Source organism: Budorcas taxicolor, chromosome 14, assembly GCF_023091745.1.
Source record: "Budorcas taxicolor isolate Tak-1 chromosome 14, Takin1.1, whole genome shotgun sequence".
NCBI classification, from domain to species: Eukaryota; Metazoa; Chordata; class Mammalia; order Artiodactyla; family Bovidae; genus Budorcas; species Budorcas taxicolor.
Genome location: NC_068923.1, coordinates 42,482,506 through 42,554,594, shown reverse-complemented (window position 1 = coordinate 42,554,594; position 72,089 = coordinate 42,482,506).

Below are 72,089 nucleotides of genomic sequence, written 5' to 3'. Positions count from 1 at the left end.
CCTGGAGTTCACTCAAACTCACGTCCATCGAGTTGGTGATGCCATCCAGCCATCTCATCCTCTGTCATCCCCTTCTCCTCCTGTCCCCAATCCCTCCCAGCATCAGTCTTTTCCAGTGAGTCAACTCTTCGCATGAGGTGGACAAAGTACTGGAGTTTCAGCTTCAACATCAGTCCTTCCAAAGAACACCCAGGACTGATCTCCTTCAGAATGGACTGGTTGGATCTCCTTGCAGTCCAAGGGACTCTCAAGAGTCTTCTCCAACACCACAGTTCAAAAGCATCAATTCTTTGGCGCTCAGCCTTCTTCACAGTCCAACTCTCACATCCATACATGACCACTGGAAAAACCATAGCCTCTGTTGGCAAAGTAATATCTCTGCTTTTCAATATACTATCTAGGTTGGTCATAACTTTCCTTCCAAGGAGTAAGCGTCTTTTAATTTCATGGCTGCAATCACCATCTGCAGTGATTTTCGGAGCACCCCAAAATAAAGTCTGACACTGTTTCCCCATCTATTTCCCATGAAGTGATGGGATCTTCGTTTTCTGAATGTTGAGCTTTAAGCCAACTTTTTCACTCTCCTCTTTCATTTTCAACAAGAGGCTTTTAGGTTCCTCTTCATTTTCTGCCATAAGGGTGGTATCATCTGCATATCTGAGGTTATTGATATTTCTCCTGGCAATCTTGATTCCAGCTTGTGCTTCTTCCAGCCCAGCGTTTCTCATGATGTACTCTGCATATAAGTTAAATAAGCAGGGTGGCAATATACAGCCTTGACATACTCCTTTTCCTATTTGGAACCAGTCTATTGTTCTATGTCCAGTTCTAACTGTTGCTTCCTGACCTGCATATAGGTTTCTCAAAAGGCAGGTCAGGTGGTCTGGTATTCCCATCTCTTTCAGAATTTTCCACAGTTTATTGTGATCCACAGAGTCAAAGGCTTTGGCATAGTCAATAACCAGAAATAGATATTTTTCTGGAACTCTCTTGCTTTTTCCATGATCCAGATGATGTTGGCAATTTGATCTCTGGTTCCTCTGCCTTTTCTAAAACAAGCTTGAACATCTGGAAGTTCACAGTTGACATACTGCTGAAGCCTGGCTTGGCGAATTTTGAGCATTACTTTACTAGTGTGTGAGATGAGTGCAATTGTGTGGTAGTTTGAGCATTCTTTGGCTTTGCCTTTCTTTGGGATTGGAATGAAAAGTGACCTTTTCCAGTCCTGTGGCCACTGCTGATTTTCCAAATTTTCCAATTTTCTGGCATATTGAGTGCAGCACTTTCACAGCATCATCTTTCAGGATTTGAAAAAGCTCCACTGGAATTCCATCACCTCCACTAGCTTTGTTCGTAGTGATGCTTCCTAAGGCCCACTTAATTTTGTATTTGATGTCTGGCTCTAGGTGAGTGATCACACCATTGTGATTATCTGGGTCGTGAAGCTCTTTTTTGAAGTTCTTCTGTGTATTCTTGCCACCTTTTCTTAATATCTTCTGCTTCTGTTAGGTCCATACCATTTGTGTCCTTTATTGAGCTCACCTTTGCATGAAATGTTCCCTTGGTATCTCTAATTATCTTGAAGAGATCTCTACTCTTTCCCATTCTGTTGTTTGCCTTTATTTCTTTGCATTGATCACTGAGAAAGGCTTTCTTATCTCTCCTTGCTCTTCTTTGGAACTCTGTATTCAGATGTTTATATCTTTCTTTTTCTCCTTTGCTTTTCACTTCTCTTCTTTTCACAGCTATTTGTAAGGCCTTCCCAGACAGCCATTTTGCTTTTTTGCATTTCTTTTCCATGGGGATGGTCTTGATCCCTGTCTCCTGTACAATGTCATGAACCTCTGTCCATAGTTCATCAGGCACTCTGTCTATCAGATCTAGTCCCTTAAATCTATTTCTCACTTCCACTGTATAATCATCATGGATTTGATTAAGGTCACACCTGAATGGTCTAGTGATTTTCCCCACTTTCTTCAATTTAAGTCTGAATTTGGCAATAAGGAGTTCATGATCTGAGCCACAGTCAGCTCCCAGTCTTGTTTTTGCTGACTGTATAGAGCTTCTCCATCTTTGGCTGCAAAGAATATAATCAATCTGATTTCGGTGTTGACCATCTGGTGATGTCCATGTGTAGAGTCTTCTTTTGTGTTGTTGGAAGAGTGTTTGTTATGACCAGTGCGTTCTCTTGGCAAAACTCTATTAGTCTTTGCCCTGCTTCATTCCGTACTCCAAGGCCAAATTTGCCTGTTACTCCAGGTGTTTCTTGACTTCATACTTTTGCATTCCAGTCCCCTATAATGAAAAGGACATCTTTTTTGGGTGTTAGTTCTAAAAGGTCTTTTAGGTCTTTATAGAACCGTCCGCTTCAGCTTCTTCAGCATTACTGTTTGGGGCATAGGCTTGGATTACTGTTATACTGAATGGTTTGCCTTGGAAATCAACAGAGATCATTCTGTCATTTTTGAGATTGCATCCAAGTACTGCATTTCGGTATTACCGGTGTTCTAAAATGCCTTAGACATAGTATTTTATTGTTTCCTTTAATACCTCTTTAGAGAGGTACAATTATCAATGATACTTCCATATGAGAGATGATAAAACCTAGGCGAGAAGAGACCGGATCACTTCCTCAAGGCCACAGTTATAAGACTCAGATCCAGGATCCGCACTTCAGCATTCTGTCTCCAGCCTGTGCTGGAACACTGTGATGGACCACAGTCCTGTATGAGAGAGACAGTGGTCATCTCGACTGGGGGTGGGGGCTGACACGCCTGTAAGACATTCTCAATAAGTGCTACATTTTCAACAACCCACTCATCACTTGCACCCATTCTTGCCCAAATGGACTCCATTTTCCATGGGGTAGCTAACATTCCATCAATGCATTGTTACAACTAAAGTTTACAAGTACGTGCGTGTATATTGAATATATGCAGTATAGCTTCTGTCTGGATCTAAAAGGGGACCCCACGTATACATATTATTGAGAAAGGGGTTATTCACTTTCCTATGCTTTAGGAGAAAAACATAAGTTATGACTTGAAGCACTTTCCTGACATTCATTATGCCTTTAGAATGAAGCAGTAGAGTATGTTTCTTACATTTTTTCCCAATATTCTGCTAGATATCATCATAATTTGTCCCCAGTTTCTTCTGTACCTCAAACAGAGATTTCCTGATGAGGTCATTAGGAGTCTGTAGCAATTCACTGAGAACTTCATGGGAGAAAGCAGCCCAGCTTTTATTTGATAAATTCTTCAGAACATTAACATCTTGTTCTCTAAAAAATGTTCTCTTTGGTGGTGGTAATTATTGCAGATGTGAGTGAAGCTGCGTTTGAGTCATTTAAGAACTCAACATTCACAAATATTGCCCAGTGGAGCTTATTTCTGAAACTGATGTTTAAGCAGTAGTGTAAATAATGATGTCTTCTTGTGTTTGAAGAAAATCAATGAAGTATGGAGATGATGAAGTTTAGGTGTTTGTAAAAAGTAAACATTTTTTCACTCAGTTAAGAAGGGCCACTAAGGAAGCATTTGGGACCTTATAAAGGTGCAATCCTTTGAAGAAATATATGTTTGGGATTAGTAGAGTCATGGGAGATGTTAGAGTCAAATTATGAAATGTGTCAGCAATAATAACCCTGTGAAATGAATCAAACTAAAGGGCAGATATAACTGTCAATTATTACTGAGGAATTGACCCTGATTCACGCTTGAAACACAGCCTTTTCCAATAGGAGGGGTTTTGTCTAATTTTTGGCAAGTTTCTTTCCGATAACCTTCACCTCTTGTAGGAGTATATCATTCTTTGTGTTTTGAAAAGTTGACAGTTTTCTAAAAACAAATCAATCTGTTAGAAAAATAGGGCAATTATAAAGAGTAATCATAGCCTATATTTTGTCAGGAGCTGTGTGTGTGTGTGTGTGTGTGTGTATACTCTAGGAAATGTGATACAAGCTTTTTTGATGAAGTTCAGAGTAGATCGTTTTAGAGCAGGAGATGTTTCAGCTCATTGAGACCAGTTCTTTCCTTTTACAAGTGGAGAAACAGCTACAAAGAACTCAAAGACTACTCCAGAGTCACAGCACCCTTGTGACTCAGGGTCGAGGGCAAAACAGAATGGCTCACCACATTTAGGTTCAGTCAATAAGATCCCAGCTTCTGATTTTTTTGATGATGTCATCCAACCATCTCATCCTCTGTTGCCCCCTTCTCCTCCTGCCCTCAGTCTTTGCCAGCATCAGGGTCTTTTCCAATGAGTTGGCTCTTTAAATCAGGCAGCCAAAGTACTGGAGCTTCAGTTTCAGCATCAGTCCTTCCAATGAATATTCACAGTTGGTTTTCTTTAGGATTGACTGGTTTGATCTCCTTGCAATCCAACGGACTCTCAAGAGTCTTCTCCAGTACCACAGTTTGAAAGCATCAGTTTTTTGGCACTCAGCCTTCTTTATGGCAAATTCTCACATCCATACATGACTACTGGAAAAACCATACCTTTGACTAAACGGACCTTTGTTGGCAAAGTGATGTCTCTGCTTCTTAATACAGTGTCTAGGTTTGTTATAGCTTTTCTTCTAAGGAGCAAGCGTCTTTTAATTTCATAGTGCTGCCACCATCCACAGTGATTTTGGAGCCCAAGAAAATAAACATGTAGATAAATGTAAATAAATATTAGCTATTTCAAACAGTAGTAACATCTTGTGATGTTTAGAATAGACAGACAGGTAGATAGATATTGAGATCTAACACATGACAAAAATAAGACGAAAAGGAGAGAGGGGTAAATAAATGGTTGGAAGGCTCTTGTATTGTTTTGGAGGGACTGGTAGAAGTATTCATTGAAAGTAGTCTGTAATAAGTTAAGAATTCATGTTGCAATCTTTAAAATAATTGCTAAAAAAACCAACATGGCTGTCCAATGAATAATCCAGTCAGTTTTGTATTTGAGAGCACGCACAGCACTGTTAGCACTCATGACAGGCAGATCTAGGGTCAATTCTCAATAATCCTCTTTGGGGAAGCGATGCTCAGCACACATACACCTGGCTTAGTTTGGGAGGAAGCTCAGCGCCTCCAAAGCTCCCTCCAATTAAGTCTTCCCACCTCTGTCAGTGAATTAGAGGTAGAGGAGGGGTACGGTGACAGAATTGATTGGTAAGCCATGCACAGAGGGCCTGGGACTTTGATCTAGGTTGAAGAGCAAACCCATCCACTTCTCAGCCTTCTCCAGTGTGGTGTTCTTAGCTGAGCTCTGATTTAAGCAGGTGTATACCGTGAGTGTGTCAATAATACCAGCACACCCCTGGATTTCCCTACTGTGTGAAAGTCACACAGTGAAAATTAAAAGGTCATGTAGTCACCATCCATTGGGATCATAATTTGAAGTCCTAATGCATTTTACATTTGGTAGCTTATCTGATCCTCATCATAACCCTGCCGGGTAGTCAGAGAGATTAGGATTGTGGAAACAATCCTAATCCTGTATTTCAGATTTGGTTAGTAAATTTCAGAATACCTAAGAAACCTGTCTCAGGTCACAGAGATATGGGACTCCCATTAGCATTTTTGAACGTTCTCAACTTGAAGGTTCCTATGTAGGGAATGTACTATACCACAGACTGGATGGCTTATAAACTGCAGACATTTATTTCTCACCATTTTGGAGGCTGGAAGTTTAAAATCAGAGTTCTCGTCAGAGCTGTCTTCAAACCAGCAGACTGCAGACCTAATTACTTCCCAAGAACCCCACCCCCAAATACCAGGACACTGTGAATTAGGTTTCAAGCTGTGAATTTGATGAATCCAGGCAAGTTAGGGGAGGACACAAACATTCAGTCCAATAACAAGAAAGAAGGCAGTTCTTCAAAAATGTTTTTTTATACAGCTTGCCAAACAGGATTCCAGAAAGGTGATACCCATTTATATTCCCAGCTAAATTAATGCTCAAAAATCTCCAAGCCAGGCTTCAACAATACGTGAACCGTGAACTTCCTGATGTTCAAGCTGGTTTTAGAAAAGGCAGAGGAACCAGAAATCAAATTGCCAATATCCGCTGGATCATGGAAAAAGCAAGAGTTCCAGAAAAACATCTATTTCTGCTTTATTGACTATGCCAAAGCCTTTGACTATGTGGATCACAATAAACTGTGGAAAATTCTGAGAGAGATGGGAGTACCAGTCCACCTGACCTGCCTCTTGAGAAATCTGTATGCAGGTCAGGAAGCAACAGTTAGAACTGGACATGGAACAACAGACTGGTTCCAAATAAGAAAAGGAGTGCATCAAGGCTGTATATTGTCACCCTGCTTATTTAACTTATATGCAGAGTACATCATGAGAAACGCTGGACTGGAGGAAACACAAGGTGGAATCAAGATTGCCAGGAGAAATATCAATAACCTCAGATATGCAGATGATACCACCCTTATGGCAGAAAGTGAAGAGGAACTAAAAAGCTTCTTGATGAAGGTGAAAGAGGAGAGTGAAAAAGTTGGCTTAAAGCTCAACATTCAGAAAACGAAGATCATGGCATCCGGTCCCATCACTTCATGGGAAATAGATGGGGAAACAGTGGAAACAGTGTCAGACTTTATTTTTTTGGGCTCCAAAATCACTGCAGATGGTGACTGCAGCCATGAAATTAAAGGACACTTACTCCTTGGAAGAAAAGTTATGACCAACCTAGATAGCATATTCAAAAGCAGAGACATTACTTTGCCGACTAAGGTCCGCCTAGTCAAGGCTATGGTTTTTCCTGTGGTCATGTATGGATGTGAGAGTTGGACTGTGAAGAAGGCTGAGCGCTGAAGAATTGGTGCTTTTGAACTGTGGTGTTGGAGAAGACTCTTGAGAGTCCCTTGGACTGCAAGGAGATCCAACCAGTCCATTCTGAGGGAGATCAGCCCTGGGATTTCTTTGGAAGGAATGATGCTAAAGCTGAAGCTCCAGTACTTTGGCCACCTCATGCAAAGAGTTGACTCACTGGAAAAGACTTTGGTGCTGGGAGGGATTGGGGGCAGGAGGAGAAGGGGATGACCGAGGATGAGATGGCTGGATGGCATCACTGACTCGATGGACATGAATCTGAGTGAACTCCGGGAGTTGGTGATGGACAGGGAGGCCTGGCGTGCTGCGATTCATGGGGTCACAAAGAGTCGGACACGACTGAGCGACTGAACTGAACTGAACTGAATTTTGTTTTTGAAGATTTTTTTTAATGTGGATCATTTTTAACGTCTTTATTGAAGTTGTTACAATGTTGCTTCTGTTTTGTGTTTTGGTTTTTTGGCCATGAGGCAAATGGAATCTTAGCTCGCCGACCAGGGATCGAACTTTCCCCGCTTGCACTGGAAGGTGAAGTCATAACCACTGGACTACCAGGAAAGTCCCTGTTGTTTGTTTTTTTTAAAATTCTTGCCCTGGATTTTTCTTTTCATGCCAAAGCTCTACACTGATTTTCATTATTTTCTTCACAAAATAATCAGATGAGAAAAGTGACATAGTACTAAAAGACCAAATATGAAAACACACTTTTCTGTCCCCTCCTTTTGGGTTTCTCTTGAAGCATGACAGGGAATCATGTTTTCTAGGCTTTATGTCTACAGCCTCCCTTCCAGCTTTCAAGGGTCAGTTGTTGGTGATCCAGTCAGGTCCCTGTGAATCCAGAGAACAATAAACGGTTCCAAAGCAGTGTTTTTCCTCCTTGTGGTTTCTCCCTCCTACAGGTCAAAACTGCAGTTCTTCCAAGTTACCACTAAGTGTCAGGCAGGGAATAGTCAATCGCCTGTTTTGATGGGTTTTTTTTCAGACTCGCAGCCTCAATATTCAGTGAGAAAGAAGTACACAGTGAACTTTCTGATCCACTCCTCTTTTGTTCTTGAGAAGAAAATGATAATCTGGTGCTTTTCTCTGGAAATTAAAAAAAAAAGTCTTCTTTTGGTTTACAAAAGTGTCTTTCTTAAATTTCTTTCCCCCTTGTTCAGTTGCTTAGTGTTTTAGCTCTTTCTCAATGATGGATCTTCATTGTAGTTACAAGAACCACACCATGAAAGATCCCTGGAGGAATGAAGATCAAACACAAATTAATAAATTAACAAAAAATACAATATGCATTCAATTCTAACTATAGATTTGAAAGGACTAAACTAAAAACCTTCCCTATCATCACTCAGGGTTCTCCTTCTAGATCATATCAAAAAGATAGCCCTGTCAGGCAGTCCCTAAAAAACATGAATCAAATTAAAAAAATTAAAAAACATATGGCTCAACACAGCATTGTAGTCAACAGTTTCATAAATAACTTTTCCTGGGAGATTTGAGAACCCCGAAGTTATTTTCCGCTGCTTAGAGATATTTTCTACTCAGATCGACTCCAAATTCCAGATTGGAGACATTGATAATTATTGTGGAAAATTCATACTTTAAGAAACATCCAGAGACATTAAAACACTTTGACCAAACAGCCAGACAGCTTGTGGAGATAAAGGCATTCTACTATTTCTGTTAGACTTGGCAACACATGCAAGTCTGTTTCAAGGTTTGCTTTTGTTATGGGTTGAATTGTACCCACCATAAAAATATATGTTGACATTATAACCCCAGCACCTCAGAGTGTGATCTTCTTATTTGGAAATGGGGTCACTGCAGATGTCATTATTTAAGATGAGGTTATACCGAAGGAAGGGCTAGTGGTAAAGAACCTGTCTGGTAATGCCGGAGACATAAGAGAAATGGGTTCGATCCCTGGGTGGGGAAGATCCCCTGGAAAAAGAAATGACAGCCCACTCCAGTATTCTTGCCTGGAGGATCCCATGGACAGAGGAGCCTGGTGGGCTACAGTTCATAGGGTTGCAAAGAGTTGGACATGACTATTTGTCATGTGTGTGAAAGTCAAGTGGAAGTGAAGGTGTTAGTCACTCAGTCATATTTGACTCTGTGTGACCCTAAGGACTATAGCCTGCCAGGCTCCTCTGTCCATGGAATTCTCTAGGCAAAAATACTGGAGTGGGTAGCCATTCCCTTCTGCAGGGGATCTTCCTGACCCAGGGATTGATCCCAGGTCTCCTGCACCGCAGGCAGATTCTTTATCATCTAGCTACCAAGGAAGCCCAGATTCACCATGTACAGCATACAAATAAACATATATTCAACATTTTACACATAGCACTATAGGATATTCCTCCCAGTTTGTCAGTGAATGTGTTTTGTGCTGATACAATTTTGTGGTCTCCTGGATTGCCGTGGAACGACCGTGGGAATCAGCAGTCCTGCAGCCTGCCCCCAAACCCTGGGATGCCCATTTGGTGTCTCCTTACGTTTGTTGTCCGAATGCCACCCCATCTCTGGAGACACCAGGACACTTCAAATGTCAGGCCTGTTCTAAGCCTGGTGTGAGAAGACCCAGACCAAGGCGGTGCTGGGACCATGTCACACCATATGCAACATCTGGGGTAGAGAGTGTTTATTTATTTAATATTTACTTTTACTTGACTGCACCAGGTCTTAGCTGCCGGAGAAGGCAATGGCACCCCACTCCAGTACTCTTGCCTGGAAAATCCCACAGTGGAGGAGCCTGGTGGGCTGCCGTCCATGGAGTTGCTAAGAGTCAGACAGGACTGAGCGACTTCACTTTCACTTTTCACTTTCACACATTGGAGAAGGAAATGGCAACCCACTCCAGTGTTCTTGCCTAGAGAATCCCAGGGATAGGGGAGCCTGGTGGGCAGCCGTCTATGGGGTTGCACAGAGTTGGACACGACTGAAGCGACTTAGCAGCAGCATTAACAGCAGTAGCAGGTCTTAGTTGCAGCATGCGGGATCTAGTTCCCTGACCAGGGATCGAACCTGGGCCCACTGCATTGGGAGCATGAAGTCTTAGCCACTGGACTACCAGGGAAGTCCCTGAGGTAGAGATTTAGACTTAGATGGTGCCCTGTCATTATCTTTGAATGTAATCTAAAAGGAAGTTAGGAAAACAGATTGCTGAGGTAGAATGTGTTTATTAATTTATTCACTATATATTTATTGAATGCCGTGATGTTTTTGGTTGGAAAAAGAAAGCATGCAATGCTATTTTAGAACAAAATAAAAATAGAGCGGGAGGGAAGGGATTGAATGAGCCACACTTTCTAACTCACCATTTTGCCAAGAAGAGCCATACTTGATGATTTGCTGCTTAAAATTAGTTGTGAGGTGTAGCTTAAGAGTTGAGATAGCACAGTTATTTTAGCTAGATCAACATGATTGATATCATTGCAGCATTTCACTGTGTCATTGTAGTCTCTGGTTTTCAAAGTGTTGATGTTCGAGAAGAATTGCAATCAGACTCCATTTCCTAAACCCCAGGTTGGCTATTTCTTAAACCAAAAAAAAAACCAAAAAGAGTGTATCCTTAACTTTATGCTGTGAAGATGAAATAAAACTCTCCATTTTTTTCCCTAAAAGGAAGATTGTATCTGTGAAAAAGCTGGAGTTCTTTCAAACAAAGGACCCACACACATCCAAATTATTACGTGATCACTAAAGTGACCCTTTTGGGGGGTGCTCACAGTGTGCTGAGCATAAACGGAAATCAGTTTATTTCCTTCCCGCCGCCCCATGATGGGGATGCTACTGGAAAAAGTGTAAGAGGTTAGTGACTCTGCCGGGTCTGCTACAGTGGGAATATGAGCAGGCAGGGCATTCTGCCTGCAGAGTCTGTGAGCATTTATGGTGCACCTACAGTATGCTGGGAAGTACCATCCAGAACCAAGCAATGGACCGGTGGGGACCTGGGCTTGCATTCTAGCAAGTCTAACCTGTGCAGTACAGATTTGCCGTTTCCTTCTTGAGGGAGTTTTTTTTTTTTTTTCTTTCTCTTGTTAAGTAAGCTGTTTCCCATTCCCAATGTGCTATCAGTAATTTTCCTGATTTTGGTGGTTTATACAGTTAAGATATCAGATGCTCTGGGAGTGTATTGTTTGTGGACCCTGACTGAAAAGTTGATGCCACTAAACTTTGGATCGAATTTGATCAGACTACATACAGTTCATTCACAAACCAAGAAGCACCATCTGACTAATGTTTTGCACATATCATTTCACTTCCAAATGTCAAGTACTATTTTTTTTAAACTGTAAAGTAGTTAACAACACACTAAAAACCCTTCAAATGTGTTGCAGTTGAGGTATGTACATGCACATAAGTTGTGGCTGCTTCTTGCTCACTTTTCACATGTGTGACAAACATACTTTTACTACCAAGTTGAAACTCTTGAAGGCTGACCTTGGTTTTGAAAGACTCCCCTTCTCCTCCTGCCTTCAATCGTCATTTTTATTGGAATATCAAAAATTTGATAATTTTTGATAGACCCCAGACTGACCGGGGTCTATAGTTTGTCTGCTAGACACTTCCAGTGGCCTTTAGTTGTCCTCACTCAGGCTCCTTCCCCTGGTCGCTGTCTTTCTCTCTAAGGTACCTTTCTCGCTGGAGATGTCCTCATTAGTCATGTGACGGTCACGAATGGTCAGTAGGAAGGGACCAGGTTATTGTATCTAACGCTGTAGGAATACTCCAGAAACGTAGAGGAGTCTTCTGAAAAATCTCCACAGTGCAACTCTGTTCTGTTCCCATTAACTGTCCACCTGTGGTCACCTACCTGTGTTTAGGCACCACAGCACCTGATGCTTGAACATGCCCCCGAAGTCACAGCAGTAAGAGAAGGCAGTCATTTTTTTCATTGACGATCATGGAAAGAGGCAAGGTTAAGGAAATCATTTCGTTCTTAACATTACTAAATTTAGGACTAAAACAGCCAATTTTCTAACATTTGAGCACATTTATTCTTCCAGGTCAAAGAGCACATCTGAGCTGTCTTTAATGCAGAGTTCTTACTGCAAGGCCGAGCACGCTGGCACGCCACGGCTCCACTGACTGACTGACCACCTACAACTGTTTGACTGAGGTTGCCAAGCAGGCTTGGCACACACGTCCTCAATTAACAGATTGGATAGTTGCTAATTATCTGGATGAAGGATTTGGCTCCCTCAGCTTGCCTTTTCCTGCAAACAGGAAGGAAAAGATTCCACCAGAGTGTTCTGAATTATTGGAATTTGTCCCCTGTGGCCCACCATGATGTCACACTGACATTTTCTTGCAAGTAGTTTTTGAGGTGGATGTTGAGTTTAGAAAGTTAATTTGGTAAATTAAATACATGACGTAGTGTTGAAAATACTATAAATCTGAATGCTTTTGTTGTGATGAAGACTTTAGAAATGCCGGGGTGGGGAAAACATTTTCGGGATATTTATTAATTCTTTCCCTGGTGAATCACTGACGATCTGTTGGTGGACTGCCCAGTGTCATGGGTTGTCTGTGACAAGTTCTTTGTCTAGACTGGCTGTCTTTGTCCCTGAACCTCATGCCTTTCTGTGTTACTGCCCACCCTCACACCTTGTGTGTCAGCAACACAAACTCATTTGACATGAGCACAAGAAAATTGCACTGCACAAGGGAAATTTTTAGTCAAAATACAGAATATATTGTATATATATAGACATTATACTCAAGTTATTTAGAAATCCACTTTGCTTTTTTTAAAAAATACTTTTTTTTAATTGAAGGATAACTGCTGCTGCTAAGTCGCTTCAGTCATGTCCAACTCTGTGCGACCCCATAGACGGCAGCCCACCAGGCTCCTCTGTCCCTGGGACTCTCCAGGCAAGAACACTGGAGTGGGTTGCCATTTCCTTCTCCGGAAGGATAACTGCTTTACAATACTGTGTTGGTTTCTGCCATACATCAACATGAATCAGCCATAGGTATACCTATATCCCCTCCTTCTTGAGCCTCGTTCTCCCCTCCCACCCCATCCTACCCATCTAGGTTGTCACAGAGCACGCGATTGAGCTCTGAGTCATGCAGCAAATTCCCACTGACGATCTGTTTTCCATATGGTAGTGTAGATATTTCCATACTGCTCTCTCCATTCATCCCACCCTCTCCTTCCTCCCCCACCATGTCCGCAAGTCTGTTCTCCACGCCTGTGTTTCCGTTGCTGCCCTGCAAATAGGTTCCTCAGTACCATCTTTTCCCTTTGCTCTGATCCTTATCATACTTTCTTTAAAAAACAGAATTCACTTCATTAGTAAGTAGAAGACAGAGAACATCTCACTGTGATAACCAAGAATCTTGCTGAATTACAGAGACTTCAATTTCAACATTGATTTTCATCACAGAATACCATAACTGTGTTGGAAGAGAAATGATTAGATCAAATATAAACCGATTTCCACTTGTGGAAATTTTTTCATGTCATAAAACATGCAAAAGGAAAATAAGGCCAAGTGTAAAAACAAGACAAGAATGACAACAAAACCCTCTAGAATATTAATCTTAAAGCCAGACTACCCAGGACTGAAAATGGATTTCCCACTTTCTAGCTGTGTGACCAAGGGCAATGACTTAAGCCTTCTGTGCCTCAAGAGTCTCATCTATAATATGGGGATGATGAATAATTGTCCCTACATACGTCTTACGGTTGTTAAGAGGATTAAGTGAGTTGATTAACGTAAAAGACTTGTACAGTGTCTGATGCATCAGGTATGCTAACACCAATAAATGGTAGCTGTGATTAATTGGGGAATTTTTAATTATCTGTTCATTTGTTTAAGTTTTAAACAGTAGGTAGAGCAGATTTTAAAAACTTAGAAAAATGATGTTTTAGAAGGTTGTTAGTGATTTCAGCTTCTAGAGGTGAAAATATTATGACTTCATTTTGATAAACTCTCTGTGATAAGCTTCCAAGTCAAGCACATAAGGCTTCCTGGAGAAGCTGTGGCTTGGGTTATCACTTGCTCTAGTTAGAGACATAAATGGTGAGCATCATTCCCTGTGGCTTTCAAGGCAGGAGAAAGACAGGTGTCTTGAAAAATGTGAGATGTTGATTGAAATCTCGGTGCCCCACACAAGCTAAAAATCCTGAACCTGGAAAATGGGTGGAGACTATGCCTGTTGCCCTGTCTTGAGCTCTGAGGGATGCCTTCAGCTGTGGGGGCAGGAGAGGAAGACAGTTGGTTGTGGGGAGAGGACTTGTCTAAGGGTGGAGCAAACAAGGAGGTGGGGGACGGACACTCTGGTCCCAAAACAGGTGCTAAGCATCTCTGTTGAGCTGGCACCCAGAGCCTTCAGCGCCTGGAACAGCAGTCATGACTGAATAGACGTTGGCTCCAAAGTTCCCCAAGTCTTAGAGTTTAAGGGATAACTTGCCAGGATAGCAGTGGGGAGAGGAACAGGACCATGTGGTGGACCAGCTAGACAGGTAACAAGGGACTTTCAGGGAGGGTAGATGGTTTGCTCAGTCTACTCAGGTAGCCTGTGATAAAGGTAGGACCAAAGCCCTGGTTTCCTAACTTCTCATCACATGTTCTTTTAACTTCCTTCCAAGTACTTTCAGAAATTTAGAAATCTGGCTAGAGCTGTCATGGTGCCTGCAGCTCTTGAGAAAAGTGGAGTTGGCTGCACATGTCGAAACCTTGTCAGTGTGTCTTATTCTTCTATGGGGAGGTGAGCGTATTTGGATAGAAGCTACCTGGTAGAGTGGAGCTTCAGATAAATCAAGAAATACACTTGACAGTGTGTGGACTGTGAAATATGCTTTGGTCCACTCTCTAGCTATACTACTTCTATTTCCATGGAGTGACAAAACCTGAGGACACCAAGCGACGTTTCCTACATACTTAACGAGCCACTGCTATACAGAAGGGTGATTTGGAGCCTGTCTCCCATAATTAGGAGAGGCAAAGGTGTTCCCGGTGTTTCTTCCTGAGCCATGGAAATGAATATCTTGAGCTTTCCCCTCCAGCGAAGACTGTCTGTTAATACCCAAACTACTTTCAGATTTATTGTGACAAGTGATACAGTACCATGTTCAAGGAAGAATTTTGGGATGCGTGCCTTGGAAACTTTTTTTTTGTTGCCCATCTGTTTTGCTTGTCGCAATTCCTGTTTGTTTAAGATGTACGTGTGCCAGAAATGTGGAAAGAATGTGTGTAGCGACAAGTGTTATCGAGCCATTTTCACACTGGACTTATGGGAACCATGTGCTGCCCATCTGTGAAGCTCTCATTTTATGCAAATTTAGAAAATATATTCTTATGTCATGTTGCCTTAATGCCCAGGGGTAGATTAGAACCTACATAAGGAGGAGAGAGACATGGGGGGAGATGACCTCACGTCCAGTGACAAGAGTGGCCTTGCTGTAACTAAGGAAAGCCTGGGATGTGTGTTACTTGTCAAAAAGTGCAAAGTCAAAGGGAACTCTTCTCCCCCAAAGTGTTGCATGTGGTAAAACAGTTATGTCTTTAAGTAGATAGATTTCTTTAATCTGTGAATGAGATTATAAGAGCCACTATCTCAAGAGGCTTTGAATGGTAGAGAGAGATAAAGTATATGTTTATCCATGAGTAGTTTCCATCTTCTGGAACATTCTATGATAAAGGTCTCAGTCTCTGAGTTCTAAAGCAGAGCATTTTTAAGGAGGACATTGTTGTTATTTAGTCACTAACTCGTGCCCGACTCTTTGGGGCCCCACAGGCTGTAGCCCACCAGGCTCCTCCAGCCATGGGATTTCCCAGGCAAGAATACTGAAGTGGGTTGCCATTCCCTTCTCCAGGGAATCTTCCCAATCCAGGGTCTGAACTCCTGTCTCCTGCATTGGCACGTGGTTTCTTTACCACTGAGCCACCTGGGAAGCCAAGGAGGATATTAGTGTGGGAATATTTCTGAGGAATTGTTTTCTCTGGCCCTTTAAGACTGTGATTGGAGTTCCATTTATCTCCATGCACGGACTTAGTCAACAAGCATAGTCTTGTTAAAGTGACCATGAATCAAGGAGGAAAGAAAGGGCTCTTGGAACAAGCCCTGTGCCTTCAAGTCGATTTGAGAAGCAACCTGCACCCAGACCACTATGGGTTATCCCAAGACCAGGTCAAGCAAAAGGTCCGTGGACTTGCCTTCTTGTGTGGCTGAAACCAACTTCTCATGTTTCATATCAGCAGGAATCTAATTACTTAAAATGTATCTAAATCCATTCTCAGACTTCAAGACAATAAAAAGCTCAATATAAATGAAATTTTTATATCACTAAGATGGTCACAACTCTAAGAAACAGATGGTGAAGGGGTCTCAGAGAAGCAGCTGACATAAGGGAGGGTGATGGCATTTCGCTGTGCAGTACTAGGACTCTGAACGCAGAGAAGGGTAGGCTTCACGTGTGCATGACCCAGGTCCTGCTTAGAAAGGTCCTGAACTTGGATTAATATTTGCTGTCACCGACTTGAAGTTCTTAATGATTTTTAAATGGGATGCCTCCCGTGTTTGGGGTTCACTGGTGGTTCAGTGGTAAAGAATCTCCCTGCAATACAGGAGACACAGGATTCATGGGTTTGATCCCGGGGTGGTGAAGATCCCCTGCAGGAGGGCATGGCGACCCTCTCCAGTATTCTTGCCTGGAGAACCCCATGCATAGAGGAGCCTGGGAGGCTACAGTCCATAGAGTCACAGAAAGTCGGACACGATGGGAGCAACTGAGCACACTCCCAGGTTAATTTTGTCATGGGTCCCACAGATTATGTAGCTAGTCTGGTGATTAGGTTATGTTATATGTTAGTTGCTTCAGTCATGTCTGACTCTCTGTGACCCCCATGCCTCCAGGCATCTCTGTCCATGGAATTCTCCAGGCAAGAATACTGGAGTGGTTTTCTATTCCCTTTCTCAGGGGATCTTCCCAACCCAGGGAAGGAACCTGCGTCTCCTGCATTGCAGGCAGATTCTTTACCGTCTGAGCCACCAGGGAAGTGCATTCCTGCTGAAGATACATTTAAGTAAATATTTGCAAACCCAAGAAGGGTATGAGAAGGAAAAATGACACTGAGAGGTCCAGTCTGAATAGGAGGGCCCAGTGTAGCCAAGGGTCTGCTGTCCCCTCCCTCCATCAGCAATATTATACATCCTCCAGGATCCTGGAACTGCAGCCTTATCCTTCTTGCATGGGCTTCTTGGTCCCTGTCCTCACAAGCATGGATTCCTCTTCATCACTTCCTGTCTGGCCTGTATCACCATCTGTTTTGCTGCTGGTCATTGTCTGGGAATCCTGAACACAATTATCTATGTAAACTGTGGTCCCACTGACACGGCAGTGGGATTGGGAAAAATTCCAGAGTTCTGTTTAGGTTGTTAAGTTTGAGATGCCTGTTCATAAGCTTTGTTGTTCAATAACTCAGTCATGTTTGACTCTTTGGGACTCCATGGACTACAGCATGCCAGGCTTCCCTGTTCTTCACTATGTCCTGGAGCTTGCTCAAACTCACGTCCATTTAGTCGGTGATGCCATCCAACCGTCTCATCCTCTGTTGTCCCCTTCTCCTCCTGCCTTCAATCTTTCCCAGCATCAGGGTCTTTTCCAAAGAATTGGCTCTTCACATCAGGTGGCCAAAGTATTGCAGCTTCAGCTTCAGCATCAGTCCTTCCAGTGAACCAATCAGGATTGATTTCCTTTAGGATTGACTGGTTTGATCTCCTTGCAGTCCAGGGGTCTCACAAGAGTCTTCTCCGACACCACAGATCAAAAGCATCAGTTCTTCAATGCTCAGCCTTCTTTGTGGTCCAACTCTCACATCCATACATGACTACTGGAAAACCCATAGCTTTGCCTATATGGATCTTTGTTGGCAAAGTAATGTTCATAAGCTAGTGGAGGTATAAAGTAGGTGGTTGATGTCAGTATCCAGAACTCAGGTTAAGTTCAAGGGTCCTATAATTGAACTTCTTCATATCCACTTCCTTTGCTTTGCAATGACCCAAACATGGGTTCCCTGGTGGCTCAGTGGTAAAGAACCTGCTTGCCAATGCAGGAGACTCTGATTAGACCCCTGGGATGGGAAGATTCCCTGGAAATGACAACCCATTTCAGTATCTTTGCCTGGAAAACCCCATGGACAGAGGAGCCTGGGGGGCTACAGTCAGTCCATGGGCTCACAAAGAGTTGGACACAACTTAGCAACTGAGCACTCATGAATGACTCAAATATATAGCTTCAAGATTACCCCTCTTAAGGACTCAATCAAATCCTTAGCCAGGGTCCTTTTTCACCTGTCTAGGGAGGAAAAAGCAAAAGGTCACTTTATTCCCTCACTTATACTTATTTCCCTTTTAAATAATGATAACTAGTTCACTCCATTGCAGCAGTGAACCAAGGGATGGCTGGAGACAGGATGGAATCTGGGGATGTGAGGAGCAGCTGGAGATAGCCACACTTGGCTGAATGTTTTTAATTGCCAGCCTCCGATTGTCCCCAGCCTGCTGAGCTTGGCTTGCCGTGGACTTGATGCCTGAGAGAGGGGCAGCTCACTCAGGACCTGGCGCAGACGAAGAGCCTAACCAACATCTTTTAAGTCAAAAAGAAAATAGTGACGGTGAAAGTCGCCCAGTCGTGTCTGACTCTTCGTGACCCCGTGGATTATAGTCTGCCAGGCTCCAAAGCATGCCCTCAAAAACCCCTTTCTACCTACTGAATAGAGAGGAGGAAGTTCTCTGGGGGTCCTCCAGACCCTCGGGAGCCCCGGTTATCTTCAGAGTCTCTGTCAGCATCAGTGGGAGTTGGTTGCTCCTACTGGTCTCATCATTGGTTTACCTCATGCATTGCAGGTTGGAGTCGGAGTGAGAGACAGATATTCACAATGAGAGAACGGGACAGAGATAGAGACAGAACGCAAGAACAAAAAGAGGAAGAAACACAGGTTTCCATTTCCATACTTCTCAGTGAGGCTTAGCCCTCAGACATGCATTTCTAGTTCTGTGCGGTGCTCCCCCACCTCCCCCACAAGGAGTGAGTTAACTGTGCCTCTGCTAAACACAGGAGGCTTCCCAGGCGGTGCTAGTGGTGAAGAACCTGCCTGTCCATGCAGGAGACGAAAGTGATGTCGGTTCGATCTCTGGCCCAGGAAGATCCCCTGGAGGAGGACACGGCAACCCATTCCAGCATTCTTACCTGGAGAATCCCATGGACAGATGAGACTGGTGGGCTACAGTCCCTGGGGTTGCAAAGAATTGGACACAACTGAGCACCCACACAAGCAATTAAACACAAAGCAGAAAATGGACGGAAAAGAAAGGGACTTTTTAAAAAAAGACAGAATAAATAGCATGTGTCGATAAAACCAAGCTTAGGCTCTTTACAGAATTCAGTTTCTAAAGCCAAGTTTCCACTTTGTTCTGCACAGCTATTTATGACCTCAGAATGCACCGAATTCCGTCTGTTTAAACCAGTGTCCTAGAAATAATCCTCGATTCTTTCATTTCCCAAAATGTAGTCCATCAGCAAATCCTACTGGCTTCACTTCTAAAATCTCTCAGGTGTGTTCACTGCTCTTAATCTTCATGTTCCTACCCTCATCCTAGTTGCCAGTATCACTTGCCTGGATTTTTGAAAAATCCTCCTAACTGATCCACTTACATCCTCTTTGCCAACCCTCTCATCCATTTTCCACACAACAGTCATAGGATCGTAACCATCTGTGCCTCAGTCTTCTCACTTGTAAGATGGTAGTAGTATTAGTCCTTATCTTGCAAGATTCTTGTGAAGATTACACAAAATAATCAAAGCACTTCATACAGGGACTTCCCTGCAGTCCAAGGGTTAAGACTGACTTCCAATGCAGGGGGCGTGGGTTCAATCCCTAGAAAGGGAAGTGAGATGTCACATGCCTCACCACAGGAAACCAAAACATAAGACAGAAACAGTATTGTAACAAATTCCTTAAAGACATTTAAAATGGCCCACATTAAAAAAAAAAAAGGAAAGAAAAGAACTTTAAAAAAGCACTCAGTACAATGTCTGACATCAATTCATTGTTGCTGTTTCCATAATTAAACCATTAGACAGCTTTTTCCTTTTCATCATTTTTTCTCCTCTAATCCCCTGATTACATATGCCAGAGACATTTTTACCAGAATATAAGTCAGATCCTGGCCAAAAAAAGCTTCCCATTGCCTGTAGAATAAACTCAAATTTGTTAGCCTGACATGCATGGGCCCTTAGGGTTATCCCCTGCCTCCCTCTCTTACCTGACCTTTCACCACAATTTCTTCTTCTTTTACCCATTTCAGGCCCACATATAACTGCACCTCTCCACATTTTGGCTGTACCAAACTTCAATGCCAGTTCCAAAAAGGCATGGTGTGCTCTCTCAGCCCTGCTGCTGCTGCTGCTAAATTGCTTCAGTCGTGTCCGACTCTATGCGACCCCATAGACAGCAGCCCACCAGGCTCCCCTGTCCCTGGGATTCTCCAGGCAAGAACACTGGGGTAGGTTGCCATTTTCTTCTCCAATGCTTGAAAGTGAAAAGTGAAAGTGAAGTCACTCAGTCATGTCCGACTCTTAGTGACCCCATAGACTGCAGCCCATCACGCTCCTCCATCTGTGGGATTTTCCAGGCAACAGTACTGGAGTGGGGTGCCATTGCCTTCTCCCCGAGGGTCTTTGCAAATGTCTCTCCATCTGCCTGAAATGCCATCCTCTCCTTTGTCCCCTCACGGGCTTCCCCCAAGGCTCAGCGGGTAAAGAATCTGCCTGCAGTGCAGGGGACACAGAAGATGTGGGTTAGATCCCTGGGTCTGGAAGATCCCCTGGAGCAGGAAATGGCAACCCACTCCAGTATTCTTGCGTGGGAAATCCCATGGACAGAGGAGCCTGGTGGGCTACAGTCCTTGGGGCTGCAAAGAGTCGGACACGACTGAGTGACTAAGCATGCACGCCTCTCTCCCCGCAGCCTCTGCTAGTGTCCCTGTGCACATGAAGAACTGCTGCTCAGCACTTAGGACTTCACTTAGCTACTAAATTCCTGGTCACCCGTAGCTTTCCCTGAACCCAGTGTGGGCTGAGTTAGGTTTGCCTCTGGTAAGTTCCCATAACATTCTTTATACACATCTGCGATAGAACATCTAACAGGATGTGAAAATGGAACTCTTAGCTGGGGCCAAAGGGAACGGAAACTGCATCCCAAAGGAGATGTAGAATGTAAATGAAATTTACCAAGAGGTAGGGAAAACCGGTTAGCCAGCTTTTCATCCTCCTTATCCATATCAACTGTGTGAAAGAGTTCAGCATTAGAGGATGGTTGAGGGCAATATTCCTTTGTAGAGAGTTAGGCTGTGAACCCAGCCTCCTCCACCCTGAGGAGGTAGGGGCAAGGACAGAAGGAAAAATTGCCAGTAGGTCATGAGGAAGTCATGTGCACCAGGTCTAGAACCTAGACTCCAAGGTCTGGTTCATTACTTCTTTGTGACTTTGAAAACATCACTAGGGTTTTAAAGAACAAAGTTGACTTAGATCATTTCAATCGTCCTTTCAAGTCCTACCGTACACAATTCTACAGTTTTTGGTGAAGAGACATTTATCTCAACAGATGCTCTAAACCAGCAGGTTCAATAAGATACAATAGCTTAGTAAATGTTTTTCCTTTCAGGAGACAGAGCTTGAAGTTCCTAGAAAGAAGATCAGTTTAGCACTGACCCTTTAATTCTGAAAGTGCTGTAGCCAAATACCAGTTTGAGCCCAGTTATTTTGCATCGTTTTCCTATCATCAATAACGCTTGTCCTCAAACTGTCGTTTCCTGCCAGTTGAATGGTGGACCACCAAATGATTTGTTCACATTCTAATCCCCAGAAATTATGTATATGGCCTTATTTAGGAAGAAAGTCTTTATTTATTTTTTTGGTGAGGATATGTGAGTGTGTATGTGTGCATACAAAGTTGCTTCAGTCGTGTTTGACTCATGGCCACCCCACGGACTGTTGCGTGCTCCTCTGTCCATGGGATTCTTCAGGCAAGAATACTGGAGTGGGTTACCATGCCTTCCTCCAGGGGATCTTGCCGACTCAGGGATCGAACCCACGTCTCTTATGTCTCTTGCACTGGCAGGCAGATTCTTTACCACTAGTGCCACATGGGAAACCCAAAATAGGTGAGACAGGTTTATTTTATTGCTTTAATTTTTTATCTTATTTGTTATTTATCTTATTTGTTTTTTAACTTTTTATTTTGTTTTGGGGTATAGCCGATTACCACAATGTTGTGATAGTTTCAGGTGTACAGCAGAGTGACTCAGCCATACATATACATGTATCCACTCTCCCCCAAACTCCTCTTCTATCCAGGCTGCTACATGGAACATCCTTGCAGATGTAATTAAATCAAGGAACTCAAGATGAGAAGTAAGGGATTCTTCTCCCCTTGAGCTGTTGAAGATACCTTGACTCTGCCTACACCTTGGCTTTGGATTTCTAGTCTTCAGGACTGTGAGGGAGTCCGATTCAGTTCTTTGAAGCCCCACTCCCCCATCCCCACCGATAGTGGTCATTTTTACAGAAACCCTAGGAAGTTATCTTGCCTCCTGTGTTATGCTTCCGAACAGAGCCTGTATTCTGGAATCATGATATTCCTTAAGGACCCAGCTGGGTGAACATCTACAAGTTCCCAAGTGTATTTGCCTTCTTGACAATTGTGGATAGCATTTTCATTTCTCTGGAGACCGTTCTGCCCCTAAATATGAGCACTGGGTTGGCCAAAAAAGTTCGTTTGGGTTCTTGATAGCATCATATAGAAAAATCTGAACAAACTTTTTGGTCAGCCCAATAATATGATATTTTTATGGTACTTTGCATTTTAAAGCATTTTCAGGTATATTATATCATTTTTCTTGTGTGCCCCATTAGATAAATTAGAGATATCATCACCTTCATTTTGAAGATGAAATGAAGCAACTGTGGAACAAGTGACTTACCCCAGGACACCCAGACAGTAGTGATGCAGATAAGACTGGTATCCACATTTTTGGCTCAAACGATACTAGTCTGCTCACTGATGAAGGACCAATGGAGAGAGATCTTAAATATAGTCATGAATGAATGCTTCTGAAATCATAAGGAAGAGGGGACTCAATGCTGGTTACTAGCAAACTGTTAACTATAGGATAACTAACCCTCTATCAGTATTATGAAAGTAACTCCCATCTCACTTAAAGAGGAAGTCAAATTCTTAGCCAGATTCTTAGTTTGCAGGGTCTGGCCCCACCTGTTAACACACCGACTCCTCTCTCACCTCTTGCAGCCCCTCATTTCCTCCTCAGCTCCAACCACCCCACCTGGCCTGCTGCTGCTTCTTGGGTTCCTTGCAACATCTGGGCTGAGGAGGCACTAGTGGTAAAGACCCTGCCTGCCAATGCAGGAGACATAAGAGACCTGGGTTTTATCCCTGGATTGGGAAATTCCCCTGGAGAAGAAAATGGCCACCCACTCCAGTATTCTTGCCTGGAGAATTCCATGGACAGAGGAGCCTGGACGGCTACAACCCATAGTGTTGCAAAGAGTTGGACATGACTGAAGCAGCTTAGCACACGGCACACATCCTTACCGCCAGCTCCCTGGCTTCCTCCTGACTTTTCCTTACATATCCCTTCCCAGTTTGACCCACCACTCTAATTAAAATTGAACACTCTCCCCACCTCCCACAAATCCATTTCACTTTTCTGCTTTACTGTTCTGCATATAACTCTGTATTCTACTGATCTTGGAAAGATGAGTGAGACCACAAAAGGTAAAATTTAAAATGGGGAGGAAAAGGCAGTTTTATCCATGGAAACATCATGAACGAAAGAATGGGAGAATAGAAGTCTGGGGTTGTCCTGGAGCCAACATAAAAGCCAGCTGTGGGCTTTGAAGTTTCTGTGTGACAGGATGTGTGCTGCTCAGGGCCAGGGCTTTGCTTCTGGTGCAGGAGATGCTCAGTCAAGTGCAGCTCCCCGGGCCCTGCTCCAGCTGCGTGCAAACCAGAACATCGATGGCAACCTGGAAGTATCAAAAGGGCATCTCCGAATGCAAAGTAAAGGATGATTTGAGGAGTTCCCTCTCTCCCTCTTTTATGTACAAGGGAAAATGATATGTATCAGCAGAGTAGACACTCACGGATTAACTGCCCAAGATCTTCTGATATAAGTAGCAAGTTGGTCCCTGGAACCGCGGGGCCACTGCCACACCCATTTGAGACAGTGAGTGTAGCATGGAGCTGGTATTGTACTTCATCCATGACCCTGGACTCACAGCTTCCTCAGAGACAGGAAAATGGGATTTATTTTTAAGACATGAAGTATGGATATGGTAAACCAAAAATTAAGTCTTCATCAGAGGTGTATTTTTTTCGAGCAAACTCTGGGAGATGGTGAAGGACAGGGAAGCCTGGCATTCTGCAGTCCGTGTGGTCACAAAGAGTCGGACACAACTTAGTGACTGAACAACAACTACAAACAAGAGCAGAGGTGTGTGTGTGTGTGTGTGTGTGTATCAGTGTGTCTGTGAAGTTCAATATCTTACCCTCAGGACTTTGACACAGACATCTAAAGCTGTTGGTGAAACCAAAATGAAAATAAATGAGTTTTTCTGCTGCTTCTAATAAGGGTCTGGAAAGAGTCAGTAACTCCTTGACCACGTGATTGAGGAATAATGAAACTAGTTCTTCCTTCCGCCCTCCTGTTCCTCTATTTTACTCCATGAAGAAAATCCAAGCCATGTTAGAGAACAAAAAGCCCCAGACTGGAGTCTATCGAGTCACATGGCCTGAGCTCAAAGCCCTGCATTTTTACTTCCAAGGCAAGTGAATTTGGACAGGCCCTTAACCTTTCCCAGCCTTTTCCTCCTCTCAAAATACTACTAATTTCATCTGCTTCTGAGACTTATTGTAAGACTCCAGTTCAGTTCAGTTCAGTCGCTCATTCGTTTCCAACTCTTTGCGACCCCATGAATTGCAGCACGCCAGGCCTCCTTGTCCATCACCAACTCCCAGAGTTCACTCAGACTCATGTCCATCGAGTCAGTGATGCCATCCAGCCATCTCATCCTCGGTCGTCCCCTTCTCCTCCTGCCCCCAATCCCTCCCAGCATCAGAGTCTTTTCCAATGAGTCAACTCTTCACATGAGGTGGCCAAAGTACTGGAGTTTCAGTTTCACTATCATTCCCTCCAAAGAAATCCCAGGGTTGATCTCCTTCAGAATGGACTGGTTGGATCGCCTTGCAGTCCAAGGGACTCTCAAGAGTCTTCTCCAACACCACAGTTCAAAGGCATCAATTCTTCGGCGCTCAGCCTTCTTCACAGTCCAACTCTCATTTGACCATAAATACTAAAAAGGATCAGAATTGCATGGCAGACATGTCAGACTGCCTGTGTTCAAATTCCTGTTCTGTCTCAAGATTATCCTTCAAACTTCTGCAAATTGTTTAAAGTTCCAAAGAGTCAGTTTTTGCATCTGCAAAGTGGGGGATAATAGCAGTGCCCTCTTCACAGATTTGTTGTAAGGACTAAAGCAGTTCACAAAAGACTGCTTAGAACATGCATAGAGAAAACACAAACATATTATAATTACTATAGCAATCATTATCAGTTTTGATTAATGGTTGATTAGATCATTGGAATAATTATTTAGATAAGTCTTGGCATGCAGAAGATGCTCAGGATAATAGTGGATAAGCTAAATTTTGCAATTAGCTGTTCCCAACAAAAAGTATGTCTTCCCTCTCTTGAGTATTCCAGCCAGAATGAAGTCTACCCACGTGGAGTTTCAGTCTAGACAGTAACAAGTCATACGCCAGGACACCCGGGTGCACGTGTTGCTCCCAGATTCACATTGGTGGCGGAGGGGCAGCACACTGATAAAGATGAAAGTCCTGGAGAATCACCTGAATTTCCTGAAAGATGAACCAACTAAAGAGACTAACGTCTAACTCCCAATCTATAGGCAGTTAGTTTTCCTTATAAATTTAAGAAAAAATTTAATGTTTATTTATTTATTTGGATGCACCCGGTCTCAGTTGTGGCACCTGGCATCTTTAATTGTGGCATGCAGTATCAACCAGGGATTGAACTCAGGTCCCCTGCATTGGGAGCACAGAGTCTTAGCCACTGGGCTACCAGTATAGATTGGCCTTGCTACATATTCACATATAAGGAGAATGTAAAAGCAAAGTGCTCTGGATTCAAATTCAGGTTATCTGACTCCAGAACCTACACAATTGCTCTCTTAGTAGGATAAAGCCAAAGTCCCTGAATTTAAAATGTTTATCAGTGTAACTGTGGAAGTTAAGACAGCTCCATAAATGATTTTAATTAAGGCTGAAAAAAATTCACAGCTTAAAAGTTGAGGATTGTGTCTTATTCGAGGGACTGGCTGAAGACTTAAGACTGGAGGCGGCCTCTCAGACAGCTCTGAGGGACTGCTCTGAAGAGGTAAGGGAGGAGCCAGGATATATTGGAGCTTGTGCAAAAAAATAAAAAAAAGTCAGACTATCAAAAATATGCTGTTAATTAAGGAAAACCAGACATCTCAAGTTAATGAATCTAGCACTTTCTCTGTATGGGGAGATGCAGGAGTCTGGGCTCATTGCAATTGTTCCTTGGATGCACACCTTAACTATCTAAGGCTGGTATCTAGCTTTCCTCCACCCTGAGTCCCCTCGGGGTGCGGTGTCAGGGGACCTGCAGTGACTGAAGGCTTGATGTTCCTAACATCCTGTCTTTCTGATAGGATGCAAGACTTTCCTCATCCAGTGTGACCATCCCAAGTGGGGTCTGATTTTAAATGGAGGACATTTCTGCTTCCCATGACATTGGGGGCTTCCCAGGTGGCTCAGTGGTGAAGAATCTGACTGCCAATGCTGGAGATGCAAGAGATGCAGGTTCGATCCTTAGGTCTGGAAGATCCCTGGAGAAGGAAATGGCAAGCTACTCCAGTATTCTTGCCTGGAAAATTCTATGGACAGAGGAATCTGGTGGGCTACAGTCCATAGGGTTGCAAAGAGTCGGACTTCTGAGCACACATGCGTTCCTGCCCCAAGATGAGAGAGGTCACATGTGGATGGAGATATGGACAGGCTTTATCATGAGCTGCTGCTGGAGGAGATACTTAGTTTACGGGGCAGAGCTAAGGGCAAGGGATAGACAGAGAGACTGTCTCGGAGGTAAAATAAAACAACACCGCACCCGGAGTCAGCGAGACCCGTGTTTCCCCTGCTATGCCACTTGGCGGCGCTGTGGCTGGACAAATTACTGATCTCTCAGCTCTCCTTTCTCACAGGGCTTGTGAGATTTGGAGATAAAGCAGAGATAACGTTTCAATAATTGGTGCTACTATTATGATTTCTCCAGGTAGCTACAGGTAAGAGGCACAGAGGAGGAAAATATAAGCCCTACTTAAGAGCAAGCTTAAGCATAGAAATAGCACGGGGAAAAAAAAAAGTGGAATGAGAAAGATAAGAAAGCTTGTCTCTACAAATACAGACATGTGAGTGTATGAACATGAACTCAGACACATAACAAAAACACAGAAATACTTCATCGGTGTCTTGGGAGTGGGCGGAGTTGGAGACCATTTTTACTTTCAGGAATAAAAATGATGGTTGCTTTCCTTTCTGCCTTCTTTCTCCATATCTGGAGATCTACCAGGAGAAGAGAAAGAAGTACTTTCCCCAGCCTTCACATTCCTTAGACACCAGCCAACTCCCATGAAATGTGGAGTCTGGTCAAGGGGGCTGACCCTAGAAATATGGCATGTTTCTCACGACCACAGAACTAAAAAAAATAAAATAAAATAAAAGCACTCCAAAACAAGCAGCAACCCAAAAAAACAACATATTGCCATCCTACAAAAAAATCTAAGTGTGCTGAAAAAACAACAACATATGGCTGGGTGGGGTGTGACCAAAAGGAATATAGTTATCACGTTTGGAACATTCCTTTTACAGACTTGGGTGAAAAGAAATTTTCTAGGACAGAACATGGAGTCGTCCCAAAGCCTGTCTTTTTTAAAAGCACAATTGGGGACAGGAAAAGCAAAGAAGAGTTTGTTCCAGGTGAGAGCCAGGAATGGAACCTGACCCTTGACCCAAGAATCTGCTGCAAAGAACCAAAGCAGACAGAAGGGGAAGAGATAAGACCAGGCTCCACTGCTTTGTAACCAGGGTGCTGTTGAGATTAAAACAGAGAGGGGAATGAAATGTACTTGAACATGCTCATTATCAACACCAAAGTCACAATATACACTGATAATAGCTCTAGGGTGCCATCATTATGTACCTGAAATCTGGGTTTCATTTGAACAAAACAGAAGCAGCTTCAAGTGCAGGGCTCTGTTGGGGATCTCTGTTATGTAACTATTGCATAACTCAAGGTGAAGACACATACCAAGGCTGGAAGAGGACTGGGAAATGAGTTTTCAAACTTTGGAACTTTTGCTATGTAGCTAAACCTGACCTATTTATCCATTAGTTATACAAACCATGAGTAACCTGCAACTGAGCCCCTCTCGGTAGATTAGTATATTTATGGGTCATTTATTACTTTCAGTAGGAATTTATAGGGGGCTTCCCAGGTGGTGCTAGTGGAAAAGACTTCAGAGACATGAGTTTGCTCCCTGGGTCTGGAAGATACCCTGGAGAAGGAAATGGCAACCCACTCCAGTATTCTTGCCTGGGAAATACCATGGACAAAGGAGCTTAGTGGGCTACCGTCCATAGGGCTGCAAAGAGTTGGACATGACTGAAGCGACTGAACATGCACACACACACAGACACACACAGACACACACACACAGACACACACACAGGAAATTACAAAGCGTCTCCTTTTACCAGGACTCGAAGTAGAAAGATGCACAAGGGAGATTCCTGTCCTCAGTGAGCTTGCAGTATAGGAGGGGAAGGGTTAAATGAATAGATAATTAAAATGTACTAATTGTAGCATGATCACAAGAATCCATTACAATCCAGCATACAAAACAAGAAGGCTCTCTTTTTTAAAAACTGATCTCAGGACTTCCCTGGTAGTCCCGTGGTTAAGACTCGGTGTTTTCACTGCAGGGGGCATGAGTTCAATCCCTGGTCCAGGAACTAAAATTCCATATGCTGCATGGTGTAGCCAAAAAACCCAAACAAACTGATGTCATCCTGTTCTTGCCTCTCTTCTCCTGCTCCACCCTAGCTCCTACTCAGTGGAGAAATAAAGACATTATATTTGTCCTTTCAAACTATTTCATCACCCGTTGGTATAAACATTGTCGTTAAGATAAACTCAGTCTGTTATAGATTAATATCTTTTCGGGGAAGTTATTCTGCTTTGGTCTGCTACAACAAAACACTGCAGCCTGGGTACTTTCTAAACAACATAAATTTATGGCTCACAGTTCTCAACTCTGGATGTCCAGGATCCAGGCACGAGCATGGATGAGAGCCCTCTTTGGGACTCTCTGTGCTTCTCACATATTGGAGGGAGTAGGGCACTTTCTCAGGCCAATTTTATAAGGGCATGGATTCCACCAGTCATGAGGTCTCTGCCCTCATGCCCTAGTCATCTCCCAAGGGCCCCACCTCCTAAACCATCTTCCTAGGTGTTAGGCTTCAACATGTGAATTTCAGGGGGACACCAGCATGCAGACCATGATAGAAGTTAGGTAGAGTCAGCTCTGGATTCCCTGCCCCACTCCCGGCCCTTCTCCTGTCTTTCTCTCCAGAGGGTGGATGATGTTGGAGTGGGGATGGGAGGAGGTGGCTGTGAAGTCCACCTCAAGTCAAGTCTCATTTTGTTCTTTCTGATGCCTACTCGCAATGCCTCTGCAAGGATACACTGTGCTCATGGGGTCACCTTTGCTGGATTGCTCAGTGGTCACCGCTCTGGACATCAGGGATCCAGCTGCGGCTGGAGCTTGCAGTTGCTGTTATCTGTGGTCCAAGTTCCATCCCAGGTCTTTCTTGGCACGCGGGTTCTCTTAGCATTTTAGCATCCCCCGTCGTGGTCCTGCAAATACCGGGTCTGTGAATGGTGAGTGTGGATGAGGCTGTGAGTGTCTCATGGGCTCCCCTGAGTGGATGCTGCCCTGGGTCGTTCTCAACTTTACCTCCCATGTGCCTCTGAATTTAGGAATCCTCCAGGAGGCTTGGGATTTCCTGGGCTTCTGTGATGTAAGAAAAAGCCTCTCTTCTCTGGACTTTCCCCAAACTCTTGTTTATTCTTAAGGATGCATCTTCCCACCAAGGCTGGGGACCACCTACGGCCAACCAACCACTGCCCTCTGCTTCCTCTGGCTTTTAACTCCTCTGTCTCGCCAGATCGGCTTCCAGCTTCCCATAGGGACAGCCCCTCTGCTGTGTCCTTACTCGAGTGGCTTGCGCACTCTGTCTCCATGAGGCAGCATGTTGGAGTGGATACGAAACAAGCAAACAGAAACACCAAATGACTAAAGCAGCAAAACACATCAGGATGCATTTTTTAAAATAAGGTTTTGTACGGCAGTGCTGCAGTAGATCAGGCTTCTTGAGGCTGGTGCTCTACCAAATTCTGAAAGTACACACATTCCGTCCTTGATTTCTATCCGCGAGTGCCTTTTGAAGATAACCACAACTATTATATTAATTTTAGTATATCCCTTTTCCCCAAGATAATTAGAAAACACACTGTCCTCCCTAGAAGCCCAGTGCCTTCAGCTGCATGAAAATCTGAACGCTGTAACTTTTAGCATTAAAAAATTGCAGTGTTGGAGAAAAGATAGTTTTATTTCAGTTATATTGAATTGTAATAACTCTAGGTTGCGGTGTACACAAAGTTTACTTCTGTCTAAGTGCTCTGCTTCAGTATGATCTTGCCTCTTATCAAGATGTGAAATCTAATTCTCCTGCTCTTGAGACTAGGCAGGGTTTTGACTATTTCAAACAACAGATTGCAGTGGAAGAGACAGTATGTGACTTCCCAGGCAAGGTCCTAATAGGCCATGCCTCTTCTGCCTTGCTTGCTCCGCCACATCCATGTAGGATGGCCACTTACCCTGAGGCCACCATGCTATACAGAAGTCAAGCTGTGTGGTGAGGTCAGGGAGGCACTGGTCAGCAGTCTTGGTTTTCAGCGTCGTTGGAGCTCAGCACCAGACACGAGTGAACTCGCTTTCAGGTAATCTCAGTTTCCAGATATCAGGTCACCCTCAATCTTCCCTCCTGCTCCCCAAACTATCTCCAGGTTCCCTCTCCTAATTCCTGACCTGCAGAATCTGTGAGCATTAAAAAAAATGGTTCTTTTAAACAACCACATTTTCAACAATGAGTTATGTAGCTTTAGTAACTGGAACAATGATTTAACTTATGTTTGCACATTTGCCTGTTTTCAAAGCTGACTCCATTGAGGACTTAAGAACACACTATTTATTGAATCTAATAGTCAATGGTGAGAATGAACCACTGAATTCTGTTTCATCTACTGATGAAGTCAGGAAACATCTTGTATTTCTGTGGGTTGAATAAACCAGAATCTGGCACATGAACATTAGGTCAAAGTTTGAACAGGTTGGTTTGGGAATAACCCAAGCAGAATTTTCTACAATAACTAAAACTAGATGATGCTTGATCGGGGAGGGAAAGAGTATATATAGTATGAATTTTTTTTCATCTCAAATAAAGATCTGCAGAAATTATTAGAACTGAGTACATATTATGAAGCTAATAATGAGGAACACATTTACAGAGCAAAATCAGACTCCATTAATTTAGGCTAGAGAGGGAAGAAAAAACTGCATGAAGATTTGATCAAAGTTTCCATTCAGTTGAGATCTACCATGTGTTTTGGGGGATGAGGGTAGAAGGAAGAGTGGAACTTGATCTCTGACAAAAGTCTGGAAACTCATTTCCATCCACTGGGGACTGGATACAAAAATTCTGGGATGCTCGAGTCCCTTGTATAAAAATGGCACAGTATAGCCAGCATCCATATCAGTAGGTTCTGCATCCGTGGACACAGAGGACCAACCATATCCTGAAATCAATATTCTAAAAGCAGAGAGGGCTTCCCAAGTCAAGTTGGGTCTGCCTCTGCCTTCTTTGTTGTGTTTCATTGGACATTTTTACAGACTCATGAACTATGTCAGGTCAAGAACACTTGCAGTCTTGGGGTTAAGATATACTATTCATTCTCTGCTAGATATGAGCCTCGTAGGACTCCTGGGGAACCAGTTTTGATCATAACAGACCTAGTCAAAGGATCCAACCGAATTCAATGCTTAATTAATCCCTGAGATGTGAGAGGTCATAGCCATAATCCTGAGGACTAAAAGATGAAGAGGAAAAACAGCAGAGAGTATACATGAATAATTGCTTGAGAAACTGATTCTTGTGCGAATCTTTATGATAACAGTTATTACATTGTGTTGAAATTGTCTGCATATGTGTCTGTCTCCTTAACTAGGGAAAACATTCTGTCTAACTCATCTTTCTATCCACGGCATCAACATAGATTTTGGCTCAGAGAAGGCACTCAATAAATGTCCTATAAAAATAATTGAACCTTAAGTAAAATAATAGAAATTGAGGCTTCTAGGGGGCGTGGAGATTATGCAAGTCAGAAACCTGCGGATTGTTCTGGGCTCCTTTCCCTCCCTTGCTACTCCCTCCTCCTCCTGACTACTCCACCCCGATGTCTCTCCCTCCTAATTCCCTCTGCCTTCTTGCCTTCCCCACAGCTACCGCCTTGAGTAACATCCTGATTATGTTTTTCCGGGGCTGCTTCTAACTGCCCCCTCCCCTTTCTCTTGCCTGCCTCCAATTCTTTCAGCACATTCACCTTACTGCCCCTTGGAGTGATATTTCTTTTTTTTTTTTTTTAATTTTTGGACATGCTGCAGCATGCAGGATCTTAGTTACCCTCAAATCTGTGTCCCCTGCAGTGGAAGCACAGAGTCTTAACCACTGGACCGCCAGAGAAGTCCTTAGACTGAAATCTTTGAAGATCGGAGTGATATTTCTAAAAGGCAGATTTATGGATGTCACTTTGCTGCTTAAAAACCCTTGCGATCTTCCCTTGCATACAGGACCAAGTCCAAACCACCTTGATTATCATCCAAGACCCTTTAAGATCTGACTTAACAGTCCACCTTCTTCAGGCTCCTGTCCCACATACACACACATTCTAATGTACAGCTGATCAAAATGATCCTCCATCAGCTCCACCAATGTTGTTGCAAATATATGTCTTAGCACGCCTTGTTTTCCTGACTGTGAATCTACTTCCTCCTTCCTCCCCAACCCTATCTTTAATATGTTTGGCAAAGCTGTCCGTATCCTCGAGGGCCCACTCAAACAGAGCTGGCCACCTTCTTTGTAGGTCATTGTGTGTTTGCATGCATGCTCAATCATGTCTGACTCTTTGCAACCCCATGGACTGTAGCCTGCCAGGCTCCTCTGTCCATGGGATTCTCCAGGGAAGAATAGTGGAGCAGGTTCCATTTCCTTCTCCAGGGGATCTTCCTGACCCAGGGATCGAGCCTGCATCTCCTGCACTGGCAGGTGAATTTTTTACCACCGAGCCACCGGAAATGCTGAGCTTTAAAGACTGTAAAGCGAGGCTGCCATTCAGCTGTGTTTTGGCACAGTACTTGATGCAACATGGGGGAAGTTTAATTTAAATCTCTGTATGAATTAATGAGTAAACGAGTCACTAACACTTTGGAGGAAGAAGTTGGGGAGAAGGATAGTCAGGAAAAGCTTCGTAGAGCAGATGATTGTTGAGTTAGGTTTGCAGAATGTTCTATAGGGACATCCCTTACGAAGAAAATGGCACGTGCAAAAGTACGAGGTAAAGCAGTGTTTGAGGGACAACGGGTAATAATTATCACCAGAGTACGAAGCACGTGAGGCTCCCATGTAAGCTTTCTTGGGTACAGGTGATGCTGCTGCTATTGCAGAGTCTGACATCGTTGTCTTCTGAGCCAAGCTCCTCACTTTCTAGATAGAGAAATGATGTCTGATAAAGGAAAAAGGGTTGTCTGAATCCACTGTGAGCCCTCGGGAGCTGTGTTTACTTAGGACGGGTCTCCACTGTGTCTGCTGCCTTGAGTGTGCTAAATCCCGGCAGACTACAGAGTACATGCGGGGACACTCCACACCTCGAGGCAAGCACAGTAATGGGGCTGAGGTCACTGCTTTGTAAGAGGCCTCACTTGTCAAATGGAGTTGCTGTGTAGGCCAGGCTTTGGGACAGAGCCCTGGGGAGGCTAACAATGGCACATTGCAGCAAACAGATACAATCAGTCCACGGTGCCTTCTGCTTGCTTCCCTTCATCAGGAAGCACAGGAGTCACTAGAATGTGGTAGAAGTGACTGTATCTGCTCCCTCAAGTCTGTATAAGAACAGCTGTGTAGACATAGAAGGTGTTTAAAGGAAAACCTTGTTGAATAAATAAATGAATGAATCAGTGCGTGAATTGGTATCCTGTACCTTGCCTTTGAGTTATTTAGATAACTGGCTGTTCTTGACTGAATGTTTGTTGCTGTTCACTTGCCCAGTTGTGTTTGATTCTTTTCAGCTTCATGGACTAACAGCATGCCAGGCTTCCCTGTCCTTCACTATCTCCTGGAATTTGCTCAAACTCATGTCCATTGAGTCAGTGATATCATCTAACCATCTCATCCTCTGTCGCCCCCTTCTCTCATTCCCCTTTGCCAGTATCAAAGTCTTTTCCAGTGAACTGGCCTTCATATCAGGTGACCTAAGTATTGGAACTTCAGCTTCAGCATCCGCCCTTCCAATGAACACTCAGGGTTTATTCCCTTTTAGAATTGACTGGTTTGATCTCCTTGCTGTCCAAGGAACTCTCAAGAGTCTTCTACAGCACCACAATTTGAAAGCATCAGTTCTTCGGTGCTCAGCTTTCTTTATGGTCCAACTCTCACATCCATATATGACTACTGGAAAAACCATACCTTTGACTAAACAGACCCTTGTCAGCAAAGTGATGTCTCTGCTTTTAAATACACTGTCTAGGTTGTTCATAGCTTTTCTTCCAAGGAGCAAGCATCTTTTAATTTCATGGCCACAGTTACCATCTGCTGTGTCCCCTCTAATTTCACATGTTGAAGCCCGTGTGATCGTATTTGGAGCTGGGGTCTTCGGGAGATAATTTGGGTGAGGTGAGGTCATGAGGGAAGGGCCCTCATGAAGGGATTAGTGACCTTATAAGAAGAGATACCAGAGAGATTTCTCTGTCCTTCTTACCACATGGACACAGAGAGGTCAGCTGAGCCCACAGCATTTTCTCTATAAACCAGAAAGTCTTCACTGAATCCAAATTTGCTGGCATCCAGATCTCAGATGTCTAGCTTCCAGAACTATCCAACAATAAGTTTCTGTTGATTGAGTCACTCAGTCTATGGTATTTTGTTACGGCAGCCCGTGTTACCTAATACCTGGCTGTAGTTGCATTGCTTTTATTGTGGTTCTGTTGTGGTTGTGGTTGGTAAATAAATAAGATGATTCAGTGAGAAAGTTTGCTATTCTAATGAGGTTCAAGTATAAACTAATATCTTAGGGTATTACCTAAGGCTTAGGCCGTAATTAAAAGCTTTTAGTGTTAGTAAAACAAGCCCCCATTCACTTAGCCAAAACCCTTGGGACCAGATTTGTTTCAGAATTTTTAATTTTAGAGAATTAGGTGCATTTATCATATATTTTCTAGTATCCTCAGTGAATTGTGAGAACCTGCCTGCCAGTGCAGGAGACATAAGAGATTCAGCTTCAGTCCCTGGGTTGGGAAGATCCTATGGATGAGGAAATGGCATCCACTCCAGTATTCTTGTCTTGGAAATCCCATGGACAGAGGAACCTGGCAGGCTATGGCTTATAGGGTCACAAAGTGACTGAAGTGACTTAGAACCCACAGTGAGTTCTGACCAACACACCATAACCAAACATACTACTATTTCTGTAGCAAAACATATACATATACTCATTGACTGAAATGAAGACGTTGATTGCATCAATTCAAGTCAGGTTATGATTTGACACTAAATAATTTTCTAAAAAATTACAAAAGGTTTTGACTTTCAGAGCTTTGGAGACTGAAATTTGAGGGAAAGAGCTTGTTGTTGTTGTTCAGTTGCAGAGTCATATCTGACTCTTTTTGACCCCATGGACTGTAGCACGCCAGGCTTCCTGTCCTTCACCATTGCTGGAGCTTGCTCAAACTCATGTCCATTGAGTCAGTGATGCTATCCAACCATCTCGTCCTCTGTCGCCCTCTTCTCCTCCTGCCTTTAATCTTTCCCAGCATCAGGTCTTTTCCAGTGAGTTGGCTCTTTGCATCAGGTGGCCAAAGTCTGGAAGCTTCAGCTTCAGCTTCAGCATCAGTCCTTCCAGTGAATGTTCAGGGTTGATCTCCTTTAGAATTGAACTTGTGGACCTGTAATAATGAGTTGTATTTATTTAGGGCTTACTGTTAGGGCTCCTCTAAGTCTTTAGTATACATTAGTTCATTTAATCTTTAAAGGAGAGTTGTTTAGTCGTTAAGTCATGTCCAACTCTTTTGCAACCCCACAGACTGTAGCACACTAGGCTCCTCTGTCCGTGGGATTTTCCAGGCAAGAATACTGGAGTAGGTTACCATTTCCAGCAGATCTTCCCGACTCAGGAATCTAATCTGCATCTCCTTCATTGGCAGGTGGATTCTTTACCACTGAGCCACCTGGGGAGCCCAAGGAGAGAGACAATTTTGAATAGACCCATTCTCCCATGCTAAAAACGGTTCTCGGGGAGCTGGGTAACATGCCTTCAACCACATGAGTGGTCACCTCTTCTGCCCTATGTTCTGTACAGACAGAGAGGCAGAGAAGCCTGGCCCTCCCAGAGGTAGGGAAGATTGAAGAAGGTACAGGGACAAGAGATGAAGAATGATTAAAGACTTTTGAATCTCAATTTATGGTTTTAGCTTTGCCCGAAGTCTTGCTTATTTCCTGGGTTGAAATGCATCCCTGTTTCCTTAATAAACACTTAATTTTTGGTTAGTATGGCTCAAGATGGTTTCTATTACTTGCAAACAGATCATCCTTACTGATACTATGTGGGGCAGATATCATTTACCCAATTTTTATATTAATACATAAGTACATTGAACCTCAGAAAAGTTAGAGGACCTAATATACACACCCATGAAAGAAGCCAAATCAAGTGAAAAGCTTTCTACTGATTAGGCATCAAGGTAGTTCTCACATCTAGGTGGGAGACGAGCTGATGAACGCTTTCTACTCCGTCATTTTGCCTGTTTACTACAGAAGAACAAAAATCGTCCAGATGATTAGCTGAATGTTAAATTTCATTAAAGGTTAAAGGTGCAGAGTTATAAGCTTGGAAAGAGTGCTTTCAATGCTGAATCTGTACTAAGTTCAGCATTCAACTCAGGAACGTTGAAAAATTTTATTGTACATGAAATTGAAAAAATTGACCAAGGTGAATAGGTTGTAATTCTTGGGGTTTGTGTGTGCTGGACAGGAGTGGAAGGGGTGGAGAGAACAGCAGGAGGGGGTGCTCTTCATCACTGTGAACAATATCCTCTGGGTTGGTTATTAGCTCAAGCCAATTTCCATAATGAATAGTGACAATGCTGCCGATCCCTCTTGAAGTAACCGTAGATCTTCTGTGGATGCTGTGGGTTTTAGCTCCTCTTTGGCAGCATAGATGTTCTATTTATTTATCTGGGTTTTCTTACATAATATACTACCTATTTCGCTCTTTGGGAGCATAGAATCTAGCACTCTAGTCACAAAACACATGCTTCATTACAGTAGCTCTCCTATGGCAGGAAGAAAGTGAAAATGAAGTCGCTCAGTCGTGTCTGACTCTTTGTGACCCCATGGTCTGTAGCCTACCAGGCTCCTCTGTCCATGGGATTTTAAAGGCAAGAGTACTGGAGTGGGTTGCCATTTCCTTCTCCAGGGGATCTTCCTGACCCAGGGATCAAACCCAGGTCTCCTGCATTGTGGGCAGACACTTTACCATCTGAGCCACCAGGGAAGCCTATGGCCAAAAGAGGTGAAATGCAAAGCCAAATGCGATGCTCTGACACAGGCAGGTTCTGGTATGTTTGTCACGGTGATCCTTAGGATGGGAATCTTTTGGCTAGATTATATATACTATGTTCAGTAGACAAAGCTCTACTGAAGACTTTTTGGTTCAGTCCTACAGGTATTATTTACTAGTGAAGTTTCTTAAGGGAGTGTGCAAGAAGGAAGTACCATAGCTTTTGCTAAAAGTGCCTCCCTCTGGGCAGGACTCAGTGTTCAGTCCAGCCTTGGTTATGAATCCACTGTGTGACCTTGAATAACTTATGTAAACTTTCTGGGATGCTGTTTCCTAACCTGGAAAATGAGGAATTTTTCTGAGAAAGATTCTCGATCCTCTTATTAGAATTTGAAAAATTACTTTAAAATTCCCTTTGTAGGAAAAAATTTCTTAATGATTAACGTAAAATTCTACTGTCCATGGAATTCTCCAGGCAAGAATATTGAAGTGGGTAACCATTCCCTTCTGCATGGGATCTTATTGATCCAAGGATCAAACCTGAGTCTCCTGCATTGCAGGTAGATTCCTTACCATCTGAGCTACCAGGGAAGCCCAGTATTCTACTACCAATGACCGAAAGATATAGACCATGTAACTAAGAAGTATAGATTGAAAGGACATATTTCTTAAAAGGAAAAAAATCCTAACGCTCAATATTTACCAATAAACAATCCAGTCGTCAGTTGAAGTCTTTTTTCGTCACTAATGAAAAAATACAACACAGATGGTTACTAACTCTACCTTGAAGAGCAGAAATGACAGAGCTGGGAGAGGATGAAGAGGGTTCATTCTGTTGGATCTTTGCAAGGTTCATATGTACATCACTGCTGCTGCTGCTGCTGCTAAGTCACTTCAGTCGTGTCCAACTCTGTGCGACCCCATAGACAGCAGCCCACCAGGCTCCCCTATCCCTGGGATTCTCCAGGCAAGAACACTGGAGTGGGTTGCCATTTCCTTCTCCAATGCATGAAAGTGAAAAGTCAAAGTGAAGTCGCTCAGTCGTGTCCGACTCTTCACGACCCCATGGACTGCAGCCCACCAGGCTCCTCCGTCCATGGGATTTTCCAGGCAAGGGTACTTAAGTCAGCTCTCTTGAGTCAAGTCATTAGACAATTTTAGAGATCTCTCAGGTGATGCTAGTGGTAACGATTCTGCCTGCCAGTGCAGGAGATGCAGATTCAATCCCTGGGTGGGGAAGATCCCCTGGAGGAGGAAATGGCAACCCACTCCAGTGTTCTTGCCTGGGAAATCCCACGGACAGAGGAGCCTGGCGGACTCTACAGTCCATCTGCTAAGTCTGCTAAGTCACGTCAGTCGTGTCCGACTCTGTGCGACCCCATAGACGGCTGCCCACCAGGCTCCCCCTTCCCCAGGATTCTCCAGGCAAGAACACTGGAGTGGGTTGCCATTTCCTTCTCCAATGCATGCAAGTGAAAAGTGAAAGTGAAGTCGCTCAGCCGTGTCCGACTCTTAGAGACCCCATGGACTGAAGCCCACCAGGCTCCTCCATCCATGGGATTTTCCAGGCAAGAGTACTGGAGTGGGGTGCCATTGCCTTCTCCGATACAGTCTATGAAGTTGCAAAAAGTCAAATACGACTGAACAGCTTATAGTACACTACCATATTTTTAAGCTTCGAAACTTTGGAGTCCGTGAAACCCTTTCAGTATAAAGAATTAAGTACATTTAGCAGAAAAGGCACACAGCATAGACAAAATCCATTTTTAAACTCTGGGCACAGGACAAGTCAGTGAATTTCTCTGAGTATCGGTTTTCTCAAATAGAAACCTTTGGGGGAATAATTTCAAGATTCACAAAACTATTATGCAAAGCTAGTTAAATAGAATGTTTAAGTGCTGAAAATTTTGAGATTTAGCTGTTACTTCTTTTTAAATGATGCCGAACCCTTATGACTGCCATCTAGTGGCCACTTTGTAGTAATTACATGCCTCAAATTGGGCTCATGAAATCCAGAACAAACGTGTATGGCAAATGGGACTTAAAAGTGCAGTTTCAATCCGTTCCCCAAACCAGTAAGTGCCAATTATAACCTAAATTATTTTATTTAAATGTTCAAATAGACGTATCTTATTAGAAGCATTAGGTATTTGTTGGTGTTTTAACTAGTTACTTTCCCCCTGGGAAATTTACTCTGGAAATGTGATTCAAGCTGGAATTTGGATCCTGAACAGATGACTACAAGACCGAAAATGGTGAAGAGTCTGCACGTGACAGTGAAAACCTCTCCTACCTCTTGGACCCACAAGTCTACTTGTTACTTCTCATTTGTTGTGTCTAACTCTCTAGTTTTCCATCAGGTTTTAAGGGCTCCATATACTTTGAATAAAATCTCCATTAATGTGAAAGTTACAGTTGCTCAGTTGTGTCCAACTCTTTGCGACCCCATGGACTATTCAGTCCATGGAATTCTCTAGTCCAGAATACTAGAGTGGGTAGCCTTTTCCTTCCCCAGAGGATCTTCCCAACCCAGGGATTGAACCCTGGTCTCTCTCATTGCAGGCAGATTCTCTACCAGCTGAGCCACAAGGGAAGCCCATTTAATGTACGTGAGGCAGATTTTATTATGTTCTTTCAGCCAAAGGACCTTAACTTATACCTTAAGAACCAGAGCATACAAGGCAGCTGCAGTATTATCTGCATCAAAGCAATGGCCTTAAGAGCTGCCATTTATTACTCGTCCTGTGGGCTTCCCAGGTGGCTCAATGGCAAGTGACTGCCTGCCAATGCAGCAGACATGGGTTCAATCCCTGGGTGGGGGAAGATCTCTCGCAGAAAGGAATGGCTACCCACTCCAGTATTCTTGCCTGGAGAATTCCATGGACAGAGGAGCCTAGGGGCTATAGCCCACGGGGTTGCAAAGAGTTGGACACAACTGAACAACACACATACAAAGAATACTTAGCACAAACCCTAACCTAGTAAATTCTCAATACCTTTAAATATTACTATTACTAAATGAACTAACAAATATACATATGCCCAAGTTTAGGTAGTTAACAAATGCTAAGGTAATATTTGTAAACCGTGGAGTACTATTCAAATGACAGGTCTGAATATTATTAGCATTTGCCTTAGTGATGAAGCTTTCAGTTCAGTCATGGTCCAGTAAGAGATGAGTCAGAAGGGAAACTAGGGCACACAGCAGATGGCTCTCCCAAGCATATGACCTACGCAGTCTTGAAAATCAGCCCAGGCACTGGTCAGCTACAATCCTTGGGTATTTTTCATCTGAATCTCCATCAGATATTTTCTCCTCTTTCCATCCTTGCTAAAAAGAATGACTTTTCTTCTCTAATGCACAGACTACTCCAAGGAAAGCATTAGAAGGAGTAAGTTCAAGTCTGGCCTCTGACTTTATCCTCTGCCGGAACTGGGGCTTCCCTGGTGGCTCAGATGGTAAAGAATCTGCCTGCAACGTGGGAGACCCGGGTTTGATCTCTGGGTTGGGACAAGCCCCTGGAAAAGGGAATGGCAAACCACTCCAGCTTTCTTGCCTGGAGAATTCCATGGACAGAGGAGCCTGGTGGGCTACAGTCCATGGGTTGCAAAGAGTCAGACACAACTAAATGGCTAACACACTTTCCCCTGGCATTATTCTCCTTCCTGCTGCCTGCATTTCAGCCTGGACCATGGGAATGGATTGGAGCTTGCACCTGGATGTGTCTAAAGCCCTTTGTCTATAGTTTCTCTGAAGACATCTGAACTTGGCTGAGCTGTTCAAGAAGAACTTGACCACCTGCTGATGTTTCTTGAACTCATCGACAGTGAAGCTGTGTGTTTCATGAGACAAAAGACCTTCTGCTTCTCTTTCCTAATTGGCTGCATTTATTGCTTTGTGTCCCTCTTGTTGGACACTATGGGCATCGGATAATAAGCAGGGCTTCTGATAGGCTTGGGATACAACAAAATGGGCAAAAACCAATGCAGAGGCACTGCCAGGATGGGATGAGTAGTTATTATAGTGTGAGACCATGATTTTGATCCTGTTTAAATGTGTCTAATTTAATGAACTCTTGAAATCCTTTTCAAGGACGCTGATGATCTGTGGCACACCACAACTCCACTTCAGCAGTTCTGAAAGCAAGCTTTGTGCATCTTTGGAGGTCCCTGAGATTCTGGGGGTTCCCTGAGGCCAAAACAACTGTCATAATAATGCCAGGATGTTCTGGGACCTTTTTATTGGGTGGACATTTGCACTAATGGTGCAAAAACCAATAGTGGGAAGAGCCTGGAAATCAAGAGAGTGGTATCTAGCTGTGCTTTTCATTTGCCATTTTGTTATTCAACACCACACACTAACAGGAAAAAACAGAGAATGTCAGTTTCACTTAAAATGCCCTTCAAGAGACAGTAAACAGTATTCATTTCATTAAATCTAGACTTTCGAATGCATGGAACACCATTTTTACTTTAAAAAATGACTGACAAACAACGGTTATACAGACTGGGATATGTGGCAGAGAGTTTCTTAAAAAACTGGACAAAGTAAAACCTATGACTTGAAGGAAAGCAACTCACAGGATTGATTGCCAGTGGTAAAATTTGAATTCAAATGAAAATTAGAATTTTTGAAAACAAATTTACCACTGTGGGTGTGACTTGAAGAATTTTCTGATGAGATGTGTGCTAAGTCACTTCAGTTGTGTCCGACTTTTTGAGACTCTATGGACTGTAGCCCGCCAGACTCCTCTGTCCATAGGATTCTCTGGGCAAGAACACTGGAGAGGGTTGCCATGCCCTCCTCCAGTGGGATCTTCCTGACCCAGGGATTGAACCCACATCTCTTATGTCTCCTGCATTTGCAGGCGAGTTCTTAGCACCACTGGTGCTACCTGGGAAGCCAATGGGCAGTGATATTAACAAATATGACTTTTTGATATTGCATAATAAAACTGTGAATATTTGGAAAATTTACATAACTCAATACTTTCACAGTGACCAAAACATGGTGTTAAAAGTGGATTTTGATCTTACAGTACAGTTCATCTTTAAGAAATGGCCTTTCAGTGAATTTTGTTGTAGTTTCAAAGAATATTCAAATCACCTAAAAATGTTATTAAAAAACACCTTCTTTTTCGAACTACACATCTGTATGAGACTGGATTTTCTTCATTAACTTCAACCCAAACAACATCACAACAGATTGACATGCAAAATCAGATAGGAGGATCCAGCTGTCTTCTATAAAGCCAGACATGAAAAACATTTGCAGAAATAGAGAAACAATGCCAAATTCATCACACCATATAGCTATTTTTCATAAAAAAATATGTCATTTGTGTAAATATGCTATTATGCTATGTAATGTTTTGTGGTATATTTTTAATATATTCCAGTTTTGTTTTTTTCCTATGATAGATTTTGATAGGCATAATTAACATAAACTACAGCTCTTTGGGATCCTCAATAATTTTTTAAGAGGGTAGAAGGGTTGTGAGACCACAATGTTTGAGAAGTATTGCTCCACTTGTCTGAAAATCCTGAAATATTAAACAGCCGTTAAATGAGAAATAAAGCCCTGTTGCCTGCTATGGTGACCTACTATTGCTGCAACCATCTTTCCATCAGCTTTCCCTCCTAGGGTGCCCCTCACTCTTGCTGCCTGAGAAATGGTGTGAGGAGGGCGCTGCTGCCTAGTGAGGAGGGTGCAGTAAAGAGGCCGTTGAATCATTTATATACGGCAGTTCTTCCAGGTCTTTGTCTCCTTCAGGTCAATTATCTGATTTCTTTTTCCACACCTGACCTATCCTGGGACACTCCTCTGGGTGCGCACACACCTCTCAGCCAACATGGATCTCAAAGTGAAGGCTTCTGGGAGGAGCAAAACTCATTATGGCCTGCTGTTACCCCTTGACATTTGATACACAAGAAACCTTTCTGCGCATGTGTGGTATCTCCCTTGTCCCAGAAGAGAGGGGAGCGAAGGTCCTTTAATCCTTTACTTGAACAGGGTTTTGCCCCTCTTTGTCCTTGCCATGACCATTACCTTGATTATTGTCATGACTATTACCTTAAGGTGTTTACAAGGGACAAACACTGGCTATTTACCCTGTTTCTGTTGTTACTTCCATTTCAGAGGGCAAACAGGAGGCTGATTGTAAATGCCTTAACTGGAGCCCACCTATCTCTTGTCTCAAGAAATGCTAACTATTGTAAGTGCCAGCATGAAGCCCACTTATTAAAGTCCCATAAAATGCAAATAGGAGGCCAGTTGTAAATGTCTAACCTGGAGCCCACCTATCTCCTAACTCAACATCACCTCCCAAATAAACTGCCTACATCCATGTCAGAGTCCCAGGCTCTCAGTTCAGTTCAGTCGCTCAGTCGTGTCTGACTCTTTGCGACACCGTGAACTGTAGCACGCCAGGCCTCCCTGTCCGTCACCAACTCCCGAAGTTCACCCAAACCCATGTCTATGAAGTCGGTGATGCCATCCAACCATTTCATCCTCTGTTGTCCTCTTCTCCTCCTGCCCTCAATCTTTCCCAGCATCAGGATCTTTTCAAATGAGTTAGCTCTTTGCATCAGGTGGCCAAAGTATTGGAGTTTCAGCTTCAACATCAGTCCTACCAATGAACACCCAGGACTGATCTCCTTTAGGATGGACTGGTTGGATCTCCTTGCAGTCCAAGGGACTCTCAAGAATCTTCTCCAACACCACAGTTCAAAAGCATCAATTCTTCAGTTCTCAGCTTTCTTTATAGTCCAACTCTCACATCCATACATGACCACTGGAAAAACCATAGCTTTGACTAGATGGAAATTGGTTGGCAAAGTAATGTCTCTGCTTTTGAATATGCTGTCTAGGTTAGTCATAACTTTTCCAAGGAGTAAGTGTCTTTTAATTTCATGGCTGCAATCACCATCTGCAGTGATTTTAGAGCCCAAAAAAATAAAGTCTGACTCTATTTCCACTGTTTCCCCATCTATTTCCCATGAAGTGATGGGACCAGATGCCATGATCTTCGTTTTCTGAATGTTGAGCTTTAAGTCAACTTTTTCACTCTCTTCTTTCACCTTCATCAAGAGGCTCTTTAGTTCTTCTTCACTTTCTGCCATAAGGGTGGTGTCATCTGCATATCTGAGGTTATTGATATTTCTCCCTGCAATCTTGATTCCAGCTTGTGCTTCTTCCAGCCCAGTGTTTCTCATGATGTACTCGCATATAAGTTAAAAAAGTAGGTAAATAAGTAGGGTGACAATATACAGCTTTGACATACTCCTTTTCCTATTTGGAACCAGTCTGTTGTTCCATGTCCAGTTCTAACTGTTGCTTCCTGACCTGCATATAGGTTTCTCAAGAGGCAGGTCAGGTGGTCTGGTATTCCCATCTCTTGAAGAATTTTCCACAGTTTATTGTGATCCACAGAGTCAAAGGCTTTGGCATAGTCAATAAAGCAGAAATAGTTGTGTTTTTGGAACTCTTGCTTTTTCCATGATCCAGCAGATATTGGCAATTTGATCTCTGGTTCCTCTGCCTTTTCTAAAACCAGCTTGAACATCAGGAAGTTCACGGTTCACGTATTGCTGAAGCCTGGCTTGGAGAATTTTGAGCATTACCTTACTAGCGTGTGAGATGAGTGCAACTGTGCGGTAGTTTTAGCATTCTTTGTCATTGCCTTTCTTTGGGATTGGAATGAAAACTGACTGAGACACACTTAAAACTCGAAGCTTACTCCGTGTGTTAAAATAATATCCAACTACCAATGCGGGAGTTCGATTCCTGGGTTGGGAAGATTGCCTGGAGGAGGAAATGGCAACCTGCTCCAGTATTCTTGCTGGAGAATCCCACGGACAGAGTAGCCTTGTGGGCCACAGTCCAGGGGTTGCAAAGAGTCAGACACGACTGAGTGTGCACACTCACTACATGCGAGCCCTGCCTGGCAGCTGAGGATGGAGTTGCTGAACAAAGCCAGGTTGTACGAAGAAGGTGAGTCTTCACTGTGTTGGTGATGTGCAGCTATTGAGTGATTTTAGGCAGATGGGAATTTAATGAGGTTTTTCCGTTAAATAGATAATCTGAATTATCTATTCCAATGAATGTATATAATCGCTATACACAGAAACATTGCACTCATGTACCCTCTATCCACAGTGTGAAATGGAATATTTCCTGCCATATCAATAAACAAGGCCCTCACAGCCATCCCTGATTCTGGCTCTCCAAATGTGAATTTCTGAGCCTGTAGGGTGCCCAGAAGGAATGGTGCCGGCTATCTGGCAGCCACCAGTCACTCAGACTGCATCTTCACATACATAGAAAAGTGCTAAATTCCTTGAGATACCTGATTTTCCTTAATTAGCAATCATCTTTTGATGTTCAGCCTACCTGCTCCTTGCTGCAAACTTCTATATAAGCTGACTTTTCTTCCACCTCTTTGAAACGGTTCTTTCAGGATTACTTGAGATGCTGCCTCCTGGGCTTGAAGTCCTAAAAATTCCCACTGAATAAAACGTAACTCAATTTCTAGGTTGTGACCATTTTTCAAGTCAACAGCAGAAAGAAATAGAACATTAGCAGTGCCTCAGAAAACCTCTGTAGCATGGCCAGCTTTTACTTTTTAACAGGTTATTGTGGGGGCAGCATAGCTCATGAATTGAAAGAAGATTCTTAGTATTGGGAGAACAATGAACACTCACTCATCTTTCAAGCCTTGGCTATTAAATCCCTTTCATGTAAAGCCTCCTCAGTCCTGGTTGGATCACTTCCTTGCTGTCCTTGACAAGCTCTACATTTTATTGTGTCAATTAAAATCTTTTACAGTGCTTCCTTGGCTCTGTGGCTGTTCTGTCGCCAAGTCGTGTCTGACTCTTTTCGACCCCACGAGCTGCAGCACCCAGGCTTCCCTGTCCTGCACCGTCTCCTGGAGTTTGCTCAAACTCATGTCTGTTGCGTTGGTGATGCTATCTAAGCATCTCATCCTCGGGCGCTCCCTCCTCCAGCCCACAGTCTTTCCCAGCGTCAGGGTCTTTTCCAGTGACTCGTCTCTTCACATCAAGTGGCCAAAGTATTGGACTCTGCTTTTCTAAAATCCTTCGTGGTGCTTACTTGACTCTGCTTTTCTATCTGCAGATATAATTCACCTACCTTACAATTCACCCATTTAAAGTGTACAATTTTACTGGTTTTAAGTATGTCCACAGGTTTGTGTAACCGTCATCACCATCAATTTTAGAGGCATTTCATCACCTTAAAAAGAAGTTTTATCCTCTAGCTTTCCCTCCCTCCTGCCTCTTCAACCTCTGCCCCTACTCTCAGCCTCAAGTAACCACCAGTCTGCTTTCTGTCTCTATCATTTGCCTCTTCTAGACTTTCCTATGAATAGGATCCTATAGTACATGGAGTCCTGTAACTGGCTTCTTTCACTTAGTATAATGTTTTCAAGATTAATCCAAAGTGTAGCATGCATCAGGACTTCCTTTCTTTTAACGGCTGAATAAAACTCCATTGTATGGATACAGCCTTACATGGGTATTGCATGACCTTTTGTTCAGGTCAGCTGGCTACTTGTTAGTCCTGCATATTTGCAGCTCCATGATGCAATGCCCTTCGCTCTCATTTTTCTCCACCATGACCTTACCCTTCTTCAATGCTCGGGGAAAACGTGATTGCTGTACACCGTGCTCACTCCTTCCCTGACTTCTTACCTGGCTGGGACTTCTTTGGCCTCTGAAATTCTAGAGTCCTTATTTATGTTTCTACTGCTCAGCCTTCTACTGGGAAATGTTCTTCTTGCTTTCTCTCAAGGGTAGCTTTGAGAACAAAAACTGTGATTTCCTCTTCCTGGGTATAATCGCCTAAGTACAATTATTGTTTGATAAATATTTAAGCAAATAATTGCTGATTAAATGCGTGAACAAATATTTAAGGAAAATTGTGGGATAAATATGTGAGGTGGCAATCGCTGATTAAAGGAGTAAACAAACATGCAAGTGGTTCTTACTATGAATCACCTTTATAAAAAAATGTGGAAGGGGTGGTAGTGTGATGGCGGCAATTACTTTGTGTGGGTGGCTCCAATCATTACTCAGTTGTCTACTTGGAAAAGTCATTGGTCATAAGATGAATGGGATGGGAAAGTGGCAATGACTCAGCACAAGCTCACCCAGGGAAACAGGTTTAAGCACTTGTTTTACTGAAAACTTGTCGGAAACATAATCCTTTCATATGAAAAGAAGTTCATCATCACCTCACATGTCCTACGCAAATTTCATAACAACATCAGCAACAACAAAAGCAGTCTAGTGACTTAAAACACAGGATGTTAATGACCTTGTGTTCCCTTATAACAGGCTACAGGTTAGATAGCATCTGACGATGTGGGCCCTTTGTGAGAGGTAGTTCTAGCAACAAATTTTCAGGGCCATGTTAGATTATTGCTTTTCTCTCCACACAGAAACCCAGGGTGTGTCTAAATAGCCACCTTTTGTATTTTACTCTTGCTTTTTGTAGCACTTGGTGGTAACTAGACAGACTGTGCTGATGTGAAATTAGCACTAATATACGGAGCAAGAGATGCTGAGAGAAACTCCTCTAGACAAGTCTTTATGTACTTGTGTACATGAAGTCTGTATGTAAGACTTGCCTTCTCACTGTGAGGCCTAGGGATGTGGTGTGTGTGTGTGTGTTAGTCACTCAGTTGTGTCCGACTTTTCGCAAACCCATGGACTGTAACCCACCAGGCCCCTCTTTCCTTGGGATTCTCCAGGCAGGAATACTGGAGTGGGTAGCCATTCCCTTCTCCAGGGGATCTTCCTGACCCAGGGATTGAACCCAGGTGTCCTGCATTGTAGGCGGATTCTTGACCTTCTGAGCCACCAGGGAAGGGATGATGGGGTGCATGTTATCAAATAAAAAAGTCATGGGGTTTCCATTTTGGAATTTTCACCATTCTAATTCCTGATGATGATAATGAAATATTTTGTGTTCCAGTTAAGGTATGGGTTTCAATTTTACTTGCTCCATTTAAAAATACACTCGAATTTTATAGAATATTCTCATAGAAACGAGAATTTTAAGCAATTCATCATTATTTCTATGTTTACTCTGTGGTATAAAGATGGTTCCAAAATCTTTGCTTATTTGCTTTTATAAATCATTATTTAATCTCAGTATGATCACTTTTACCTTTAAGTGCTTTTCCTATGAAATACGTTAGTAATTTTTTCCTTTTCTTTCCTATGATAACTTTCAAGTTACAGCATGAATATTAAGCATTTCCAGTTTCCTCCTCTGTAGTGTTGTTGTTGTTGTTTAGTCCATTGAGTCAGTGATGCCATCCAACCATCTCATCCACTGTCACCTGTTTCTGCTCTCAAAAAGAAAAGACTGTATCAAACTCTTGGGAGTATGTTTTCTCAGCCTATCTTTGTTTGTCAGTTGCATCGGTCACTAGATGGCACCAGCAGCTAAGCTGGTGAGTGAAAAAGCTTTTTGTTAAAATCTGCTGCCAACCCCCGGCAAGAGTTATCATTATCATCACTCTGATGTTTTTGTTTAGAAGAGTAGCCAATAATTAGAAAGATAATATCGCTCCCTGATTTTGTTGCAATTACAGGGATATATTTTAAAAACCAAATATTTCCAGATTTTAATATTTCTATGTAAGTAGTTTTGATTGCTTTGAGGCAATTTATTCTCCACCTATAAAGACTTTCTTAATGACCAACCAAGATAGCATGTTCAAAAGCAAAGACATTACTTTGCCGACTAAGATCCGTCTAGTCAAGGCTGTGGTTGTTCCAGTAGTCATGTATGGATGTGAGAGTTGGACTGTGAAGAAAGCTGAGCGCTGAAGAATTGATGCTTTTGAACTGTGGTGTTGGAGAAGACTTCTGAGAGTCCCTTGGACTGCAAGGAGATCCAACCAGTCCATTCTGAAGGAGATCAGCCGTGGGATTTCTTTGGAAGGAATGATGCTAAAGCTGAAACTCCAGCTTTGGCCACCTCATGCAAAGAGGTGACTCTTTGGAAAAGACTGTGATGCTGGGAGGGATTAGGGGCAGGAGGAGAAGGGGATGACAGAGGATGAGATGGCTGGATGGCATCACAGACTCGATGGATGCGAGTTTGAGTGAATTCCGGGAGTTGGTGATGAACAGGGAGGCCTGGCGTGCTGCAATTCATGGGGTCGCAAAGAGTTGGACACCACTGAGTGACTGAACTGAACTGAACTGATAAAGACTTTCTAGTAACTGAAAAAATAATAGATACAAGTTTCTAAAATAACTCAAACCCCTAAATGGAGACCTGGGTCTGATCCCTGGGTTGGGAAGATCCCCTGGAGAAGGGAATGGTTACCCACATCAATGTTCTGGCCTGGAGAATTTCAGCTAAAGTCCATGGGGTCGGACATGACAGTGACTCTCACTAAAAACTAAATGTTCTTGAGCTTCTCTGATGATCAGACAGTGTAGAATCTGCCTGCAATGCAGGAGACCTGAGTTCAATCCCTGGTTCAGGAAGATCTCGTGGAGAAGGCGATGGCAACTCCAGTATTCTTGCCTAGAGAATTCCATGGACAGAGGAACCTGACAGGCTATACAGTCATGGGGTTGCAAGAGTCAGACAGGACTGAGTGACTAACACTTTCACTTTCAAATGTTCTCATGTATTGAATCTGTCAGGTAACTCAGTCTTCCTCCTCTTCCTACATTGGTTCCTCAATCCTGGAGACCCCCTCTGCAGGCTTCTGGCCAATTGTGAGGAGGAACTGAAATGGATTGGCAGTGTTGGCAGGCACATTCGGCCGGTAGTGCAGTGTACACGTGCCTTGATCCCTCTCTTTCCATACAAGCTCTGCTCAACTGTGCACAAAAGCCATCTGATTCATCTGAGAGCTCTAGACTAGAATTAATTATGTCTAGAAATCTATATTGGAGAAGGCAATGGCACCCCACTCCAGTACTCTTGCCTGAAAAATCCCATGGACGGAGGAGCCTGGTGGGCTGCAGTCCATGGGGTCGCTAAGAGTCGGACATGACTGAGCGACTTCACTTTCACTCTTCACTTTTATGCATTGGAGAAGGAAATGGCAACCCACTCCAGTGTTCTTGCCTAGATAATCCCAGGGATGGGGGAGTCTGGTGGGCTGCCATCTCTGGGGTCGCACAGAGTCGGATATGACTGAAGTGACTTAGCAGCAGCAGCAGCAGCAGCAGAAATCTATATAAGGAGAATCCTTTCCATATTCATGAATGACTTCCCATTTCTCTACGATTTCTCTCCTATATTGGGGAACCGTGTCCACAGGTGAAGTTAATCAGCCACACACCACTCATACCCAGAGAACTAACTGCAGCTTTGTTTCCCAGCAGTCTCCTTCCTGAGCACTGGAATGCAATCCGACGTCCTCACAGAGCCCTGTGCAGTCTTTCCACTCTGCCTTGCGCTTTTGGTTGAGCTCTTCTCCTGCCTGGATACCTTATCTCTTCCCTCTACCAACGCAGTCAGCTGTTCTTCAAGATTCACCTCCTCTTGACACCTGCTCTGTCTCCCTCAATCTGATGTTTTATTTTGTCTTGATTCTCCTAGGACTTAGATTCTGTATTAGAATATACAGTTAAACACATTGGTCAACACTTCTCTAGATACTATACTGAGGGATGAGGACAAAGCCCTGAATAAGAGACATATACCTCTCTCCTCACAGGCTTCCCTGGTGGCTCAGATGGTAAAGAATCATCCTGTAATGTGGGAGACCTGAGTTTGATCCCTGGGTCTATATATATATATTATAATTCTACAAAGCACATGTCACATACTGAGTATTATAATGGCCAAATAAACTTTTAGTCCCTTTTGTGAAATTGTGAGTTAGAGTAATTTTTTGTTTTCTGTTACTCCAGTTGACATGTGGTCAGCACTTGGGATGTTAGTTTCTGGCCAGAGTGCCCCCTGCATTGGAAGCACAGGCTTAACTGCTGGACCACCAAGGAAGTCCCTAGAAGCAACTTTTACAAAGAGGAATCTTCACTGGCTGGGCCCCAACAGCCTCTATGTTGCAGATTCTGCTTTCTTTTCCTTGAAAAGCTCCAGAAAAACCCTCCATCCTGGAGAGACCCTCCTGATTCCCACTTAATTGATAGAGATGTCTCCATAGCTTGGATCTTCCCTGGGGGCTCAGATGGTAAAGAATCTGCCTGCAAGGAAGGAGACCTGGGTTCGATCCCTGGGTCAGGTAGATCCCCTGGAGAAGGGAGTGACTACCATCTCCAATATTCTTGCCTGGAGAATTCCATGGACAGAGGAGCCTGGTGGGCTACAGTCCAGAGGGTAGCAAAGAGCTGGATGTTACTGAGAGACTAACACGTTCTATAACTTAGCTGATAGAGGTGTCTCAATGCATGGTCTCTGTTTGTAGTCTCTAATTTGAGTTGAATGTTGAGTGTATGAACAGAACCCCTATAATTTTATGTACTACAAGAACACAAGAATGATAGTAAGATGAAACTAACCACAGGTCACTGTATTCAGTCTGTTTGCTTTACATAAGCACCAGAAATATGGTATTTGACATTTAAGAGAACATTCTGAAAAGTGGTCAGGAAGTACGTGTAATATGGCTTTCTTATCTGCTTTCCTAATCTTTTTGATTATTTTTCCGGTCATAAAATAAACTCCTAGACTCTGCCCATGGCTTCCTGTTATAGCAATGGAAAGGATGCCAAGCAAAGATGCTAAGGGCACAGATATCTTCTCTGCTGGACTGTGCACATTACACTGGATTTGCCTTAAATGAGCTTAGTTGGCAAAAAGTGGAGAAGAGACCCCCGTTTCTTGAGTACTTGCCTCTCTATTAAAAGTTTACTGCAGTTAGAGAAATGGAGGACTTGCCATTCTGAGTCTGAGGAACGACCACGGAAATAGAAATAAGAGGGTTCACCTGAGAAAGAGGGAGAAGAGAAGCCAAGTTATCTGCCTTCTGAGATTCAGTTAAGGGCTCCTCCCGAGTGACTCTGTGAATGCTTGGGCTGGACACTGCTTTGCTGCTCCATGGGGAGTGAGGTCCCAGTCCTGTTTATTTAGGATGTTTAGCAGTATCCCTACCCCTCATCCGTTTGCTCCAATTATAACATGCCTTCCCCCATCATAGTAATCTAAAGCATGTTCAGACAGTACCAAACAGCTCCTGGGGGTAAAATTGGCCCCAGTTGAGAGTGGCTGGCTTCACTTAAGCGTCACTGGACATCTAGATGACTTGCAGGCCACTTGCTGAATGACCCAGGATAGTGAAACAAGGGCAGAGGCCTAGAGAACATAGTTCTCTTTACACCTTACATGTAACAAGAGAAAAATAAAGACTCAGAGGCATAGTGGATACTAAGCTGTGAAGGACATCTTGGAGTTGATTTAATTATTTGGGATTTTCTTTTTACATAGAAAAGGATAAAGACATCCCTGGTGGCCCAGTAGTGAAGACCTCGAGCAGGGTGCATAGGTTTGATCCCAGGTCAGAGAACTTAGATCCTGCATGCCTCCCTGTGTGGCAAAAAAAATAAAAATAAAAAAGAGAAGGTTAGAGAGAGTGCAGCCCCAGAGGAGACCTGTTCTTAGACAAAGAGCTGGACTAGGACTTAAAAGCCCAGCTGATTGCTGAGCCCCACATGTGTTTTTCACCTGCACTTATAAGGTTTATCCTTCCAAGAAAAATCCCTAACTAATTTATAGGTTAGTATAGTTTAATTACTGCACAACATTATATCTTATAGTGGGAAACCACTCTGAAGCTGGAGCCGTATAGCTCAAGATAAAGCATGAAAGGGCTTCCCAAGCCATCATTTAAATTAACATGTCCAATGACAAGATAGAGAAAGTATTGCAAAGGAATATACTGTATTTATTTGAAAATGCATATATCTATATATGGGTATCCCTGGTGACTCAGTTGGTAAAGAGTTCACATGCAATGCAGGAGACCTGGGTTTGATTACTGGATGGGGAAGATCCCCTAGAGAAGGAAATGGCAACCCATTTCAGTATTCTTGCCTGGGAAATCCCATGGACAGAGGAGCCTGGTGGGCTACAGTCCATGGGCTCACAAGAGTTAGACCTAACTTACTGACCAAACCATCATCACCACAGGTCATAATGCTCAGTCATGTCGGACTCTTTGCAGGCCTGTGGACTGTAGCCCACGAGGCTCCTCTGCCCATGGAATTTTCCAGGCAAGAATACTGGAGCAAGTTGTCATTTCCTACTCCAAGGAAACTTCTCTACCCAGGAATCAAACCCAGGTCTCCTGCACTGTCTCCTGAATTCGTAGGAGGATTCTTTATCACTAGGGCCACTTGGGAAACTCACCTCCATGATATCTATATATACATATTCAATTTGACTACTGAGAATGCTGTCAGGCAATAGATAAAATTATTATGCATTTATTTTTCCTATCTCTATCACTGATCCAGACAGTCCTCCTCACAAAATATCCAAGGAAGAAGCAGTTATACAGAACCTGGGGAGAAAGGTGAAGCCGTTAGACACACACTTCTGTCAGCTGGTTCAAGACTATGAGCAGTCAGAGCTGGAAAGCAGAATACCCAGCCACTCAGGCAAGGAAGAAGCCATGTTTTAGTTTGGTAATTGCTTCTTCTTGAAAAGAATCACTCTTTTAAAATATTTATTTACTTATTTGGCTGCATTACATCTTAGCTGCAGCACACAGGATCTTTGTTTGATGCATGGACTCTCTAGTTGTGACCCATGGGATCAATAGTCATGGCAAGTAAGCTCAGTTGCTCCACAGGATGTGGGATCTTAGTTCCCTGACCAGGTTCCCTGCATTTGCAAGGTGGATTCTTAACCACTGGACTGCCAGGGAAATTCCAAATCACTAGTTTAAAACAAATTGAAATCTGAGTTTCAACCCTAGGTCAACCAAAGTCTGAAAATAACAGAAAGAAGGAAATGAAAAAGAATCCCTTTATTACTCCCACAGTGGGATGTTCTAGGATTTCCTTCCCTGGGAATCTTTCAACGCAGAGCAGACAGCCAGCTATCTAGGCTTATGTGACTGGGCGCCTGCCTGGAGAAAGAAACACGGTCAGGCAATTTGGGGATTCCTGTAGCTTCCTGATTTTAGGACGTTCTCTGTCTTCTCAAAGGTGTGTTATTGAATGAGAATAAGGAGTATAAGGAAGAGTTCTCAAGGGGCAGAGTAAACTCTGGTCATGCGAAGTGAAAGTGAAAATGTCACTCAGTTTTGTCCAGCTCTTTGTGACCCCCATGGACTGTAGCCCGCCAGGCTCCTCTGTCTGTGGAATTCTCCAGGCAAGAATACTGGAATGGGTTGCCATTCCATTCTCCAGGGGATGTTCCTAACCCAGGGATCCAACCCGGGTCTCCTGCACTGCAGGCAGATTCTTTACTGTCTGAGCCTCCAGGGAAGCTGTATGCTCCCGTACCCACCCCGCCCCACACCCCCCACCCCAAATTAAGAAATTTAAAAAATGAACACATAAAAAAATATCTTCTGCAAATCCATCTTAAATCATTAGTTATAGACACTCCTAGATGGTAGGTCATGAGGCAAGGGGAAAACATAAAGATGCTTAGAAGTGGACCCTTTCTTCCAAACAAAGGTGTTATTCAAAAAATACTAATTTAACTTTAATGCCCCTTTGGCATCTTTTCTGCTGCCTTCTCTAAATTTAGGATGCCCTAGGATAAACATGTTTCCGTGCTCAGTACACTCAAGTTTAACTTCAGATCTCCAGGTCTCATTGGCCCAGGTGCACAATGAAGCTGCTATTAATGGCAAAGACACACAGGCACCTCTTGCCCTTCCAAAAGCTCCGGTCCCTTTAAATCCCTTCCATCTGCCTAAGGGGACCTCAGGGGCTCTTCTGCACTCCCCCATGAAGAGTATAACTCCCTCCACATCTGCCCTATGAAATGTATTATTCTCTCTCTCACTCCTGGTACAGCACTCCCTGATCCCTGTGTTGGCTGCCTTCAGCTCTAAGTTCCTTTTCCCAGGGCTTTTAAAGTTTTTATTTGTTTGACCTCAGCTTTATTAGAGACTCTGATTCTATTTGGAGTGCTATGATCTTGGTTGCCAGATTTAGCAAATAAAGCTACAGGGTACCCAGTTCAATTTCTATTTCAGATAAATAATAAATAATGCTTTCACTTCATACCTCAAATATCACATGGGACATAATTCACTAAAAAATTATTTGGCGTTTATCTGAAATTGAAATTGAACTGGGCATCATGTATTTTATCGGACCATCCTAGCCCCATCCCCTAAAAGTGAAAGTGGTAGTCTCTCAGTTTCAGTGGACTCTGCGACCCTGTGGACTGCAGCATGCCAGGATCCTCTGTCCATGGAATTCTCCAGATAAAAATACTGGAGTGGGTAGCCATTCCCTTCTCCAAGAGATCTTCCTGACCCAGGGATTGAACCTGAGTCTTCTGCGTCTCCTGCATCAGCAGGCAGATGCTTTACTGCTTCACCATCTGGGAAGCCCTTTTCATCTATGTGGGAGATTAGCCACCAGCCCAAGAAAAAGACCTAGAGCTCTAATATCAGAAGGTTTCCCAGAGGCAACCACACTGATGTACTTTAACCTCCAAGTCAACAAGCCCCCTGTGCTCAGACATTCCAGGTACCGTTCTAACCCCTACTTGTGACAGCAGAAAGCTGTGGATGACCAGACATTTCTGAACAGCCTCTGTACAAGTCAGAAGACAAAACATACCCACTGAAGAAAAAATGAGAAAAATTCAGAAGAAGCCAATTATTTTAGGGCAAAAAGTAAAGCCCCGTTATTAACTAGTACTACTAGTACTACTACTACTGAGTCACTTAAGTTGTGTCCGACTCTGTGTGACCCCGTAGATGGGAGCCCACCAGGCTCCCCTGTCCCTGGGATTCTCCAGGCAAGAACACTGGAGTGGGTTGTCATTTCCTTCTCCAATGCATGAAAGTGGAAAGTGAAAATTGAAAGGGAAGTCTCTTAGTCTTCGCAACCCCACGGACTGCAGCCCACCAGGCTCCTCTGTCCATGGGATTTTCCAGGCAAGAATACTGGAGTGGGGTGCCATCGCCTTCTCCTCCATTATTAACTATAGAAATATAAATCTAATACATAGTATCAGAAAGCAGATCAGTGATTGCCTAAGACCAGGGGTGGGGGCAGAAATTAACTGGAATAAAGCTCAGGAAACTTTGGGAGGGTGATGACAGCATTCTGTATTTTGATTATAGTGGTGGTTACTCAGGTGTATGCATTTGTGAAAACTCATTTAACAGTGGGCTTACAGTGGTGCATTTATTGTATTCAGAAAGAAGAGTGTTACCTGCCATATCAGTAAACAAACAATGTTGTTGCTATCAGGCCACTGCAGTCCACCCCCAAGGTGAGCCCTGAGGGAACTTAGCGTGGAGACAAATGGGCCACCCACTCCCAAGTACTTAGCCACTGCAGCCACCCCCAACAGTGCACCCTGAGGGGGACTCAGGATGGGAGAGAACAGGGTAACGGCCTTAGATGGTTAAGGTGCATATCAAAGGAATGATTTCAGCGAGCCCAGATGATTGCATCTTCCCACACAGAGAAAAGTGCTCAATTCATTAACCTGAGATATTTGAAGAAGAAAGGTGAAGTCACTCAGTTGCATCTGACTCTTTATGACCCCATGGACTGTGGCTTACCAGGCTCCTCCGTCCATGGGATTTTCCAGGCAAAATTACTGGAGTGGGTTGCCATTTCCTTCTCCAGGGGATCTTCCCAACTCAGGGATGGAACCTAGGTCTCCCGCATTGTAGGCAGATGCTTGCACCGTCTGAGCCACCAGGGAATACAAAGTGATCTTTTGATGGTCCTGTTCTCTTGTCTTTGTTGCAAAAACCCCAGTGTATGCTGGCCCCTTCCTTGCCACCTCTGAGCAATCCCTTTGAGCAGAGAGGCTCCTTCCTGTGCTTGAAGTCCTCAGAAAGACTACAAACAAAGTATAATTCTCAACTTTTAGGCTATGCACTTTTTTTTTCAGTCGACAGTATGTAAATGTTACTTTAATAAAGTTTCCTTTCAAAATCCCTGTTATTAGTAACTAACATCCTAAAAAGGGTAAGAAGTTATTGCATCCATGAAGCAAGAATGAGATGCTATATAAAGGTGAAGGAGGCGCATTCAGGGGGGAAAAGAACTCTTTGATGTTAAAAAGTCAAAATGAAAAAAGAAAGTTGAAATTTCCCAGAAAGTAGAGCAAGAAATAATGAAATAGAAAACAGGAGAGGAAAAAAATAAGACAATTAAAGGACCTAGGTATTTTAATACCCAAATAGTAGGAATTCCATAAAGAGAGAATATAGAAACTAGTGAGAAAATAATAATTCATGAAGACAGTATAGACCTGAAAGACATGAGTGGACTGTGTCTACTGAAAAAAAAAGAAAAAGCACAACCTAAAAATGGAGTTATGTTTTATTCAGTGGACAAATCTGAGGACTTAAGCCCAGGACACAGAATCTCAGATAATTCTGAGAGACTGCTCTTTTTACTGAAAGACGTGGTGAATCTGGCTGCTTTCCTCCCAAAAGCCAATAAACAGTGCCTCTGTACCTGATGGTTGTTGTTGTTCAGTCTCAAGTCGTGTCAGACACAATCCCATGGACTGCAGCACACCAGGCTTCCTTGTCCTTCACTATACCCTGGAGTTTGCTCAAACTCACATCCATTGAAATGGTTGGAGATGCTATCCAACCATCTCATCCTCTGTCGTCCCCTTCTCCTTTTGCCTTCAGTCTTTCCCAGCATCAGTGTCTTTTCCAATAAGTCAGCTCTCTGCATCAGTTGGCCAAAGTATTGGAGCTTCAGCTTCAGCATCAGTCCTTACAATGAATCAGTCCAGTTCAGTTCAGTCGCTCAGTCGTGTCCGACTCTGCAACCCCATGAGCCTCAGCACGCGGCTCCATCACCAGCTCCCGGAGTCCACCTAAACCCATGTCCATTGAGTCGGTGATGCCATCCAACCATCTCATCCTCTGTTGTCCTCTTCTCCTCCTGCCCTCAATCTTTCCCAGCATCAGGGTCTTTTCCAATGAGTCAGCTCTTCACATCAGGTGGCCAAAGTACTGGAGTTTCAGCTTCAACGTCAGTCCTTCCAATGAACAACCAGGACTGATCTCCTTTAGGATGGACTGGTTGGATCTCCTTGCAGTCCAAGAGACTCTCAGGAGTCTTCTCCAGTTCAAAAGCATCAATTCTTTTTTGCTCAGCTTTCTTTATAGTCCAACTCTCACATCTATAGCTGACCACTGGAAAAACCGTAGCCTTGACTAGATGGACCTTTGTTGACAAAGTAACGTCTCTGCTTTTTAATATGCTGTCTAGATTGGTCATAACTTTCCTTCTAAGGAGTAAGCATCTTTTAATTTCATGGCTGCAATCACCATCAGAGTTAATTTCTTTTAGGATTGACTGGTTTGATTTCCTTGCAGTCTGTTTTGAGACAAGTTAGTTTTTTTTTTTTTTTTTTAATAATATCTGGCACACACCTGAAATCTGGTTTGCACATCAGTGTTGCCAGATGTCCCCACAGTGGTGAACCCTGTGTTTCCCAGAACTCACTTGTGACTTTGCCCACTGACTTCCTCAGAAGCAACTCTTGGAAACTGTCAAAAATTGAAGCCAGACTCACAGAATCAGGACAGTTTATCTGTTCCTGGAAGCTCCTTCCTGACAGTGGCAATATTACCTTTTTCTTACACAGCTAGATTTGAGCTTGCTGCTCACTTTTTAAAAAATAAATAGTTACCACTTAGGGATGCATGTGTAAGTGGTAGAATTTTAAAGAAAAGCAGAAGAATGATTAACACAAAAGTCAAGATGGCAGCTACCTTTGAAGGGGGAAGAGGCATTGTATCAAGGACAGATATACAGAAGCTTCTAAGACAGAGTGGTGTTGTAGGACCTAACCTATAGAGTACATACACGGTTGTTTATTTTATATATATTTTGGGCATGTGTATGTTTTTATTTTTTTTAATTGGAGGATAATTGCTTTACAATGTTGTGTTGGTTTCTGCCATACAACAACACGAATCAGTCACAATCATATATATATATGTATGTATGTATATATATATATATATATATATATATCCCCTTCCTCTTGAGCCTCCCTCTCTCCTTTCATCCCATTCCCTAGGTCATCACAGAGCACCAGGCTGGGCTCCCTGTGTTATATATCAACTTTGAGAAGTTCAAAGTCATTTTTATCCCAGATCCTTTATTTTTGATAAGGATTGATTTTATTTTGTTCTCTAAAAGCTTGTAGAAACTTCTTTCTTTTTTCCCTCTAGCATATGGAAAATTCACAGTGATAGTCTTTGATGTAGCTTCCCGTACGATTAGCTTCGTATATACGTCGATGCTAATCTCTGTTTGTCATACCCTCTCCTTCCTCCACTATGTTGTCATGTCCCTTCCCTGCATCTGCATCTCCGTTTCTTCCCTGTATACTTTATATATTACTTAAATTGTACATATATACTTGATCGTATACATGATATGATTTGTAATCAGCAACATATCCTATGGCAAATGTATTACGCCTTGCAAACTGTAACTGTTACATGTTAACTGTTAAAATGTTCAAATATGGCTCACATCTTTCCAGATGCCCTGTGAGTTTCTATAGATGTGAAAGCCTTGACTAGCAGGATTGCTACAAATCATGTTTCAGACATTTTATCTTCAGATATGTTGACTAGCAACATTTCAAAGTTGCTAAAGACTTATAACTTGATTTCAAATGATAAATATTCAAGAAGACCTTTCCTTCTTTTCTGTCAGTTTGCCACTATAAACAAACAACATGGTAATTTAATTTTAATTGATCAATATACTTTGTGTTTCAGATGATAAAACTGGTCTGTAATTTCCAATGACATTCTTTTCCCAGAAATTCTTTATTGACTGGTAAGACCCAGAAATGTCTCAATCATTCTTCCCCAGTCAGTGGAAACCAAGAGAAGAGAAACGGCACAGGCTGTGAGAGAACCTTGACTAGACTGATGGCATGTGTAGTGGGAGAGACACATGAGACGTTACTAAATGATTAGCTTGGATACTGACGGTCTGGAGAATGGTGAGAAAATGAATTTCCACATCTCTGTTGAAAAAAAAAAATCAGAATTTATTGGTTTGGTTGCTGGGCTCATTCAAGTCCTATACTTGTTAAATTTAGAAAACATTTCTCATGGGGCTTCAAGACTAAAGGACTATAAGTATTTCACAAGTATTTATTTTGATTAAAATGCTTTACCATGCTACTCAAAGAAGGAAGCCCTGACTGAGAGAAAGTAGGTGGTGGTTTGCTATCTCTGTTTTCTAATCTGGAAGACGGAGCACCAAAGACTGTAATATCAGTTTCATCTGCTCTAATAAGGTTGTTCATTGTGGACTCCTTGCTTTAAAAGACATTGTTAAGAAGATATTAAATAAGAAAGCTATTTGAAAGCTAATTCAAGTCTTTCATAGAATTTCTATAATCGCAACTCATCAGGAAGATGACAAGTGTTTAAGTGAATGCTAAAAACCTAATATGCCTTGGATTTCTAAGAGAGTATAGGTTCTTACACAATGCCGACTTGTACTTAGGAGGACAGGCGGCTAAGCATTCTCCTTGCACCCACATTGGAAGAAAACTTCTCCAGTTAGCCTTGAACCAAAGGCTTATTTTGAATAAAGGATAAAAACAAAAGCAAAGTAAAACTATGATCTAATTTTCCTGCTACGGTACATACTGACATTGAGCAGACTAAAATTAACTCCAGCTAATTTTCAAGTAAGGGAGGAGTGCTTTTATGCTTCTCTAGACAATTTAGTTTCTTGGTTCTCTTTGCAAGTTCCTCTCAAATTTTAAGTTGCCATTGTATTATAACTTCAAGAGTCAAAAAATGGCTGTCTCAACAATTGTATGCATGTGGCCTACAATTTTCTCAGAATATGATCAAGGGCATTTTCTGAACCCAAACAAAAAATTCAACTTCTGGTTGAATATACTGCTTAATGCAATATATTTTCCATAGTCTTTTTATTGAGTTTTCTTTTCCCCTCTATAATAAGCTATGATCCTTGTGTTCATTTAAAAAACTTAGATAGTATGTCTGGTGGTTATTCTTAACGTTGAAAACTCTACCAGTACCTTTTATCTTTAAAAAGGGCTCCCCCTGTTGCTAGGCAGTAAAACAACCCACATGCATTGCAGGAGACTCCGCAGGGGACTTGGGTTTGATCCCTGGGTGGGGAAGATCCCCTGGAGAAGGAAACAGCAACCCACTCCAATATTCTTGCCCAGGAAATCTCATTGGCAGAGGAGCCTGGAGGGCTACAGTCCATTGCGTTGCAAAAGAGTCAGACACAACTTAGCGACTAAACAACAACAACCTTTAAGAAATGTTTATTTAGGGTATCCAAAAAGATACAAAGCAATCAATATGATGAGCACCAATGTACCTGGCTTAAATAAAAAGCATAGTCAGTAGAATAAGTTTCGACATTTGGGAATTTCATCTCCTTTTCTTTCCTCGCTAAAGATGATTATACTCCAGAATTGCTTTCTGTCATTCCTATAGTTTTATTTATACTTTACTACATGTAAATGTAATAGTTCTCTTTTCTCAATATTCCTGACAATGTTTTTGCTGTAAGACTGTGTAAATTTCCTCAACTTGATGCAATAGTGATGACAATTTATTGTACACAGATTTTTAAAAATGTGGTCTGTGTTGTGGGAAGGTCTTCAAATGATGATAATTTGGACACATATGTAATTCTTCTCTAACCGGGAGTCATCAATATTTCTTTGAGACAGCTAAAGATTAATCCCAGAGGACCCAAAAAGTATGACAACATTTCTTTCATCTTTAGAGCTTTGTCTCCATCCTTCACTCCCAATCCACAAGCCTTGGGAGGAGGGATAGGAGGGGTGCTGTAGGGTCACCCTGGACCACTCTGGATGATGTTCAACCAGAGGCAGCATGTATTAGGGGTAGTTTGGATGCCTTGTTTCTTCATTTGCACCTACACCAGGCAAATCATCTGCCCTTCAGTTGAACAGGTAGAAGGATGTAGACAAATGCTAGCACACTAAATCAGATCTTGTCTTTGAGAGACTAGATGAACATAGTACTTTCGAGGACTTTGAAGGAGGTCCCACCCTTCCGTTCAGTTTTCATTTTAGATGGGATTAGCTATGTAGAGCTATCACCTAGTTATTCTGATCATATGTTCATTCAGTAAGTATTTTAGAATAAAAACTGTATAAAAACCAACTCCCGGAGTTCACTTAGACTCACGTCCATCAAGTCAGTGATGCCATCCAGCCATCTCATCCTCTGTCGTCCCCTTCTCCTCCTGCCCCCAATCCCTCCCAGCATCAGAGTCTTTTCCAATGAGTCAACTCTTCACATGGGTGGTCCTCTGAGCCTAGTGGGATAGAGAGCTACACTAACAAATAATTATGATGCCACAAATCTTTACAAAGGAGATAATTTTTTTTTAAATCCCAGATAGGCAAGGGCATAGAGAAGAAAAACACTGACTTATTTAGAAAATGACTTTAGGCATGATGCTGAAATGAAAGATGAAGCAAAGTCAAGAGAAAATAAGAGACTTCCCTGGAGTCCAGTGGGTAAGACTCTGGACTCCCGATGATTAGGCTTGTGTTCAATCCCTGGTCAGGGAATTAGATCCCACATGCTGCAACTAACACTCAGTGCAACCACATAAATAAATATAGGAGAAAATAAAAGTCAGGTTTTCTATCAAGTCTAATATTTTGTGACTAACTAGATTCCTGAGTTTAGGTACCAGCCCCACCATTTACCAGATGTGTATGTCTTAGACAAGTCAGGTAAACTCTCTAAGCCTCAGTCTCCTAATAAAATAGAAAAAAAGATAACTGTCCACACCTCTTAGAGTTATTGTGAATAAATCTATTTGTTGCTGTTGTTCAGTCACTCAGTCGTGTCCGACTCTTTGTGACCCCATGGACTGCAGCACACCAGGCTTCCCTGTCCTCCACCATCTCCCAGGGTTTGCTCAAGTTCATGTCCATTGAGTCAGTGATGCTATCTAACCATCTATTGTTCATTTGCTAAGTCATGTCTGACTCTTTGTGACCCTATAGACTGTAGCCCACCAGGCCCTCTGTTGATGGATTCCTCCAGGCAAGAATACTGGAGTGGGTTGCCATTTCCTTCTCCAATCTAACCATCTATGAACATATGTAAATTGCTGAAAGAATTCACTGCCACTCAGTTGACAATAAATATTAGATAGTCGAGGGTCATTCAGTCATAATGCATGGAACAAAGTAAAGTTTTCTTTGTGCCCAACATGAGGGCTTAACTCTGAATTTGCTAATTTATCTGAATAATCTGGAGACAAATATTACCTGCAAAACCACAAATTCATTCATTTTGAGGCTCCATGATTTTTTGAGGATTTTTGACATTAGCTGCATATTTGAGTTGGATGTCAAGCCCCATGAAACTTCTAATTTTGTTCCTTTTGTAGGATGTCAGAACATTCATCCGCTGTGCCTCATAGGCACTTTAATCTCTGCTTCACTTTCTGAGTCTTTTATATCTCATTCTACCTCTGGGAATGGTATTTTCTCCCTTTCCCTTTCGATATCATTGTTGGAGCCTTGTGTCTAACTGTACTCAAAACGTCCTATCTTCACACGGGCTTCTTTGGTTTTTGAATGCCATTATTGGGAAGATGAAGGAGATAAATATAGAATTTCCATTTCCTTTTCACGTGGAAGTCTTGAGAGCCTCAACCTTGGGCAGTTGTTAGCAGCAGGCTTTTTAGAAAGCATGCTCTGTGCTTTTATTAAACCCAGACTTCTCTGGTGTGTGAGTGAAACAGTCACTGGCAGAGCTCTAGGCAATCTTTCCACAATCCCCTCTTTTCTCTCCCCTTCCTGGGCACACCATCATCCTATTGGAGTGGGATTCAGGGTAGGGGAAGAGAGCATAAGAATAATTTATCTGTGGAATAAGAAGGGAAGGACTTGGGAAGGAATGTGAGGGAAAGAGAGGAAGGAGGGAGAATGGAGCAAGAAATCAACATGTGTATACACTGTGTCATACGCAGGGGACTGTGCTTTAAACACGTAATCTCCAGTCATCCTCTGTAGGTGTGCATGTGAGGGAAGGAGGGGCTAAGCTGTAGTGTGAGAACCTCTTTAGCAAGTACAGTACTTCACGAGCTCTCTTTGGAAAGTAGATGGGGCAATTCTTGATGGTCTAGGCTTAGAGAATTTGGTTAGGACTTCACGGTTTCACTACAGAGGGTACAGGTTCAATTCCTGATCGGGGAACTAAGATCCTGAAAGTTGTACAATGGTGGCCAAAAAAAAGAAAAAGAGGAAGAAAGAAAGTAAATAGATATTTTGGAGATGGGAGAAGACACACTTACACATAGGTGTTTTGTAATATTGTTTCCAGTTGTTGGTAAGAATATTTAATGAAAGTCTTGGATTCTGAAGTATTTGTTTTTAAATAATAATAGTAGTAGTAATAATAGACATTTGTTTTCACTTCAATTTAACTGCAAGTAAAAGAGACTCTGAGAATTATCTACATTCATTAACTCATTGTCAGTCTTCGAAAGAATTGAGGAAGTAGTCGTGATGTATAAAGAAGTGTGTTCGGCACTGCTGTAGGTACGCACCGTTACAAACACCAGAATCCATTGTACTAGACCTAAAATCTGTAGTCCTGAAAATAAAGTTAACTATGTAGTCTGAGAAGCGCAGCACTGAAGGAATGAAATTTGATCAGGGTGTGGATGATGGCACATAGGTAAGCAGGTAGGAGGGAAGAAAAGAACTTCAGTAGACAGAGAAAAAATGCAAACGAAAGTCAGTGATTTTGGAATCACTTGAAAAGGAGGGCTCTGTGCTATAGTCTGTGTTTAAAAATATACCAAGTCACACACACAGCAAGCCCATTATTATCCTCTAAATGTGACATCATGGTAGAGAACCAGTATATGTAATTTTTTATTTGCTGTTTATAGAATTAGCACTCTGAACAAAGGCTACTGAGTCATGGGTTAGGCTGTGAGCTTCCTGTGAGTAAGAGTGAGTGAGCGTTAGATTATCGCTGAAGAATATGACTATTAAAAGACAGTGGTTGGGGTGTTTATTTTACTACTGTCTGATGGCTCTACAGTGAAGAGTATATGTACTTACTCCCAGAATGTTTCTCTTTCGCTTATCTCAATTTCCTATAACCCAATACTGATCCTTAAAAAGAGCAAAGAAAATCTATGCCTATGGATGAAAGATATTCTTATACTACTGATTAATATTCGCTTGGGAGAAATATTCAGAGAAGTTTCAAAAATATAACTGTGCTCCAAGGGAACTCAATTATATTTTTGAGACATTCTTATGGAGATTACTTTCCATATCAAATATAGCATTTAGCATTTGATCAAAACTAAAGGTACTATCTTGCCTCGCAAACACAAAAGCCAAGACGCAAGGACAGTTACGAATATGCTACTTGATGTTCAGTGGCAGGTAGAGGTTTGTATGCAGCCTGGATGCAAGCCAGTGAGAAACTCCCAGGTTAGCCTGATACAAGGAGACAAAGAGCAGTGGATTTTGCATCAGAAGACAGCGAGCTCCAGTTCCAGCTCTGGTGCTGTCCTGTCCTTAAGCTTCTTACCATGTCAGTTTCTTATATCATACAACAGGAGAAGTCTTTCCTCATGGCACAGTTGTGAGGCTTGTAAGCCACACGTGTGAAAATGCTGCAGAAACGATCAAGTGCTAGACAATTGAAGTTTGATGTTGTGGTGATTACAAGGGGCTCAAGTGAACGGTACGCAGACTAGCACTTAAGGCAACCCTGGTAACTACAGAATTTCTAGCATCTTTAGCCTCTGTCTGATGGACACACTGCTGGGGTCTGAGTATTTGAAACAGCAGGGTTGAAAACTGTTAATGGATTTTGCTACTTTGTAGAATTTAAAAACTATGCTTGTTAGAGGACAGTTTGTTGGTAACTGCATTATACCATTATTAATTGATTTTTGAAACATATAACAGTGATTAGTATGAATTATTTTCAGTCTGAAAGATAATATGCTCATAGTCATGTGATTCTGTCCCAGGGAGAAAGTGTCCTCAGTACGTGAGTTATCACCAGCCCTCAACGCTTTTGCATGAAAAAGCGATGATACCAAAAGGCAGAGATGTGTAAGAATATACATAGTTGGTCATGTAGAAGCTAGCATCCTAGTAACTGAATTAATTGTTGTTGTTTAGTTGCTAAATGCTGTCTGGCTCTTTGCAATCCCATGATTGTAGCCTGCCAGGCTCCTCTGTCCATGGGATTTCCCACCTAAGGATACTGGAACAGGTTGCCATTTCCTTCTCTAAGGGATCTTCCCAACCCAGGGATCGAACCTGCATCGCCTTCACTGCAGGCAGATTCTTTACCACTGAGCCACCTAGGAAACCCAATTGAATTAGTTATCATGTAATTAATACCACATTGGTGAGGATATGGAGAAAAGGGAACCCTTCTATGTTGTTGATGGGAATGTAAATTAGTGCAACTACTTTGGAGAATATTATGAAGGTTTCTCAAGAAGTAAAAATAGAACTACCATATGACCCAGCAATTGTATACATGGGTATATATCTGAAAAAAAAACAACAAACACTAATTCAAAAAGATTCATGAACCCCAATGTTCATAGAAGGATTTTTATAATTGCTGAGATGTAGAAGCAATCTAAGTGTCCATCAGGGATGAATGGATAAAGCTGTGGTATATATATAATGGAATATTAGTCATAACAAAAAAAATGAAATTTTACCACTTGGAACAACATGGATGGACTTGAAAATATTATGCTAAGCGAAATAAGTCAGAGAAAGACAAAAACTGTATGATTTCATTTATCTGTGAAATCTAAAAAATACATCAAGCTAGTGAATATAACAAAAAAAGAGGCAGACTCAGATATAGAGAACAAATTAGTAGTTACCAGTGGGGAGAGCTGAAAGGGGGAAGGGAAATAAGGGTAGGAGATTAAGGAGTACAAACTATTATGTATAAAACAAGATACAAAGATGTATTGTACAACACAGGGAATATAGCCAACATTTTGTAACCTTTAAAAACTGAGTCATGATATTGCACACCTGTAACTTATATGATGTACGTCAACTATTCTTAGAAAACAAATAATTTAAAATAAATAAAATTACCTCTTTATTTCTGTGCTATCAATGACTACTCTTATGAAAACAAAAACAGTGAACTAGTATTTGGGCTTTTTCCTGCTGTTGCTGCTGTATTAATACATGAGAACATGATGACAAATTTATGTACACTAGGCTTGGAGCCACCTTCTGAAGAATCCACAGATCCTTCTGGGTTCAGATACCACATATTGTGTTAACTGCATCATTGGTGACAATTGTAAATAAAATACCGCTGTTTCAATAAGAAATCATGGTGTCCTAGCCCTCTATAGCAAAAGCTGATAGAACCTTCTTCGGAAACAACAAGTACATTGTAAAAGTTTGCTATATATATATATTTTATTATGCATTAAATTAGATAGCATTGATACCATGCCTTATAATTAGGCGCAAATCAAATGCTAAAGAATGATACATACCTTTCCAACATGATCCAATTAATTCTAAATCTGCTGATTATAGTCTCATGTATTAAGGACTTATTCCCACTGCATTGTTAAAGACTGTCTCCCCAGACAGGTAAAACATCATTTATTAAGTTTCATGCACAGCTATCTAAATGGAGGGTAAAGCACTTGGAGTCGGTGTCGGATTTCCTACTGTTTCTCAGCCTTCTGTGGGTGATGTGTCTGTCTCTTTGTGTGCAGGCTGAATGTGCTTTAGTTTTTCTTGTTCCTGACCATAGCCTGCATACTGTTCATGTAGCTCAAATACTCTCTCCTGAAGTTTGGGCACAGCATCTGTCTGTTACCAATTCCTGTCTCAGGGTGATCGGTCAGAGAGACTGGAGACAGAGAACGCCATGATGCTCATGTTTGGGGTGTTCCTGCTTGTTCAGGAAGAACCATGATGTCCTTATGTGCTATCAATTAGGACTTTGACTTAATTCTCTATTTACTAACATTGGAGTTTAGAGATGTTTGTATTTTTGCAGGTGTCTTAAAAATTTTTTTTTATTGCATGATATTTGCTTTACAATATTGTGCTGGCTTCTGCCAGACATGGACATGAATGTATCAACATGCTCTTGCCTATTCAGAAAGCACCACGATGTCCATACGTGCGGTATATTAGGACGATGACTTATTTCTCTGTTACTAACGCTGGAGTTTAGAGATGTCTATACTTTTTAATAGGTGTCTTAAATTCTTTTTCTCACTGATGCACATTGTTATCAAATTAACACATAAAAAGTGTAAATTGCCCCCACAGCACAGCAAAAACTTGGACGCTTTTCAATACTTCCCCCACCCCCACTCTCGTCCCCTGTAATCAGAGAGATGGAAAACCGGGTCAGTGTTTTTGAGTTCCTGAGAGTCCTTCACGGAAGGCTTCCTGTCTGTACCAGAATCTCCACGTTCTCGTGAAACTGGCTTCTTGCTTCACCTGTTCTGTCGCTGGAGAAGGCCCAGATGTTCCTGTGAAGAGTCCTTTCTGACTTTCAAAGCGTAGCGACTACTCGACAGAGGAGTCACAGTGGATCAGGGCTGGCTTTAACGGCGTTTAAGCCTCTCGCCGCCTTGGATCCTATATGCTCTTGTCTGGCTGGGATTCCTGTGCTGTATTAGGCTAAGACAAAAAGCACAGCCCACACAGCAAGGGCTTTCATAGGCAGGCAATTTATTTTGGGAGTAAAGCCAGGGAATGGAGTGAGATGGCGGGGAGCAGGAGGCAGATAAAGAAACTGCAACAGGGAAGGAGGAAAAATCCATCCAAGTGTGATTTGTGAGTTGGCTGTGTTATAAACTTGATCCTGCTAGCATCATATGAGCAGTTGTATAGAACCTGTCTCGGTGTTATTCACCTGGGGGACTGAGGCTGCAAGGCATAAGTGTGAGGCGTCTAGGCACCCCATGGAGTCCTTTATTCACAAAATGCTCCCAAATACCCTGAGACAATGTCCAGTCTTAGAGCAACACTCCTGATTTCCTACATGTCCAGTAAAAAGAAAGTGCTTTCCTTGGCAGTTTGTTGCACGTGGATTAGATTATATCACATCTCCTTTACTGTTAAGGTTGTTGTTATTAGAATGAATTGAATTCTGGAATATATCTTAGTTATCCAATTCCATCCTTTCATTTTTCTGATGAGAAAACAAAGCCTTAGAAAGGTAAGCACATCTTAAGTCACTTCGTGGTGTCTGACTCTTTGTGACCCTATGGACTGTAGCCTCTATAGGCTCCTCGGTCCATGGGATTCTCCAGGCAAGAATACTGGAGTGGATTGCCATGCCCACCTCCAGGGTATGTTCCCAACCCAGGTATTGAACCCACGTCTCCTGCATTGGCAAGTGGCTTCTTTAGCACTGAGCCACCAGGAAAGCCCCTAAACCTTCCTTACACTGCACCTTTTTCTAAGACACTGTAGCAACACCATCTTTTTTCTCTTTTCTTTGGAACCAGACCTGCATTGCCATCTGACAACTCATGCACCTGTAAGAACTGCTGCCACCCATTTTCTCAAAAAAAAAAAAAAAAAAAAGCATTGTACATTTAATTCCATCTTGGCATTTGCTTCTCAAAGAAGTCAGACTTACTCTCCATGTCATAAATAAGATTTCCCCCAAGTATTGATTCTTTCTGGACTTGCCTATCTAGTGATGAGATTCACTATTTTTGAGCTGGTAATTTCCTTTAATTCATAGCCAGAAAATTTAGAGCTACAGAGATAGTTGGAGAACTGGCCCAGAGTTTTTCAAAATGTACACCAATTGCATTAGAACCAGCTGTGGTACTAATTAAATGTATCTCAGGCCTGCCTTCTGAAACGAAATATCTGAGGATGGGACCTAAAAACCTAAATTTTAAGACTAGCTCCCAGGGTATTTTTTACTTCATTTTATGGAGAATCACTGCTCAATTTCATGTAAATTGGAAATCCAGTGAAAGAAAGAAAGAAATCCAAATTACCCAACCAATTAAAGCTGTAGTTCAGCCTAAAACATTGGTCTCCAAATTCCAACGTAGGCAAATTAGGTATTTACGTGGTATACCATATTATGACAACCACATCTCAAAACCAGAAAATTCCTCCCTCAGACTCCGAGTAATCAGAATTTATAGGAAAAGATCTTTGACCCTTTGGCACAGAGGACGTCTATTATTATCTTAAAAAATCTGACAAATATCGGTACATTTTCAAAGACTTGGTCAATGCAACAGTTATGAACAATCAATTGGAAAGACAAAAATGATCATTTTTTCCTGAAGCCATAAACCTAAACACTTCAGAGCTACACAATATGGATTAAAGGAGAGTTTTAAATTATATCTGTGGGAGTATATTGGAATAGACTTTTGAGTGATTCATTAATCTGATGCTTATTTTAAACATATGAAATAATGAGGTCATGAAGAAATTGGTCTAATTATGGTGACCAGTTTAATGACTCAATTAGATTTGGTTAGTGACATTTATAACCCCTGTAGAAAAACAGTATATAAATTGAAAAGAATCTTGATCGAAGAAATAGCTCATTAAAATAAAAGAGAGAAAACAAACAGAAAAAGGAAAAATGAACAGGAACAAAGCTGCTGCTTATCAGAGGCGTGCATAGATGAGAGATAAGGGCAAAAGCTCCAATACTCTGGCCACCTGATGTGAAAAGCTCACTCACTGGAAAAGACCCTGATGCTGGGAAAGGTTGAGGGCAGGAGGAGACCGGGGCAACAGAGGATGAGATGGCATCGCCAGTTCAATGGACTTGAGTTTGAGCAAGCTCCAGAAGATGGTGAAGGACAGGGAAGCCTGGTGTGCTGCAGTCCATGGGGTCACAAAGACAGACACGACTTAGCGACTGAACAACAGAAGGGCCAGATTGCAAGTTTCGGACACATATACATGTAGTAAAAATGGGAAATCATTTG